At 51.6% G+C, this 64,199-nt stretch overlaps 3 protein-coding genes across 5 annotated transcripts; 1 reads left to right on the top strand and 2 right to left on the bottom strand.

The window, feature by feature from the left end:
• Positions 1-20,221: 20,221 nt before the first annotated feature.
• GLUL (glutamate-ammonia ligase) lies at positions 20,222-36,138 on the bottom strand. Of its 3 annotated transcripts, XM_041420003.1 has the most exons (10): positions 36,004-36,138; positions 33,059-33,185; positions 30,619-30,701; positions 29,725-29,951; positions 24,654-24,844; positions 23,349-23,510; positions 22,942-23,088; positions 22,414-22,541; positions 22,049-22,248; positions 20,222-21,168 (listed from the first exon to the last, which is right to left on the bottom strand). In XM_041420003.1, exons 4-10 carry the CDS (start codon positions 29,856-29,858, stop codon positions 20,850-20,852), a joined length of 1,281 nt encoding a protein of 426 aa, XP_041275937.1. In that variant the 5' UTR covers positions 29,859-29,951; positions 30,619-30,701; positions 33,059-33,185; positions 36,004-36,138; the 3' UTR covers positions 20,222-20,849. The 3 variants fall into 3 exon arrangements, with proteins under 3 accessions (XP_041275937.1, XP_041275938.1, XP_041275939.1); XM_041420004.1 differs by lacking the exon at positions 30,619-30,701; XM_041420005.1 differs by lacking the exons at positions 29,725-29,951; positions 30,619-30,701; positions 33,059-33,185; positions 36,004-36,138 and adding an exon at positions 25,843-25,896.
• RGSL1 (regulator of G protein signaling like 1) lies at positions 34,313-53,917 on the top strand. The gene is made up of 18 exons (XM_041419980.1): positions 34,313-34,325; positions 34,968-35,050; positions 35,309-35,383; positions 36,066-36,195; positions 37,007-37,111; positions 37,341-37,502; positions 37,653-38,602; positions 41,154-41,385; positions 42,070-42,156; positions 42,832-43,010; positions 43,866-44,054; positions 44,397-44,526; positions 45,239-45,428; positions 46,488-46,626; positions 47,186-47,310; positions 47,481-47,926; positions 50,306-50,401; positions 52,351-53,917. The coding sequence occupies exons 1-18, from the start codon at positions 34,313-34,315 to the stop codon at positions 53,013-53,015; spliced, it is 3,996 nt and encodes a 1,331-aa protein (XP_041275914.1). The 3' UTR covers positions 53,016-53,917.
• A 1,196-nt stretch (positions 53,918-55,113) lies between these two features.
• RNASEL (ribonuclease L) lies at positions 55,114-59,161 on the bottom strand. Its single transcript, XM_041420117.1, has 6 exons — positions 57,772-59,161; positions 57,357-57,445; positions 56,273-56,463; positions 56,061-56,169; positions 55,646-55,767; positions 55,114-55,249 (listed from the first exon to the last, which is right to left on the bottom strand). The coding sequence occupies exons 1-6, from the start codon at positions 59,159-59,161 to the stop codon at positions 55,114-55,116; spliced, it is 2,037 nt and encodes a 678-aa protein (XP_041276051.1).
• Between the last annotated feature and the right edge of the window lie 5,038 nt (positions 59,162-64,199).

The following is a 64,199-nucleotide window of genomic DNA, read 5'->3' on the forward strand; positions in this document are numbered from 1 at the left end:
AGCTTTGGACTCACCATGTAGCCAGCTCATCTCTCCACTGAGCAAGCAGGGCAGGACCCCACCCTCCTCCAGTTTGTCCCAGTCTCACCTCAGCATCCCAGTGCCCTCAGCTCCCCTGGCACAAGGGTGCCTGCTGTCCCACCAAACAAATTCCACTCACACCAGGAGCCCCCCTGTGCCCCCAGTGGGGTCTCCAGCTCAGCACCACCAGACCCTCACTGCCCTGGGACTCTCCCTGGAGTGACAACAGCGGGAGGGCTGTCCCCTCTCCCCCATCCTGCTCTTCCCTGTGGGCACTGTGGTGGCTGAGACACTTGAGCCCCAGCTCAGCTGTTGGCTCCAGTCCATCCCCGAGGAGAGGGATGGGGGTGAGGACTTGCTCCGGGCTCCAGGGTGGAATTCCACTCACTGCAGTGACCTAGTGCCTGTGGTGTGCTCTAAAAATACAAATAAAGCAGTGGGCAGCCCAACCCCACCCCGTGTCCCACTGAGGGCTGCTCGGCCAGGCCCTGCCTCCCTGGCTGGGAGAAAATCAGCTGAAGGCTGAAAATTAGGGCAAATTTCAGGAGGTCTTGATGTAGGGTGAGGAGCAGGAAGGTTCTGTGTGCCCCTCACACTCCCTGCTTTGCTGAGCCAGATGAGCCAAGCTTGTCCCATCTCCCCATCCCTCTGACCATCCTGTTGCCCCTCTCATCCATGGGGATCTCATCCATCTCAGCCATGGGGGTCACATCCCACCAAAATCATCCCCCCTCACGGTGTCCTTGTCCTCAGCCACTTCAGACAAGCTCCAGTGTGGCAGCAGGAGCTTTTCTCTCCCATCCTCATCTTCATGCTCCATAGCAACAAACTCCAGCCCCATTCCTTCCTCCCCAGGTCTCCCTCCCTCCTGGGATCATCCATACTCAGACCCCACATGGCTGTCATCATTAACAGAAACAAAAGAAAAATTGGGAGGAAAAAATGAGGAGCAAGAGGTGCTTGAGGGGGAGAAGATGGGGACTGAGGGTTCCTGGAGGATGCAGACACACCTGGGAGGGAGGGCATCCTCCCTGAGCCTGACACTGGATTAATTAATGTGACCCCCTTGCCACCCTGCTCCTGTCACACCTGGGGGCCCTGGGACGCCGAGCTGGGGCAGGGGAGCTGGGGAACAGCTCTGTCCCTTGGCCAGGGAGAGGGTTTGGAGCTGGGCTATATTTATATATAAATATATAATGTATTATTGTATATTATGTATATAATATATTATAAATATAAATACAAATATAAATATAAATATAAATATAAATATAAATATAAATATAAATATAAATATATGTTTGTTTGGTTTTTTGGTTTTTTTTTTGTGCAGAAAACCCTCAGAAGCTTGAAACACCTCTTGTCCCTTGGCCCAGGGGCTGTTCCTGACTTTGGGAGAGGATTTGGAGCTGGGCTGTTTGATTATATAGTACATGTTATATAATATATATTATATAATATATTGTATTATATATGATATAATAGATTATATAATATATACTATATACTATATACTATATACTATATACTATATACTATATACTATATAATATATAATATATAATATATATATAGTAGATAAATTTCTTTGTTTGTTTGTTGGATTTTGTGCAGAAAACTCTCAGGAGCTTGGAGCACCTCTTGTCCCTCGGCCAAGGGGCTGTTCCTGACTTAGGGAGAGGGTTTGGACCCGGGCCATATTTATATATAAATATATAATGTATTATTATATATTATGCATAGCTTTGGGAGAGGGCTTGGAGCCGGGCTGCTCCCGAGGAACAGCCCCTCACCCTGACACGGAGAAGCATCCCCATCCCCAAAGTCTCATCCCAAGCCCCCCCGCCGCTGCCATCGCTGCTGTCCCCTCCCCGGTGCCACCCGTGCCCGGGGACACGCTGTCCGTGCGCTGCCACCCCGGCTGGCTTCCAGGGCACAGGATGTGTCATGTTTACCACGGCCGTGTCCCGTGCCGGAAGGATTCCTGGAAGCAGGAGGGGATTTCACAGCCCTCCCCGTGCCTCAGAACACGCAGGTGGTGCCAAAAGCACAGCTCCTCACCTGGCTGCTGCCGAGACTTCCCCAGCGGCTAGCAGGGAGCAGCCACCCCCTTCCTTGCTCCCCTCCTCCTCCTCCTCGAAATTTCCCCAGCGGCTGGCAGGGAGCAGCCACCCCCTTCCTTGCTCCCCTCCTCCTCCTCCTCCTCCCTTGCTGATCCCGTTTTTAAATTCTCCCTCCCCTCCTCTTGGCTCCCATCTCTCTGTTAGAGGGGATGGGTAAAAGAGGTTTTTCCCCTCTCTCGATTCAAAGGGATGGGGAAATGCTGGGTTTCCTCCAGTCCTATGCTGTGAGGCTGCTCAGATGACACCAGAGCCCCAGGCAGCCACTCCAGGGTGCAAGAAAGGAATAAAGTCCTGCACTCCAGGCTCTCTCAATGGGTTTTGGAACCCTTACCTGTGCAGGGAAGTGGGGTGTGGGTCTGACCATCACTTGCAAAGCCAGGCATTAGGATAACAAGCCCCTTGTTTGCTCACGCTCCTTTTTCCCAAGCCTCTCCAGGCCTCTGATCCCAGCAGGGCAGGTCAGAGGGAAGGGAATCCCTGCAGATGCTGCTCCAAAGCCCTCCTTGATCCATGTGTCTGTTTGCAGATGTTCTGGACTGGGATCCCATAACTGGCCTCGAGCAGTGAACCACTCCACAGCCAGGCCCAGCCCAGGCCTGCCTGTACAGCCTGCTGTAAATCTTTTGTTGTCCCTCTCTTTTGGGAGCAGCATCACCCACAGCTGGGCTTTAGCTGGTGCCCCACCTGAATTCCCCCATGACCTCATGTCCAGCACCTCACCAGGACTCCTGAGCATCTTTCTCTCTGATTCACTTTAAATACATCCCAAGACAGATTGTTTACACCTTTCAGAGGGTCTTGTGTGTCCAAATCTTTCTAGTTTTATTCCAGATTTCTTTTTGAGATTTCTTTCTGGAAGCTATGCTGAGCTGCCACTAGGGCAAAGGTCTCCCTGGGATAATTTTACACATTCAGAAAAAATAAACTGTAAGATCTAATCTTGCAAAAACCCCTGAAGTGTTTTGTTGAGACACCTGCATGATTCCTTCACGGCAAACAAAACAGCTTCAAGCTGCAAGTTCACTCAAACCTCCTGAGCTTTTTTCCTGGTGTGCTTTTTCCCCCTGTAAACAAAGAGCCAAACAAAGCACCTTTGCTACCCAGTGGCAAATTCAATCTGGGCAAAGGAGGAAAAAAAGCTTTTAAAACAAATGGTTGGTTTTGCAAAGGGTCAGGGCAGCATCCACCCCATGGGGTGGGCTCTGGAATGTGCCTCTGGAATATGGGTGGCCAATAGTGCTGCATGAAAATGAGAGGAGAAAGGGAAGAGAAGGATGTGAGAAGGACTGCAGGAGATGCCATGAGCAGCCCCAGATTTCAGGTGACCACTCCCAGTGCTCAGCACTGCTGCCACGTGGGGATGGATCAGCCTTGACAGGGCCTGGATCCCCATCCCACGCAGGGGAAAGCCCTGTCCCAGCCTTCCCAGCACAGGCACAGCTTGGGAGGGCCCCAGGCTGACGTCATGGCTGTGAGCAATCCCAGCCCTGGCTTTGGGATGATCATCCCTCCCTGTGACCTCCTCAGACACCCCCAGCTCCTCCAGGGGCTCTGTCACGTCTGTGTGCTGTCCTCCTCCTCCACCACCTCCCTCCCGCCTTCCTTTCATTGCAAACATCATGGAAGCCCTGGCAGAACCCCGATTAGCAGCCAGGCCCCTGTCAGCACCCGTTATCTGCTGCGTGTCCTCAGGAGCTGCTTCGAAACAAAGGCAGAAGGACGTTGTCCATGGGCAGCAGGAATTTTCCACTGGGTGGGTACAGCCAGCCTGGGTCACAAGATGCAGTGCCCTGGCTTGCATCACCCCCCAGCACCCTGAGAGGCAGCTGTGCCCCCTTCTGTGCTGCCCAAATCCCGGGGGATTGCCCAGAAGAGGCTGAAACTGAACCATTCCCACCTCATTCCGAGGGGGACAGGCTCCAATCTGCACATTCACCCCACAGCAGCTCACCTGAGGCTCACTCAGCATGGCCTTGGCAGGAGGATTCGTGCATGGGGTGGCTCCCTGCTGTCCCTGTGCAGGGGACAGGACTGAGCAGGGGGTGTGACACTGTCCCATCAAGCTGCCTGCAGGGATTTTAACAGTCCAGCCCTGCTGGTGATGCTCAGGAGGAAATGATGAGGAGCAAGAGGTGCTTGAGGGGGAGAAGTTGGGGGGTGAGGGTTCCTTGAGGATGCAGAACCATCTGAGAGGGAGGTCATCCTCACCTTTCCTGCTGGGTCGTTTCCTCCCTGCAGCACACAGCACTCTCAAGGGTCTCCACTGCAAAAATCCACTGTCCACTCCTCTCTCAGCTGGCAACCAGCTGTCTCCAGCTCCCTGCCACTCCACATCTGGAAGGGAAGCACCAGGAAGGGCCACACTGGGCACTTCCCCTCTGCACATCTGGGAATTGACAGCTCTGCTTCATTGTGCTGGGGCAGGGAGGGTTTTGCTGCTGTTATTATTCCAAGCTGGCCCGGAGTCCAAAGGAAACAAAAGCTTCTTCCTTGCCAAAGGGAGCGCTGGCTCAGCCACAGGAGACGAGGGCTGCGCTATTCCCTGGGCTCCTAAACACTGCATTTTGGTGTTTAAATTTAGCCCTAGACTGAAGCTGTGCAGACACAGAGCCCTTCTGGAGAGCCAGCAGCCTGGCCAGCATCAACATCAACTTCGTGTGTGCCCTTCCTCTGCTGAGAGCTCAGCCCCCAAGGCTGCAGCCCCCAGATGTGCTCCACGGGGCAGATTCCTGGCAGAGAAACACCCCGGAGTGCTCTGGAGAGCAGGGCAAGGCAGCCTGGGTGCAACAACAGCTCTTTTGGCCATCCAAACTGCAGCAAGACAAAGGAAGAGGTTGGCAAGTTTTTCTCTCCTCGTTCAGCAGATGATAAAGAGAACTTCCCAGCAGTGAGAGGTCAGATGTTGGGAGCTCTGGCCATGCCCTGTGTCACCTGCCTCTTTCCTGGGGCACAGAAGGTCCCTGTGGCCTCTGGTACTTTGGGATGCCAGTCCTGGCCTGGGAAGGGAGCCAAGCCCTGGCTTCCATTCCATCGGCAGGATCCATCACCCCACCCCAGAGCAGAGCACAGCAAAGAGCCCCAAGGGAAAATGCTGAGCTCACAGCAGCTCCCACTCTACATTTGGACCCCCAGATGGGAGAGGCACTGGGTGTTTACCTCCCAGATCCATAACTGGAAGGGTCCAGATGGAAGTTCCTGCCATGATGCTCCATCACACCACCTGGGAAGCCAGGAATGGTCCAGAGCCTGTCAAAAGCTGTCACCCCCCTGCAGCTGAGCCCTGCCTGAGCTGGCCGCTGGATCAGAATGGGCAAGTGAGGAATCAGGAGGAATGCTGATTGTTTGCTGGAGCTCCGCAAACAATTCATGTGGCCTTGTCCCCCGGATGAACCTGCTTTGATAAGGATCCTATTCATATTCCAGTGATTCCTGGAGAACAGAAAGTTGAGTGCAAGTGAGCCATCCTGCTCTTGTCTGCCAGGGAAATACATCTGCTGGCTCAGAGCCCTGGGAAAAGAGAGGTGCTCCAAGCTCCTGAGGGTGTTCTGCACAAAAAAAACCAAAAAACCCCAAAAAACAAAAACAAAAACAACAAAAAAAACAAACAAACAAACAAATCCCAACAAAAAAAAACCAAAAAAACCCCACAAAACCAACCAAAACCTTATTTATTTATTTATTTGTAATATTTATATATTTTCATTTTTATTTATATTTATTCTATATGTTCTATATAATATATAATATTACATATTATATTATATTTCATATTATATAAATATAATATATTATATATTTTATATAAATATACAATTTACTTTATATATATTGAAATATATATTATATATGTGTGTATATATGTATATACGAATATAGATATGGGTAGAAATATAAATATATAAATATATAAATATATTTTATATATATATATTTCCACCCTGTAAATAAGGTGGAAAGGAGAGGTGTGGTGTGGAATCATTGGCTGAAGAGATGGCCTGGCATTCAAAGGGCACCAAAGGATGGGAATATCACACTGGATCTTTAGGATGAATGGCAAAAAATCGGTGATTTGTTTACACACAGAGTAGCAGAATAATGAAAACAGCTGAACACCCAATTTCATGGCTTGTTAAAATCCTGGGGAAGGTGATGCTCTCTCTGCACACAGCTCCCTGGGGATGAGCCAGTTTCACTGCTCTGGGGAGGGCTCAAATGCCACAGGGATGCACAGAAACCTTTGGGCACAGCAGGAAACACCAAGGTAGCTTTGACTCCGTTATTTCATCCTTCTTTTTTCCTAAATACTAATTCAGATTGGAAGAGAAATACACAGCACTGACAGAAATAAGTGCTCACCTCTCCAGGGAAAAAAACTGCAAGCCCACACAGCCATGCCCAAGCAGAAGAAGAAAGAAGAAATTCTTCCTTCTTCAGAAGGAAGAGCAGAAATCCTGGCTGCTTGGTGCTGGAAAGCTTTTCCCCATGACAAAGACAACCTGTGTGTAAGGAGTGTTAGGAGAATTAAGGGGATTCAGTGAGTGGCTTTTGTGGCTCACTGAGGAAGAGGAGAGGAAGGAAGGCCCTGCCTGCTGCACAAGAGAACCCTGACACACTCACAATCAAGCTTAGCTGCCCTGCTGAAGCTTGGAGTGATCCTTAAGGTCTGGGGAATTCAGACCAGCTCCATTTGCATCAGCTCAGTGGCTCCTACAATCCCCACCTTTTCCTCTGCAAAGGTTTTTCCTTTTAGCCACTTTCATTCCCTCTTCTCCCTGACCACTCAGTGCTGCCAGAAACGTCACACCTGCAGGCTGGGAAGGAATTCTGCTCCAAAAAAGCAGCTCTGGAAGAGCTGTGGGGGTTTGATCTCCATGACCTGCAGAAACTGAGCCCAAGGCTGTGTCAGCTCTGTGGTGCTACTCAGGTCAGCTAACAAAATTCAATAGCAAGTAGACTGCTCTACATTTCCATATGTGTTTTCTATTGCATGTGCAGTTACAGATGCTAAAACCAATTTGATATCAAATCATAGTCCATGCTGGTAGAAAGGCAAAGTCAAAGCTCAGGGTAGAAGAGATGGCAGCATAAACATTAAATTTTTGCTTGTTAATTCTAATGCTTTGAATTCCTAGACTCTAAAAATGAATCAAAACCAAACGAAAAACAAACAAAACCAAAAACCAGAGAATCATGTGGCACGAAACTCTTGTAGCTGATGGCATAAAATTCTTATTCAAAACAAATCCTTTAAGGGGGTTTCCGAGCAAAGGAGTCCTGGTCTTAAATCTATTTAACAGAATATGTATTTTTTTAATTAACAGAAATATGATTAATAGAAATATGTGGGTTTTTTCTTTATACTAAAGGAACACAAGCTCATATTGAGAATAATTGGGAATGCTGCCATCAAAAGTGGATGCTCAGGTGGGAGCCCCATCCAAGTTTCACTGGGATTTTTCCCTGTAGAGGCTGCACCAAGCCTGCCTGAGGTCAAGAAGCACAGGGTGGGGTTTTTGGGCTGTCCTGTGCAGGGACAGGAGCTGGACTCCATAATCCTCCTCAGGATATTGTGTGATTCTGTATTTCCCCAGGATGGGCTGTGCTTGGAGAGGAACTTGGTGGTTGAATGCCTCTGATAAACCCAAAAGGAGAATCAGCAAGCTGTAAGCATAAACAAGAGCAATTTGCAGGTTTTGTTGCCCCAAGTCACATCCTTGCTGTTGTTTTGCAGGAACCCCTGGTATTTTTTGCAAAGGTTTATTTGATAGAAAAAGGAAAGTGTTGCTGGACTCAAACAAAGTGCCAGCCCCTGTCACTTACCTGTGTTTATACAAATGCACACAACACCTCGCTGGGTTTGTACCACCCTGCTGATTTCCAGGCAGCTCTTCATGAGAGCAGCCCTCCTCTGGTTTCATAGGTGCCCAAGAACTTCCTAAACAACTCCCAGAAACCAGGGAAAATGGATCTGAAATGAGCAAAGGCAATCAGCTGGGGGGAGAATAAAATAAAATAAAATCACACTGCACACAGAGCCACATGCCTCGAGCTCTTCCCGTGGGGAAGGGCAGAAAGCCAAGAGTGGCCTCAACACTGCCTGTGTTCCATCAGGGGATGCTGCTTGGGAAGCTGGGAGGGCAGGGCAGCACTGCCTCCAATCACACCGCTGGCAGCCCTCGTTGCTATGGCCCTCAGGTCTGAAACTTTGGAAATTAGGTAAAAGGTCTAAACACAAAACTTTTTTTTTTTTTTTTTTTTTTTTTGCCTCCTCCCCCTCTGCAGTGGTGCCCCTTGCCTAGCACAATCCCTCTTCCTGCTGGGGAAAGCAGCTGGGATGAAGAATTAACTCTCGCAGTCCCAGGGGTTTTCCAATCAGGAGCAGGGATGTGAGGCAGGAACAGTGAACGAGGGTAGGGGGAATGTGCCAGCAGGTCCTGATTCCCACCTGTGGGAACACCAAAGGGATTCATGAAGGGATTCATCCCATTCCTGGAGGGAGCATGATTCCCACCTGTCCTGGGGTGATGGAACACCAAAGGGATTCATGAAGGGATTCATCCCATTCCTGGAGGGATTCATCCTCCCCTCCCCCAGCAAGGGTGTGGATTTAAAGTGGATTTCATACTGGTGCAACAGCAGTGGGAGATCCCAAGGGATGGGATTTTTTCCATTCCCTGGGTGGAATTTGACATTTTTAAGGGTGCTAGACCCAGAGAAATCCATCTCCTCCCATTCCAAAGAATTTTCCCATTCCCTGGGTGGAACTTGACATTTTTAAGGGTGCTAGACCCAGAGAAATCCATCTCCTCCCATTCCAAAAATTTTTTTCCATTCCCTGAGTAGAATTGGACATTTTTAAGGGTTCTAGACCCAGAGAGATCCACCTCCTCCCATTCCAGAGGAGATGTCCTGGCGAGGGGCTGGCTCTGCATGGCACAGCTTGGTTTGGCGCAGAGGGAGGTGATGCTGGCCTGGCACTGTCCCCACCCACAAGGGACCCCCACAGTGCCATTCCCACAGGAATCCTGCCTGTGCCCACTCCCTCTGTGCCACCAAAGCGCTGTGCCAGTTTTGTGTGAGCAAAACTCTTAGCAACATTGATATCTCTGTGAAACCTACAGGACAGGGAAAACTCACTCTTTGTCCCTCATGGTTCCACTAAACCTTGGTTGTGCCACGCATCTCCAGGATTTTCAATCATGAAAGGGGAAAATCCTCCTGATGGGAAGGATTTATCCCACCATACAAGAGACAGAAGGGGCTGAGGGCCTTATTTCAGTGTTTGTGTAAAGCTGCTCTTTTGCTTCCCTACAGCTGCACACAGTTTCATCTGAGCTGTTTTGATGCTTCCATAGTGCTCTATCCTTCCAGCCCTGCTAGGTCCTTGCTTTTGAGTGGCAGCACTCATAAATTCAATTTGGAATTTGCGGCCGTTCCCTCACCCTCCTGCCCACCAGGGCCACCCCAGGCGGTGGAGGTACCTTGGGGGGTACATGAGCACCTCCAGCACACCAGGCTGGGCTGGGAGCACCTTCAGGAGTTACCCCATCCGAGCTCCTTTTCTGCTGCTGCCAGGAGAGAGGTTGCTTTTCCAGGCAACTGCCCCAAATTCCAGCTCCAGGAAGCTCTTGGCTGCTCAGCCAGCCGTCCCCAGGCCCCTGGAGAGAGCCAGGCACCTCACTGGCTTGGGGCCAGCTCTGCAGGGCAGGGGAAGGGCCACAAAGGTGGCTTTGTTCCTCCTGCCTGCCATGACACCTACGAGGTGGAGTCGTCTTTCCACAAAAAAATCTCCAGCAGCGTTTCCCAGGTGCTGCAAACCACAGTGGGATCTGTCTTTCCCCAGGAGAATTCCAGGCCAGGAACAATCCAGGCAGGGTTTGGGCAGTGGGATCGGCCTCGTCCCCCTCCTGCCTTTCCCCAGGAGAATTCCAGGCCAGGAACAATCCAGGCAGGGTTTGGCACGATCTGCTGGACCAGGTATTTGCATTAATCCCTCTCAGAGTCCATCCCCATCTCTGCATGTCTCCCTGGGACTCACTTCCCACCCAAAAGTGAAAAGCTGTGAAAAGCACCTCACACATCTTCTCTTTCAGAATCACAGAACCTTTCAGCCCTGTTTGCCCAAGAAAGTGAAGGTGAAGAAACTACAGGTGTCAAGTCCTTAAATCTGTAGGGAAAGGAATTATTCTCTAGCAGAACAGCTGGGGAAACCCCAAAGAAATGCTGGCCCAAACCCACCTCAGGTTTGAGATGGGGCAAGAAGTCCCCAAACAGGGCCTGGCCAGGAGCAGAGCCAGCTCTCATTGCTGGTTTGGAGCTGGCCACGTCTCTGCTCACACATTTCTTGTTTTCTTTCCCTTGTGCCAGCAGGTGAACTGTTTATTTCCCAGTGATCCCAGTGTCTAACAATGTTTTACCTCTCCTGACAAATGCTGCCTTGCCCATCACCCAAAACCAGCCCAGCAGGCACTGGGCAGCACTGCTACAATCCCTCTTCATGAGCAAATGAATCTCCATTTGGCACAGCAGCTGCATTTAGGGACAGCAAAATGTGACCACTTTTAGAATATAATTCTGTTCTTTGTCCGTGCTCTCAACTCCCTGCTTAGAAAAAACCCACCTGGATAAAAAATTCCCTTGGATATTAAGCACCTGCAGCTCCTATTAAACCCCAGCTGGGACCAGAGAAAAGGAAAGTGGAGCCTTTTTGATGCGGAATTTGCTGCCTGGGTCTCACCTGGCTGCTCCCAGCAGTGTTGGGTGGTTTGGGCACAGCAAGCTGGGCTGGGATGGAAGCTCAAGCCTGTCCCACCAGGATGGGCTCCAGGGCAGCCCAGTCCTGCCCATCCCCATCCCTGCCCCAGGAGAGCAGCAGGAGCCAAGCCAGGACCCACCAGGCTCATCCACTATGTGGCTGTTGGATCCCAGGCTTTGCTGGCACTCTGGGATAGCAATAATTGGATTTTCCCTGCAAACTCTTTTGGATCCTGATGTATTCAGGATGCTGAAAACAGGCATCCTGTGTCTTGCTTCTGCTTCTAAATACAGAGCTGCTGTGCAGCGCAATGTTCTGCCTCACCACCTGCAACACAGCACTAGACCCTTGCTTCTGCTTCTAAATACAGAACATTGCTGTGCAGCGCAATGTTCTGCCTCACCACCTGCAACGGAGCACTAGACTAAACAAAAATGCCAAAAAACAAGCCCCAAAAAAAGGACCTGAGGGGCCCAACCTTGCTGTGGCAACGGTGAGACTGATTTTTGGGATGGCAGCGGGAAGCAGGGGCTGTGCAAAATAATGTTCCTCCCAATCTCTGCCAGGGGAAAAAGTTGGGAAGGATGCAGGGAGGAGTAAAAATTAATGAGGTGTCTTCCCCTCCTCCCATTCTGTCTTGGGTTTAATAGTTGGAAAGGGACCAGCAGATGTCAACTGCTGGAAATGCAGATCCATGCTGGGGAGCCATGAGCCCAGCACACCCAAATGAACCTGGGGATGGGGCAGAAATGTGCAAGACAATAAAACCTGGGTGACAGCAACCAAGTCAGGCAGCAAGAACCAGTCAGGGGTGTCATTTATTCCGTGCTCCCACTGTTTGCTGCTGTGTTGGGGGCACATCCACGTGTCTCTGGAGGAGCCACCTGGATCCCTGCAGGTTTGGCAGGCTGGAAAGAGCCAGCACAGGTACTGGGAACAGCACAGCCAGGGCAGAGGGTTTTGTTTATTCAGTGAAGGCTGGAGGGAGGTGCAACGCAAGGGAAAATCAATGATAGGTAGAGGGAGGAGGGAGCTCTGACAGCAAAGGTCCTCTCGGGACGAGGAACCGGATCTCTGGAGGGGAGAGAAAACAAAACAAAACAAAACAAAACAAAAAAAACCAAAAAACCAACCAAACAAAAAAAAAAAACCCAAAAAAACCAACCAACCAAAACCCAACAAAAACCAAAATAAAAAACCAAAACAAAAAAACCTAACAAACAAACAAACAAATGCAAAAAAAAAAAAAAATCCAAAAAACAACAAAACCCAAAAAACCCCCAAGCAAAACAAAACAAAAAACAAAACCCCCAGGTTTTTCTTACAGAGAGAAGTCACGTTTCCTCATGACTGGAATATAATGAATGGCCCAAAGAAATATTCCAAACAAGCAAACAAAACCCAAACCCTCTCATCTGAGCATATTCCTTGCCTTCCAGCCTTCTCCCGTCCCCAGCATCCTTCTCATCCGTGTCCCACACTGAGCTTCCCATCAGTGGGCAAACAGCAGAGGGACTGGAGGCTTGAGCTGAGGATCCAGAGGAGATGCAACTCTAATTAACACAACTTTTCTTCCCTTCTGTGCAAAGTTCAGGGCTCTGGCAGGGAGGTCCCTCAGCACAGGGACAGAGGAACTAGTCCTGCCCGTGCCAGGGAGATGGGCCAGCAGTGCCCACGGGCACATCTGCTCCTGCTTGCTGTGCTTCCCATGGCACTGACGTTGAAAACAAGCTGTTCCCAAGCCCAGAGGAAGGGCTGGCACTTGCCCAGGGGTACCTGGCAGAGGGAGGCACAGCGTACCCCTCGGGACGGGCGCACGGTGCCGAGGCTTCCCAGAACTGCGGGATGTTTTGGCAGGGCTGCAGCTCTGCTCTTGCAGCATGCTCGGGCAGAGTGCAGAAATACACACACACAGCTCCAGGTGCCTCTGGTTTTTTGGCTTCAGAAGAGGACTGTCCAACAACAAGCGACCCACACAAGTACAATCCCATCCAGCAGCAGCAGAGCTCCTCATCCTGCTGCTCCCACAGACCCCTGAGCACACAGGGCTGTTTCACCTCCCCAAAATCCCCACAAGCCCCGGTCTGGGAGCCCAGTTCAGGATTGCACCACTTTCCCCCAGCCCTAGATCTGGCCCAGCTCTGCTGAGAACACTTGATCTCCTCCCTGAGCGCTGCCAGCTGGGTGAAATACAGCTGCTGCCTCAATAGCGCTGCCGAAAAAAAGCCTGACATTATTCACAACAAAGAGACAAGCATTGCTGCGCTTGCTTTAGATTTCGTGGGAGCAGTTCCCACTGCTCCATGGGCACAGGGAGACGAGCAGGGGGGAGATGAGCAGGGGGAGCTGCTGGATCTCAAAGGGCTCTTTGGGCAAAGCTGCTGCAAGCTCCCACCCAAAACATCCCGTTCTCCTGTAGAACCCATGGGGTACCACTGCCATCCCCCTACCCCGACCTTTGCGTAGAGATTCTTGGTTTGCCAAGAGCATCTCTTCCAGCACAAGCTCCCATCTTACAAGTTCCATGGCTTTCTCCAGCCCAAGGTCACCAGGAAGCTGAGGGAGAACTGGCCAGGAGAGCCAGCCACAAGGAGAGGTGGAAAGGAGGGAGCCAGTTAATCACCCAGCCTGTGTTACCTGTCTGGGTGGAAAATGGTCTCAAAATACCCTGTATTTCAGAGCAACTGCATGGTGATTCAGCCACCTGAAGCCTTGGCCTCCAGCTTTCAGATGAAGCCCATCTCTAAGCCCAACTGTTCCCAGGCAGCTTCCTAAATGGAAATGGAAATGGCATCTGGACAACACAGCCCTGGGCACAGCTATTCCCACCTCAAACCTGGGGGCTTGCTCAGAATCCCCTAAAAACCAAACCACCTGAAGCTTATTGTTTCACTTTTAAGCTTCTTACTCTGGAGCTCATCGGAAAATTACAATTTAGCATTTAAATCAGCCAGTATGTAGTGACTTTAGAACAACACCAAAGGATCATTTGAGGGCTGCAGTGGTGCCTTAACTGAAATTATATTCTCCTGTTTGCATCAGCTCCAGAGTCCAGACACTCTGACAGTACCTTTTTACACATTAAGCAAGTTTTCGCACCACTTTCAATATAATTGTACTTACAAACCAAGCACAGATTAGTGTACAATGTTACAAACAGTATTTAAGCAGAGCAGAAAAGGCATCTGTAAATAAACAAGATATTTACAGTTGACAAAAGATTAGCGTGAAAAGGAAAGAAGCCATCCTGGACAGTGCAATGAATGACATGGAGAGGCATTGGGCAGATTGTGGTTTGTGGCTGGAAGAAATGGTCCCAGAATTTTTCCAAATACCTGCTGGCCACCACGCTTGACAAAATCCAGCCCAGGACAGCAGGAGGCTGCTATTCCCTCCTTTCCCAGTGTTTTAGGCATTTTGGCCAGGCTGTGGCTCAGCACAGAGGCAGCTGGGCAATTCAGCAGCTGCTCAGCATCTCCAAGAGCCATGGATGGGTTGGAGCCACACAGCTCTGTGATGAGAAATAACAGCCTAACCCTGGGTCTGATTAATATTTCTCATTTTAACAACACGTTTGCCACTGGGGGAAGCTGCCAGCAAAAACTGTGGAGTCTGGTGCCTCACCCACCCACAGAACATGAAAACAAGACTGCTGTCAGCTTCAAACCTGCCTGGAGGGTGGGGACCTTTCCTTCTGAACCCTCATGCCCAGCCAAATGGGGTCCTGAAGATCACCAGAGCAGCTGCAGGGGTTAGGGCAGCGGGCTGAGGCTGCTGGGGAGCCCCCAAGCACCTGCCCTGCACCCCACCAGGATGGTGCCAACAGCACCCCTGGGTGCAGCACCTCCAGAGTTATCATGCTGCACTGCAGGGCTTATATCTGTGAATATGGAGAATGGATTACTTAGAATATTAACTATTGCTTGCCAAGAAGGAGGTAGACTTCCTGCTTTGCTGTTTCTCTCACAGCATCACTCAAAAGATCCTTGGTGGGACAGGAATCAAGTCCTACAGACGGGACGCTGGGAGGACAGCCAGTGCTGGGAAGGTGAGAAGTTTCTTGCCACCGATGTGGTCTCCCCTAGGCTGTGTTTTCCATGCCAGTTTCCTGGTGCTGGGATTGTGGGAGCTTCCATTTCCATTTTGCTGCCTCACCAGCAGTTTTGAAGCCAAGGAGAGCAGAGAGTTCAGCAAGGAAGGGCAAGGAGAGGAGGGTCCCCAGGTGAGCTATGCACGCCCGGGCCAACCCTCCTGCCAAGGGCTTGCTGGGCACAGCCTGTTGACAACGGAGCTCCCCAACAAAACAAGCTGGCTCCACCTGGGGCAAGGGATTAGAAACCTCGGCACAGCCCTCGGATTCCTCCCAGCAAACCGACTGTGGCTGGAGGCAGGGATTAAACCCCGTGCTGAGGAATGTGGCTCCTTCCCGCTGCGGAGTCCAAGTTGGCACCGCATCCCCACTCAAGACTCGGCTTACATAATGCAGCTTATGAAAGCAAAATAGCACGGCCATGCCAGCCTGTGGGCAGGCCAGGATGGGAGGAAAGAAAGGGAAAGAAAGGCATTTTTTGGCTGAGGTGAAGCCTGGCTGCCCCCCCTGCAGTGCAGTGTCACTGGGGAAGGAGAGGAAGGGAGCAGTGAGGGAGAAGGGCCCGGTTCTCCTGCAAGGCTGTGAAGAGCTGCACTCCTGGTGTTCAGTCTGGAGGCACAGAATGTGGATTTTCCTCCCAGCTTGCCTCTCTGACCCTGGGTTTCTCCTCTGTCAGGCAAGTTCACGTTGAGGTCCACCACTGCAGGTTTTGGGGGGCTAACATGCAAGAAGCACACAGCACCTCCAGAGGCAGCTCAGAGATGCTCTGACCCACATCATCTCCCACTGGCCAGCCCCAAATTCCATTCCTTCTGAACACAGACACCTCCAGAGGCAGCTCAGAGATGCTCTGACCCACATCATCTCCCAATGGGAATGGAGCCCCTGGAGATGATGCTTCAGTGTGGAGAGCAGTAGGATTGTGTCTGCCCAGAACCCTTCTCCACACGTTCCCACCAGAGATCAGTGCACAAAAACGAGAAACAGTCCCCAGACACCCAGCTCAGGGTGGAGTCACGAGGCTCAGACTGAGATCACCACTCGTGAAGCAGGCAATTCACAAGTGACATCTTTAGTCATCCCGCAGTGACTGATATCCCCCACAACCTGCATGGCCTTGGGAAAAGCTGTTCCTTACTAATGGCCTGGCCCCTTCGTCAGCAAGCAGAGAGTCAGGGTTCAATTTACATCCACACAGGACGTGTTGAAACTGCAAATAGGTCATCAGTCCCAGCTGGAGAGCCTGGAGAGACACTCGTGGGTGGAGGGCCCACCCAGGAACCAGCCCAGGTCTGAGTCTGCCTCCAGCTGGCTGGGGAAGCCAGGCAGGCCTAAGGAGATCTCCCCTTTCAAGAGCTGCCACTTGTTCCCGAAGCAGCTGTCCTCAGTTTAATCAGTAACTGAACGAGTGGGATGAGATGCTGGCTCAGCTGGAGCTGGGTTATGGATGTGTGTGATGGCAGGAGTCCCCTCCCAGCTCTGCCAGCTTCCTCAAAGGGCTCCCAGGAGATATTATCACACCTGACCTTTCTCCAGCACCCTTTGAGGGCACAGAGAACTTCCAGCCACTTGTCCTAAGGTGGAAACCTCATCACTTTTATCAGCTGATGAACTGCAAGTGTAGATCTCAGCCGGGCCCCACACCAGAGGAGCTGCTGGAGCTCCAAAAGGCATTCCAAGAGTACAAAGCTGCTCTGATAACAGCAGCTTCAAGCCCAAACAGAGGCTCTTGCAGAGCAAATCACCCCCTGAGCAGTGTGTGCCTGGGGCCATTCCTTCCCATCCTCTGTGGGCAGAAGGAGATGCAGGACAGTCCCAGCACCAGCTCTCCAGGAAGATGGGGAAACACAGGTTGGAGAAATAAAAACACTTTCACCCAGCAACTTCTCCCTTCCTGCCTCTCTTCTCCCCCAGGTGAGGGCATCCAAAAGTCAGCTCAGCAATGCTGGCCCAGCTAAGGCTGGCTGATTCCTCCTCCTCCTCCTCCAGATGTGTTCAGCCAGAGGCTGTGCCAGCCTGTGAAGGCTGACCTACCAACCAAAGGTCATCAAGGAAGATCAAACAGCGCTGAAAAACTCCCACAAAATGGTAAGGGAAGAGGGATGGGGATACTGGAGCAGCATCAGTGGGAGTGGGAAAGGGCAGGAGAAATCCAAGCAGCCACACCTGATGCACCAGGCTCTGCAGAAAGGGAAAATCCCTTGTGTCCAGGCAATAACTGGGCTGGCACAGCCTGGCACAAAAAGATGCTTCAAGTGTGATCTTGATTAGCTCATGTGCTCCAGGCTGTGTTTGAAGGGAGCTGTGGCTAATCTTCTTTTCATTGCCTTAAAATCCAGCTGTGGGGAGAAGCCTGGCATGTGAGCAGATATATTAATGGGTTAGGGGCAGCCTTGTCTCCTAAGCTGGTGTTTGATTAAAACGGAGCACAACCAACCAACAGGCACTTCAAAAAGCTGCTGCTATTTTTGGCTGCTTCATTTGGAGCAGTTCCTGATGCTTGGATGTGCCCAGCAAACCCTTTGGGACTGATCCTTGCTATATCATTATTCACATTTTAAGGATGTGTGAGTACAGGGAAAAGAGATTCACTTCCTCCTGAGAGGCTCAGATCAAAAGTCAAAATGTTTTCTATGAATGCATAACACGTAAATTCAGCTTCTGAGGGTTTCAGTCTCAATTTGTAAGAGCCCCTTGGCCTTAAGAGAAGGCCTCCCTACCCTACAGAGCTGGGAAATGGTGTTTAGGTAACTACAAAGCAGATTCAGCAAGCAGGCTTTAGGCAAAAAGTCAGAAAACAATGTCTAGGGGGAATAAATTATTTTCTTCCCCCCTTCTAATTCATTATAATATTTTCCCCCCCTATACTTTTAATAATGATCTGAAAAGCCATTTCCCAGCACAATGTTGTTCTGACCTTGTTTTCAGCCGGGTAATTGTGCAGTGAGTGGATAAATGCTTTCTCAGCTGAGAACAAGAGGAACCATTAAGCATCAAGCTCCTGACCTAAATTTACATTCAGGGCAGCTGGAGGAGCAAAGGATTGATGCCTGCTCCCCTTATCAGCCTGAGGGATACCCTGGAGATGGCATCTTCCTCAGGGACACCCCAATGGCACAGGGAGATGCTGTTTGTCCCAAAGCAACCCAAGGAAGTTGTCCCTGTCGATGGCAGGGGGTTGGAATGAGATGATATTCAAGGTCCCTTCCAAACCAAACCAATTCCATAGCAAAACACAAAACCTGCAACCCATCAGCTCCTCCTGCCTTGGTGATGCTCAGTGGCCAAAACTGAGCCATGTACCCTTTTCCCAATTTTTTTTATTCCCCAGGAGGAAAGAGTGTCTGGAGGGAGATTCAGCTTCAATGATTCTCAGTGTTTGAAAGACCAGGATCTTTAAGAAAAACAAACAGAAAACCAAACTGTGTCTTTTCCTTCCCTCTGTGCCAACGCCTTTAGAAAAGTTCTCTTACTTCAGGTGAAATCCAATTCTTTCCTCTGTAACGTTTTCTTGGAATGCATAAGGAAGAGCAGCTGCCTTGCCCCTGAGCCCAAATCAGAACAAAACGTGAAGATTTCCAGGCTCCTGAGTTAGCCCTGGGTTTGTTTTGGCTGCAGCACCCCAGCTCCCAAGTTCTTGTGGCCGTGTCAGGATGGGAGGAAAGGAAAGGTGTTCACTTCGCCTCTGTTCCAATCACACCAAGCACAGGGACAGGGTAATTTTGGGACTGTGCTGAGGAAGGTGCTGCCTCCAATGTTCCCCAGGAGGGAGATGCAGGAAAACAGCTGGTCCACGAAAAACGTGATGGCAGGAATGGCCCCATCAGCCCAGCAGGAGGCTCAGGTGCAGTTAATCCAGATTTAAAGGTGGGAATGGTTAAAGCATCCTCTCCTGGATGAAGCACCTCCTGGGGAGCTGGGGAATGGCACCACGGGCTAAATAAAGGACCACGGGAGCAAAGTGCCACATTTCTACTGCCTGGGTTATTTTCCCGAATGACTGGGTTTATGCCAAAGGAGGACGAGCGGCATTTTCTAATTTCTCTCTCATTTTCTTCCTTAGGGAGAATGGGAAAGGTTCTTCTTCCACAAAGCTGCCTTTTAAATTAAGTTTGCTGGGGTTTTGTTTTCTGTAGGATTTCTACATCATGTAGAACTTGTGAGGAGGCTGGGAAATGCACAAACACCTGTAGCAATCCCATAACCCTCCCTATGGACACTCACAAGCCCAGGCCCTTTCCCATCCCAAAAGGATCCCATTCAAGCCAGAGCTGGACCATCCCTCACCACAGAACCAACCACTGCTGACAAATTCCCATTTTCTGGAGAGCACACACGGATTGAAAGACCCCTGACCACTCCTCCCCCCCCCGCAAAAAAAAAAACCAACCCACAAATGAAAAGCCACATCTACCCACTATCAGAGTCAAAATTCTTTCAAATGGTGAAGGCAACACACGTACAAAAAGAGACTGCAGAGGTCAGATTGAAGGTTTTGTTCTTTTTTTCCTTTTTTATTACAAAAAAAAAAAAAAAAAAACAACCAAACTATTTGGAAGAAGTGTAAATGCAACGGAATATAACTGGCACCATCTAAGATACCCAAGTGTAAAATCCCAGAATGTCTGAACCCCCCAGCAGCAGCTGGGAGGCACAGGGCTGGCTGGGAGGGACAGGTGGCCTCTCCCTTCCCTTCTCCTAGCCCCCATCATCCTGGCTGTGTGGCAGGCAGCCCGAGAGAGCCAGGACACAACAGTGGCATCAACGGTCTCTGTAAAACCATTCAGTTGGAGAAACTAAGAACATTATGAAAAAAAATCTAAAACTTCTCTTCTTTTTTTTTTTTTTTTTCTTTTGTGTTTAACCTTTATCCAAAGCCCTGCTTTAGTGACGTGCTAGCCCTGCTGGACAGGTGACACAGGCACAGCTCTGTCCAGAACGCTGTTGACCAGTCAACACTTGGTTCAGGACACCTTCCTCCCACTCCGAGCATGTCACGGCCACCTGAATTACAGTAACAAATGCTTCTGCAGGCTTCCTGCTCTGGGAACCCCCTCCTGCAAGCTCCACTCCACGATGGAACAAATCTCATCCCAAGTCTCCCTCCGAGCTCACCCTCAGTCCCACCTGCATCTGACTGCATCCGCAAGAGCTCTGCCTGCTCCGGCTGGATGAGGCATTGGAACGTCATCTCTTCAAGAAAAAAACACTTTCATATATAATTTTTTTTCCGTTTTTATATTTAAATAGAAAAATACTACTTCACTCTGTGTTATGAGCCAGAGATGGGTTGACTTCCAGTGACAGAACCAGGAGTTCTCCTCAATGCCAGAAGATTCCCAGAAACCTCAGAGTGGCCGGAGGATGACGATGTCCCCATCATGTCCCCATCCAGGCAGGAGCACACGCACAGCTCCCGTCACCACAGCTCCCATCTTCCCTTCTCCACAGAGAGGCACCAACCTCAGCCAGCCATCAGTCTGCAGAGAGCCACCAGCAGGGCTGGCCCCCCAAATCTGGCTCTGTTTTAAGCTTTCTCCTCTCCTACGGGTTTTCTGCGTGTGCAGTCTGTTCCTGGAAGCCACTGGATCCCATCGGATGTACACATGAATTAGACAAAAAAAATAAACAGTGGTTAAAAGTTCTCTAACACCCCGTCCTCCTCTCGTCTTCCGAAGAGTCAACGACAAACAGACACGGATAAAACTAAACCTGCCCTCCTCCCCACCTCAAGACAACAAGAGTTACTGAGACACGAAACATGTTATCTTGTACCCTCGGGATTACAGCTAGAAGGGAACTTTAGGGGCGCGGGGAGCGCGGGGGGAGGCGGCGGCGGCGGCCGCGGGGCGCAGTCTGCTTAGTTCTTGTACTCAAAAGGCTCGTCCCCGGTTTCGTTGAGGAGACACGTGCGGACCAGCGCCTCCGTCACGGCGTAGGGGTCGCAGTTGGCCGAGGGCCGGCGGTCCTCGAAGTAGCCCTTCTTCTCGTGGCCCACGTTGCGCGGGATGCGGATGCTGGCGCCGCGGTTGGCCACGCCGGCCGAGAACTCGTTGATGTTGGACGTCTCGTGGAAGCCCGTCAGGCGCCTGGCATTGTCCAGCCCCCCCTTGGGGTCGTAGGCACGGATGTGGTACTGGTGGCGCTTGCTCAGCTTCTCGATGGCCTCCTCGATGTGCCTGCGGAGGGAGGGAGGGATAGGGGTGGCACGGTGAGGGATGGGACGAGCTGGATGCCTCTGGCTGTCGTGTCAAAGTGACAACGAGATTAATGGCTGTTCCCAAGGCACTTTGTGATGATGCCTTGTGCCCCACAACCCGCTCAGCTGTTCATCCCCACACAGGGTTTCTCTCCGCTCCTCCTGCTGACCCAGAAAAAGTGTCTTGTGGTCAAATCCCACAGGCTCCCCAGGGAGTGCCATCTGTGAGACATCACCAGTTAAACTTCCCACTTCCACCTGCTCTCGGACAGGAGAGCTCTCAACACTGGGGTTTCCATTTGTGAAGCTCACAGAGTCATGGGCTGTCCCATTATCTCAGGGCAGCATTAAGATTAAGGCAAGAAACCAGAGCCGCCAGGATGGATCCTTCCACACAGCTCCAGTGACACAAGGTCCCTGACTGCACAACAGTCATGTGCAGGAACTCACAGTTTGCATTTTTAGGATGTTCATCTTTTAAGAAAACATGGCAGCCTTGCCCGGAGGAAGCAAATGGTCTTTCTCTTTCATCATGGCTATAAAAATACAATTTAAAAAGTCCTGTGCTGGGTTGGTTTGTTTGTTTGTTCCCAGCACTGGAAGGTCAGGAGCTGGACAGGCTGCTAGAGATAGCTGCATCCTGTACTGGTGGAGCTGTACTGCTGGCTGAATTGCCCACCAAGCATCAAGAAGAGAATGTGTCATTATAAAAAAAAAAAAAAAAAAAACTAAGAAAAAAAGAAACCACAAAAACAAAACGACCAAAAAAACCCTATCCAGAAGACTCAGATGCCATGCCAAGCACCAAACTCCCATGTCATCCAAAATCCTGCTGCCCACTAAACAACCCGAACACTTACTTGAGACCTCCTTCTTCCCTCATGCTCTTGGTGCTGAAGTTGGTGTGGCAGCCAGCACCGTTCCAGTTCCCAGGGATGGGTTTGGGATCGAAGGACACCACGACCCCGAAGTCCTCGCACACCCGGTGCAGGATGAAGCGCGCGATCCAGAGGTGATCCCCCATCTCAATCCCCTCGCATGGTCCCACCTGGAACTCCCACTGCAAGGAGGAGGCGTCAGGGGCTCAGTGGGGTGGAGACAGGCACGTCCCACCCCCTGATGCTGGGCACAGCCACACAGCTCAGAGCAGGCAGACACAGCTCCCGCTGCTTGGGGTTTTTCCATGCTACCCTCTCACTCCATGAGGCGTCTTAGCATGATTTACCTGGGCTGGCATCACTTCTGCGTTGGTTCCTCCGATTTTCACGCCGGCATAAAGGCATGCCCGGTAGTGGGCCTCCACAATGTCCCTGCCATAGGCTTTGTCTGCCCCTACGCCGCAGTAATACGGACCTGCAACGGCACAGGGGAATGTCAGCTCCACAGGGAAAATTGCTGACATCCAGTGAAGACCCAGCACGTACAGAGAATGCTTCAAAAGCCCCAAGGTGTGTTTTTCATGGAAGAACTAGCAGGGTAGAACACTGACAGAGAGCAAGTTCTCCCCTGAGTTTAAGTCCCCTGCAGACCAACAAATTTGTTGTCCCCAGCAGCAAATTTGGACATGGCCTATCCCCACGTCAGTCTTTCTGTGACAGATTTAATCTCATGGTTGGCTTTTGCCAATATTCTGCTTTCTACTGTCCACCTTCAGTTCAAGGAACACCTTGGAGCCCTTCAGCTTGCCTGAAGCTGTGCCACACAGATTTCAGTTCAAACACTCCTGACACGCTCCAGGCTCCCAGAAGATTACCTTGGGGTCCAGGGAAGCCATTGGAAGGCCAGCCAAATGGATGTCCGTCTGTCCCCAGGAGAGTGTACTCCTGCTCCATCCCAAACCAGGGGTGCTGGTTTGACACCATGTCCATAATCCTCCTGCAGGTGTGCCGGAGATTTGACTCTGGAACGGAAAAGCGACACGAGGCTCATGAGCGGTGCCACCTCCACTCCCCATTTCCACCTATTTTACACTTTGAGTCCCAGCAGCATTGAAGAATCCCAAGCCCAGCCTTTTATCCATCACCAGCACTTTGTTTGCCCTCTACTTTCAAGTTATTCCTGTGTCATGCTAAGGGCACAGACAGCACTGGGCAGGTCTCCCATTCCCCTTCCCGGGAACACCACCTCCACCAGGAGAAGGGAGAAGGTCCGTTCATTCACCTGCAGACTGGCGGTTGTATTTGAAGACCTCACAGAGAACGAGTTTGTTGGGATCCTTGCGGAAAGGGTCCCGAAACATGGCAGCAGGTCGCAGGTACATGTCACTGTTGGAGCCTTCGGACTGGTAGGTGCTGGAGCCATCGAAATTCCACTCAGGGAGATCTGGAGCAAAGAGAGGAACCAGCCACAGTGACCCATGGGCCTCCAGTAAGACACAGGTGAAGATGCTCATAGAGAAGAGGTTTAGTCCCAGCTCAGCTGATTTTGTTCCAAGTGGGGGAAGCAAAAAAAACCAACAAAACAAAACCCAAAACAAGCAAAAAAAAATCACAGGAGTGCAAGTCCCCGGCCACCCTGGAAAATAACAAGTTGCTGGGCTGCTGGCCAACCCGAGTGAACAGAGTAGCACTGAGGACATTTCCCATGTCACAACAACCACAGGGATGAGAAAGCACCCAGTCCCCTCAGCTGGGAGAGGGCAGACCATGAGCCATCTTCCGAGGGGAGCCATACCCTCAATCACACTACAAGGCCTTAAGAAGGTGGGAAGGTAAATCAGAGAGGTGGAATCTCCTATGGAAGGGGAGTGTGGCCCCTTGCCCACCCTTCCATCCTGAGCACTGCCCTCCAGGTCAAAGCCCAGAACTCCACCCGGGCAATGTTATCTCCTCCATATCCCAGGGGGAAAGAGGGAGGATGGGAAGCACAAAGATTTCCAAGGAGCTGTGTCAACCACTCCCTCAGAGGGAAAAGGGGAAAGTAGAGAGGGGAAAAGAAAAAAAAAAAAAAAAAAAAAAGGAAAGAAAAAAGATAATTCTGCTCAGTCACACACAGTATTTTCATTTCATAACTGTCTCCAGCCAGCTCCATGGCAACCTGGGGAAAATCCTAATGCTATTATTGTGTAAGCTGGGACTGTTTGTTCTGAGGGACACAAGCTCTTAATTACACCGGATAGCTCCATTCTTTCCCCTGCACTTTCTTCTGCCAAACTACTTCCGGCCAAAACGAGTACTCAAGAGTCAATGGGCAGCCCAGCCCCTGCCAACAGCCCCCAGCCCCTGCCAGCAGCCCCTCCACGGCGAGGACAGCACCAAGGACGGGCTCCCAGCCCCAGGCATCTCCCTGAAACTCCACATCTGGAGAGCTGGGAACGTTCCCCTATGGTACATGGGGAGAGAGGTAACTGGAAGGGCTGAGGAGGAAACGTCTTCCCTAAAAACCATCCTTCTGCCACAAGAAGAGAGAAATGGCATCCTTCCTCCACCCAGTGAGGGGCTACGAGTGCTGCACCTGCCCTCTCACCTTCCAGGCTCTTGGGCTCGTGGTCCAGCGTGCGGGTTTTGCAGCGGAGGTGCTCCCCCGTGCCGTCGATCCAGATGTACATGGCCTGCACCTTCTCCCCCTGCGGCAGCTTCATGTACATGTGCTTGATGGCTTTGCTCAGGTGGGAGCTCGCTGAGGTGGCCATGGCTGCAGTCCTGACGAGAGGGTTCCTGCGGGGGGGAATCACAAACAGCCCCAGCTGTGAGCCCTTTCCTGCGTGCCCACATTTTTCAGCAGCCCCCCTTCCCCACCCAAGGCCAGGGAGGAGCACGAGACAGCTCGGCCGCAGGGCTGGCTGCCATCTCCAGCGGTTCCCTGTCATTCCTCAGGGAGAACACACAGCAGTTCAGGCTAGCCCTGCTCCAGAAACCCTTCAAAACACCAAACTCCTGCTAATAAACCAGAGCAACAGACTTCCAAAGGGCTCCTTAGCCCCACGTGAACTTTTCACCTCCACACTCCGCTCAAGAGCAAGGCTAATGCAAGGAAAGCTTAGCTGGGGCTTTCTTAATAAATCTGCATCATCGAGGAGGGCTTTTCTGCCCCAGCTGCCTTCTCAGCCCGGCTGAGGTTATCCAAGCCCGGTCCCAGGGCAGCAGGAAAAGCAACAGGCAGCACACACGAGCCCTGAGCACGCCAGGCAGCAGAGGGGAGGCGGGATGGGCCGGGGTCGCTCTAGGACCAGTGTTTGGGAGCTTGCAGCATCCCCAGAGCCCTGCGGGCCGGGCTCCTATGGCCAGCCAGCCCACTGGCGTCCGACCCACAGCACCGGCTGTTTTCCAGGGAGCTCGGAAATGTTTGGAAATGCGGACTGACTGGGGAAGTCGCTCCGACATCCCGCTGTCCCGCGGGTTGAGCCGTCCCCAGCCCACCCCGCCGCGGCTCCCAGCGCGCCCGCTGCCCTGCCAGAAGCATCTCCCACGCGTGCATCTCCAGGGAGCAGCTGAGGAGCCTCGTGGGGGTAAAAACAACACCCACAACAACTGCAAAGGGAATGTTTCCAACAGAAAACTCAAGCCGCCACTTCCTCCCCTTCCCCGCCCCATCCTCCCCTTCCCCCAAAGGAGGAATTTTCCCGTGGAAGACCTCCCCGGGGCTGCCTCCCGAGCCCGGGGGGCTGCGGCGGGTGGCGGCACGGCCGTGTCCCCGTGTCCCCCCGGGCCGGTACCTGCGCTCGGCGGCGGCTGCGGCGGGCGCGGGGCTCCCACGCTCGGCTCCCGGGGCCGCGCCCGCCGCCCCTTTATGGCGGAGCAGCGCCGGCCCCGCCGCACGGATTGGGCAGCGGGCGGGACGGGAGGGACACGGGAGGGGGGACAGGGCCACCACCCCGCCTGCCGCCTCCTCCTCCTCTTCCTCCTCCCGCTCCGGCCCCGGCAAAGGGGCGCAAGGGTGGAAAGGGTGGGTGGGTGAGGAGAACTGAGGGAAGACGGCAGAAAGCGGAGAGGTTGTGTGGGTTTGGGGTCTTTTTAACAACGCTCCCCACCGGAAAAACAACCCCTGGGCAGGCGGGAGCGGATCCAGGGCTTTCGGCAGCGTTTACATTAGCGGCTGCCTTGGCAGAGCTCGCAGGGATGGAAAACGGCCACTCCGGGAAAAGGGGGAAGAGAGGGAGGCACCGGAGCTCCACCGAGACCAGGGCACAGGCTTTGGCTTGGTGCCCGCTCTTGGGAGGGGGACAAAAGCCTCGGTGTCCCCCTTCTCCTCCCTGGAGCAGGTCACAGCCTCCAGCACCTGGATTTGCAGAGCCTCGCTGCAAGGATCGCTCACTGTCACTCGAGGGGGGAGAAATCCCCCAGCCCCACCATGGGAGCACCCAGCAAACCGCAGGCAGTGCCCAGTATTTTTCCACAATGTCCGGGTCTCCACCCCACAGGGTCGCTTGTCCCGTCTCCTGCAGCTCCGTGCAAGTCCCAGCCCGGATCCAAGGGGCAGGAGAGCCACGCCAGCAGGAGCAGACGGAGCTGCCACCCGTGTGTGCGCACGCCGAGGGCACACGCAGGTCCCAGGGCGAGCACACGCCACCCACACGCCTGCCACGGAGCCACAGGATCCTGCTGTGCCCCGTGCCAGCCTCGGGGAGATGGCACCAAAACTGCCATTCCTCGAGAAGCTGGAGCCTCCCGGCCATCACAGCCACCCTGCCCCGGACACGGCCACTGGACAGCCAGAATCCAGAGGGAAAGTGGCCAGGGGGAGCCGGATCCTCAGGAGGGAGGAGGTGGAAGTGCTAGCCAAAACCAGGCTTTTGATTTATCGCCCATCTCAAGAGCCACATCCCCACCCTCCCTGCGGGGACAGCTTGGCTCAATCCTCACGCCACCTCGGAGCAGCCATGGGTGTGTGGCAACCCCCCGAGGCTGTCCAGAACAAGGTGAAAATCGGGTGCATTTCTCCTCCTGGAATTGCTTGGGCAAGGCAGAGCCACGGAGCATTGCAACAGCCTGCCCTCAGCACCCCAGAAAGTGCCTCCTGCCAGCACCCCCGCTCCTGCACCCTGTGCCCAGAGAAATGGCTCCAACACCAGCAAACGTGGTGTTTTACCCACGGAAATGAGCTCAGGAACTCACGTTCAGCCCAAGTTCAGCTGTGGTCACCCAAATCTAACAGCTCAGCTGAGTTAAAGGAAGCAGAGCGGGAGCTGGTGCCCAAAATAGCTCCCATAAAGGGGAGCTGTCAAGCCACAGGCAACGTAAAGCAGTGTCCAGCCTTCTTCCCTGGGTTTGTTGAGGGTTTCTTTAATCTGAGAGCTCTGATAGCTCCAAATTCTTGGAATTACAGTTCTACCTGCTAATTTCCCAGTAACTTTGTCCACCTTTGGCTTCGCACACACCCAGATGTTTACAAGAGGAGGCCCCCGAGCTGTGGGTGACCCCCGTGCCCTGCAAGCCCCGGGGCTGGGCAGCTCCGACCAACCCTGAAGGCAGGCGGGGAGCAAAGGCAGCTTGACAGTGTAAACATCATCTCTCCATCCCAAAAATCCACACGCCAGCCCGGCAGAGCCCCCCGGGGTGGGCAGGGCAGTGGTGGCAGGATGGAGCTGCCAGCCCCGGCAGGGTTTGCTGGCTGGCTCATGCCCCAGCCCCGGCGGACAAGCGGCAGCCGCGGACCCAGCGCCCTCTCCCGGGAAGCGTCCTCCACCCAGCTTGTTTACTGCCTGCCTTCCTTCCCCTCCTCCCCTTCCAGCCTGGCCTTTTTTTCTCTTTTTCCTTTTTACATTTGGGAGAGCCTGCTCGGGCCGTGCTTTGGCCCAGCTGCGTGCTGCAGTGACCCCCGGTGTCGCTGAAAAAACCCTCCTGGGGGGCAGCTGGGGAGGGCTCGGTGCCAATAGGTGACACCATCCAGGGGTGGATTGAAATCCACCTTCAAAGGGCCACATGCACAGCCAGACGATGTCCCCTTCCAGGGGCGAGTCCCAACTGGCACAGGTTTTTCCTTCTTCCTCCTGTTAATTCGTGGGAACACCTTTATTGGCCTTTATTGGCCTGGCCCGGCGCTTCCCGCCGGCACAGTTTGATATCCTGAGAGAAGTGCCAAGGTTGGGAAGTGGCTGCTGAGTTATGAGGGTTGGGCAGGCTGGACTTTGCAGCCTCCTGCCTCCAAGGCAGCTGGGCAAACCCTCAGGGACAGGGCACAGCCGTGTCCCTGCGCTCTCCAGGGAAGGCATAGGGAGCAGCATGAGTTTCTCTCAGCTAGCATGAGGCATGCCTCCCCTTTTCCAGCTCCAGCCAGCAGCCAGGCAGTAAAGGATTAAGGCTTCCCTCTGCACTGTGCCTTGCTGGGGCTGCTGTGATCCTTTCCTTGTTCATGTGTTCCCTTCCATCCCTGTCTTCCATTTAGGAATGCCTTCAAATGCAGAAATGTCACACCATTGGGGGGGTAGGGGGGTGGATGGGAAGAGGAGGGTGGCAACTTGAGGGTTAAATAGATAGGATATGAAATTTCCCTGTGGCTCAGGCCCTGGGGCAGTGGCTGATGGCTTTTGGGGACTTTCCCAGCACTGTGATCCTCACCACAGATCCTGGGATCTCAAGCCAAACAGATTGCAGACCTGGACTGCTAAGCACAGCTACCCATTGGTTTTTCACCAGCACTAAAGAAAAATTCTGAAGTAGAAAGGGATGTTGTTATTTTGGGTTTTGTTTTTTTTTTTTCCAACAGAGATGTCACACAGGGAGTAGGAATTGCCCATTTTATTGTGATCCCAGGTCCCAGGAGGAGGCTGGACACATGCAAAATGGCCCAGCCTCCAGCAGTGGCACAGCTGGGACAGAGGAGGGATGGGCACAGCATCATGGAATCACAGAATGGTTTGGGTTGGTTTGGAAGGGACCTTAAGGTCATCAAGTCCAACCCGCTGCAATGAGCAGGAACATCTTCAGCATCTCTCCTATCAACAGTCAAGACACTCCTAAACTGAGCTAAATAAGGTGGCTGTGCTCAGCTGGGGCTGGGCTCTTGCTCCAGGCAGCACTGACACAACCAGAGCACACAGCCTGAAGCTGCACCAAAGAAATACAGATTGGATATCAGGAAAAAGTTGTTCACAAGAAGAGTGATAAAGCTCTGGAATGGCTGCCCAGGGAGGTGGTGCAGTCACCATCCCTGGGTGTGTTTAACAAAGCCTGGATGTGGCACTGGGGCTGGGTTGGACTCGATGATCTTGGAGGTCTCTTCCAACCCAGTCATTCTGTGACTCTGTGAATTTTGTGAGCTATACCACTTTCAGATGCATCCAGGGAAGTGCTTTGTGCTGGGAGGCCTTGCATGAGGAACTGAACTGCACCCAAGTGACCTCAGCCATGGGCTGCCTGTCCTGATGTTGCATCACCTCCATCCCTGCCCACCCCTGGGCACAGCCACCTCTGCCTGGACCCACGACAGCAGCTGCTGGTGGCCTCCCGAGGTGCTCCCAGGCTGGCACACCTGGCGGTGCAGCACGTTTCACCCAGGGCTGGAAAAACCATCCTAACACCTGAGCTTAGCTCAGACGTGACCGAGCCCGGGGAGCTCACCGTGGGGTGTGGGGGATGAGGGCCCTGGGGGGACTGACCTTGTGCAAGCAGCAGTGGCCGAGCGGTGTCCCCCGGAGCGCTGCAGGAGGCTGACGAAACCCCCCAAGGCAGGCAGGCAGCAGCTGCTGGCCCTGGCTGTGAGCAAACATTGCACGCTCCGCAGCAGCCCCATGCTCCCTTTGAAGATGCTGCCAGGGTCAAGGGTGGCCGTGGGCTGGTGGCCAGAGGGCTTTCAGCCTTTCCAGAGCAGATCACCTGGGCTGCGCTAAAGGGCAGTTTAGGAAAGCAAATTAATCAGTGCAAACTTGCAGAGGCACACGCAGAATGATAAAAAAAAAAAAAAAACCTCCCTCCCCATTCAGCTCCCTGGACCACGCACAGAGGGAAGAGGGACCTTGGGGCACGGCCCCCAGGACAGCCCAGGTGCTGCCAGCAGGTTCTTTCTTCAATTAGGTAAAAAGACACCTCATAGGACTTTGGGGACTTCACTTCAAACTTAAGGATAGCCAACTGGACAGGAGCCAAAAAAGTCTTGCCTAAGCAATTCACTAGAAAAAGAAGAGAGCAAAGGAACTAATTGCTTTTGTGGGGTGTTTTATCAGGAGCAAGAACCTCTTGCACCTGGCTCGGGTTTTCTCTGTAAAGAGCTTTGTTATTTTGCCTTTTATTAAAACTTTTTTCTTTCCAACCCTTAAAAAAAAAAAAAACCAAACTTCTAAGCTTTTTTTCCTTAAGAAAAAGACAAAAAATAGTTTTGTCACTCCGTCAACAAGAAGCACATTCCTACAGCCACCTCCCTCCCCACCCCTTTCTGAGCCACCTGTCCCCGTGCCCAGGGCTGGCTTGGCACCTTCCCAGGAGCCATGGCACTGCCCCATGCCCCAGCAGCCCCCTGCCCGGATCCAGGGGCATTCCCGGCAGGCAGCCCCTACCTGCTGTGCTCCGCAGAGCTCGCCCGGGGGCCGAGCACCTTCCCCGAGCACTTCCCCTTTCCTTCAGCAGGGCTGGGGGGAAGCTGGAAGATGAGAACGTCAGGGGCAGGCGGGATTTGAGACCCAGAAATTGCTTGGCTCAGTTCGTTCTGTACAAGGGTGGAGAATATCCCAGGGAGCGCTCGGCACATGCCTTTCCCCACCGTTGGAAATCGGTTACGCTGTGCAGGGTTGTTTTTGTTGGGGTTTTTTCCCCCCCTCATTTTCAGTTCACACCGTTTAAAAGCGCTCCCAGCCAGGTTGGGGCTGCGTTAGCTGTGGCTGGCACCTTAATTTCAGCCTAACACACTTCACATCTCCGTGAGTGAGAGGGCAGAAATCCTCAAACTGCTGCCTGAGAGGATGAAGTGGTGAATCTGGGCCTGACATTGCAAATTATAAAATAAAATAAAAAATTTAAAAATTAATATTAATTATAAAAATTAAAAATTATTAATTATAACAGCAAAGTGCCGCTGCCCATGTCCCTCCCTCGTGGCTGAATTAGGTCCCTGTCCTGCCACAACACATACTTAGCCCAGGCTGCTGAAGTCAACAGCCCCAGAGGCTGGGGTAAGGTTACACCAGTGGTTCTGCTTCAGCTGGAGGGGAGACAAGTGAAGGCAGAGCCTGCCACAGGGGCTGTCAGCTGTAAGGGACAGTCCCAAGCAAGGAAACCACAGACAGATGACAACAGGCTCAAAAATACTCCCCAAGGAAACACCAGTGGTGTGCTTGCTGAGCAAACAGATCTTACACGCTCAGGGGACTGAGCATGGAAGTCACATGAGCATGAAAAATCACTGTAGTGTGTTCAAGAAAGAAATTAATATTTAAGGCTGAGCTGGAATTCCTCAGCCTTGGGCAACTCGACTTTTTAAGGTGCTGTGGGCCTAATGTCCTATAAATTATTTATATGAAAAGAGCATGAGGCTGTATGGGGTGAGAAAAAATCCAAATCTTCCCCCAAAAGCTCATGGTGGGGATATACTTATATACTATTTACATGAAAAGAGGGATGAAAATTTGGGATTTTTTCACCCCCAAATCTTCCCCCAAAAGCTCATGGTGGGGATATACTTATATACTTATGCAAGAGGGGAGAGCAGGTTTGTGCACTCAGGCTGGAGTTCCCCAGATTTCTGCCTCTCCAGACCATCACCCCGAGCCAGCAGCAATGCTGAGATGTTCGGGGTGTGTGGGAAACACCCCCCACCCTCCTGATGGCACCAAACGGGCCAGGCTGGGCTGCTGGGGGGGCTGTGAGTGGCCAGTGACCCCAGGCAGCGAGGCTGACACTGTGTTTGGGCAGCCTTGGACTTTGCCACGCTGGGGAGCAGTGCCAGCTGATGTTGGGCAAGGAGAAAAACCCCAGCCCATCCCCTCTGGGAACATGAGGCTCTGCCCCTCATCACCTCAGGGCTGCTCCCCACGTCAGGGTGGGTGATTTGGGCTGGGGCAGAGAAGCCCTCCTGACGTGTTTGATGTTGCAACCCTGAACCTTATCTTTTTATGGAGTCCAGCCACTCCGAGCTTCCTTCTAAATCTGGGCTCTGCTCCTGTGTCCGCTTATTTTTTTCAAATTTTTTTGGTTTTTTGCCTAAATAGCCACCGAGCTCACGTGAGCTCCTCTTGTGAGGAGACCATGTGCCCTGGGAAAACCTGGGAAGCTGCAGCCAGGGGAGGAGAGCTCCATCCTGCCAGACCTCTTGGAGTCCCTTCTTGGGGAAAAACTCCATGGAAATGGCCAAATGGCCCTGTGCTCTCCACAGTGACCATGTTGGCCAATTCCTGCTCACAACCTTGTTTTTTTTTTCCTGGCAGAAGCCATCACAGTCCCACTGAGGCCAGTCCAGAGCTGGATGAGCACCCAAGGAGCCACCCCAGCCCCTGAGGATCCTACTGGGCATCTGCTCAGTTGCCAACTGGAAAATGTGTTATTTTTTTTTAAGTTTTGACCTTTCTCTGAGGATTTCAGGTGTGAGACAGCCACCACTCCAGTTCATTCCTTTCCCCTCCCTCTCATCTCTTGAGCTCAGCCACAGAAATCTTTATGGATCCATGATGGGAGCTGCTCCTCCCCGGGGTGCTCCATAACTCCTTCCCACAGCTCTGCCTGCCACCGCTGGGACGAGCAGGCGTTTTGTGGCTCACAGCTGCCCCTTCCCCACATCAGTGTGGGTTTTGGCACAGTGACCAGCCCCGCAGTCAGCTCGGAGCTGTCCCGTACTCCCTGGCGCTGTCTGAGATGCAGAGCCCTGCTGCTGCTGCTGCTGGGAACAGCTTCGCATTCCTGGTTTGACAGCGCCACCTCGTGAGGTGGCCCCGCTGCTGGGACACGCTGGGACACTGTCCTGCCCCCAGGTCTGGCACAAAGACCAGAGCAGGATCAAACACCCACCTGGGGAGCAGATTCCTCCTCCTGCCAAGGGAACAGGTCACTCCTGCTGCAGGACGGGTTCCTTCTTTTCCACCTCCTTCTCCTCTTCCAGCTGGAAGGTCTCCAAGCTTGGGTCTCAGCCCCAGATCTGGTGAAGAAAGACAGCAGATAAGAAATGTGGGTTTGGTCTGTTTGGGGCAGACACAGTGGGGTCTCCTGTGAAATTCCCATCCCGAGCTGAGCAGATGGACTGACAGCGACCACACCCAGCGCTGAGGTGCCACCAGGAACCTGAAGGCAAGAAGTTTCCCCAGCAGGGAGAGGGGAAGGGTTTTGTGGCATTTATAGTCTCTAAAAAACTTCTTTTGTTTAGGATTTTTCTCTTGAGAAGCTAGGAAGCTTCAAAAAAAAAAAAAAAACCACCAATTTTTATTTTATTTGTTTCTCCTGTGTTGTGCTCATGTGTAGAATCTGTTTGCAAATTGTTTTCCCACAGGTGATTATTTCATTAGTCTCCAGTATAAGTTGTTTTAACTCATTAGCCAATCAGGGCCAAGCTGTGTCGAGACTCTAAAAAGAGACACGAGTTTTCATTGTTATCTTTTTGGCATTCAGTAAGGATCTTTTTCTATATCCTTTAGTTTAGTACAGTATTCTTTAATATAATATAGTATCACAAAGTAATAAATTAACCTTCTAAAAACATAGAATCAAATGCATCCTTCCTGCCTTCGTCGGAGCAGTTTCCCAACAAATACAATAGAGTTTAATTTCAGGACTGGCCAAGTGTGTCTGCAGGGCTGGCAATTTAAAAAGTGACATTTCACAGCATCACAGGATGGGTAAGGTCAGAAGGGACCACCTGGACCAACACCTCAGCTCAAGCAGGGTCCCCTGAGCTCAGTACTGAGGATTGTGCCCAGATGGTTCTTGAATATCTCCACTAAGGGGGAACCCACAAGCTCTCAGGGCAGAGAGGTTCCAGTGCTCAGTTACCATCACAGTGAAAAAGTTTTTCCTCATGTTCAGGTGGGAATTCCTCTGTTCCAATTTCTGCTCATCCCATTGCTCGGCACCACTGAGAACAGCCTGGCTTCCACCTTCTGGACATCCCCTCTTTCAGATCCTCTCTCAGTACTCTCCTCTGCAGGCTAAGCAGGCCTGGAGGGAGCTGCTGAGAGCCCTGTGGTCCCCAAGACCCCCAGGAGTCACCCAAACAAGCGTGTCACAATCAGGGTGGCACTTCGGAACCCAGCACCGGAACACTGCACCACCATGATGACTGCTGGTGAGTTCCCCTTTGCTGGGGGCTTCAGCCCCTCTAAGCACACCCCAAAAGGTGGGAAAATGGGGGGAAAAGCAGTGTTAAGCTTTGAAATATAGGTCCTCCCTGTAACACAACTGTGCCTTGATGGAAGAGGGCATTTCCAGGGGCACCCCCCACCAGGGGGCTGATGCCAGCCCACCTTCTTGCTTCCAGATTCTTCCAGACATGAATAAAACTTTGCAGGGTGGTGGGAGGTGTTGGCCACTGACACTTGCACTGAGTCCTGGGTGGGTAAGCTGTGTTATGCCCAGTGTCTGGGTAAGGCAGAGGAGCACAGCTTGTGCCCTACAGCCACCTCCCTTCTCCTGCCCTATGGATGCCACCGCATTTGTGCCCAGCCTCTGTGAACCTTTGCTGTTTGGGAGGCTGCCATTCAAACTCCCCAGCTCCTGCACGCTCCTGAACCTGGTGCTTTCCAAACAGCCTGTGCCACCCATTCCCAAACACATTTCACACACTGTCCCAGCTCCAAATCCTCCCCCTGCATGAGCACAGGACAAGCTTTTACCACACATCCCCTAAAGCTGATTCCCCCCAAAACTCCTCCTCTTGCTCACAGCTGGCAACAAAAAGCCCAGGTAACTTTCTCTTCTCCCCCTGTAGCATCCATAGCCTCCACGGACATAGGGCTGCTGCTGCAAGATGATGTTTTTGTTGACTTTTTCAACATCTTTCTGAACCTTCCTGTAAGTGCACTCTGCACCATAAAACCTGAAGCCTTTCAGAGCTCTCCTCAGGTGAACTTTGTGTGGCATTAGAAGCCACAGGAAGACTGGGAGTTCACCACATTCAGGCTGGAAAATGAGGGAAACCTGAGGATCTCACCTTGGAGATAAAGGGTCTAAAAGGGAATTTTATGCCCTTCTGTGTAGTGGGAACTAACTAGAGCATCGGGCTCCGGGCTCTTCTGCCTCTTTCAGCTGTCCCTTTCCGTTTTGATCCAGGTTTTTGGGCAGACACCCCTTTACATCAGCGGCACGGGCCGGTGGTGCCTGTGGCCAGAGCTGCCGAGCCACCTGGTGAGAGCATGCCCCTTGGTAGAAAGGAGGAGTGGGAGGAAGAGGGAGGAAGGGCGCAGGGCAGGAGCCGGGTTGTCACTGCCAGGGCCCCTCTCTGGCTCTCCTGCCCGTGCAGCTGGGCCATCCTTTCAACCCCGGCCGTCGTTTCGCTTTTAAGCCCTGGGCGGAGCACGATCCATTTAAAGTCCTGCTGCAGTTTATGGGGTCTATCTATAAACACCGAGAGCTGGAGCGAAGGAGAGCATGTGTGGCGGCACAGAAGGACACAAACATCAGCCCCTTGTCCTGGATCCCTCCTGAATTCAACAGGAGCCAAGCCCTGTTGGTCACCGGGCTGGCTCAGCCCTCCCTCCCCACCCGTCCCCGTTCCCCACAGCCGCTTGCAGCGCTCAGATCCCAAAGCAAAGAGGAACCCCCCCGCTCCTCCGGGGAGCTGGGAAGGCTCTGGGAAGGCGGGCGAGGAAGGGGAAGGCAGCCCCGCAGGCAGCCGTGCGGCTGCCACGCTCGTTTTGGGGACAGGCAGCGGCTGTAACTTGAGAATCCTCCTTGTGCCACCATCGCCATAAAGCAACAGGGCGCCTTCCCCACCTCCTGCCCTGGAGCAGGGAGCTGTTACTCACCCTAAAGGCCAGGCAGGAGCCGGCTCCTTGCTCGCAGCTAATCCTCCCCTTGGGCAACGCAGGATGCCAGCCCCGCGGCTTTACTGGCTTGGTTGGAAAAGCAGCGGCTGCCTCACTTCTGCAAATCCAGCCTGTGCCTGCACCTGGTGCTCTGCCAGAAGCTGCTGGGTTTCATTCGCTCGGGGGAAGCAGGTGAGTCATCGCGGCACGGAGGAAATCGGATCGGCTTCTCCTCCTCTGCGGGGCTGGCACTGCCGGCTGCCTGCCCACTGGGTCGTGCCTCTGCTCCGGGCTAACGAGGCGTTGCACATCCCATTTTTAGGGGTGCAGAAGGTTCTGGCGGGATGTGCAGGGATTTACCCCACCACGCTGTTAATGCAGGCTGGCTAAGTACCTGCCTAGCAGGGTTTACCGAGGGTTGGAGCGGGGCTGGAGAGCATCGAGGGGCACGGGGAGCCGAGGTGCCGATGTTTTGGGTTTGCCGCTGGGCAGGGATGCCCTGGGAAAACAGGCTGTGGTCTCTCTTACTGGCAACAACTCGTGGTTTTGCTCACTTTGCCCCTAAAATGAGCCTTCTCAGTCCAGCCAGGTTCTTCCTCAGCCTGTGTGTCAACTGCCACTGGAAAGAAAGCTCTGGCAGCAGGAATACAGATTCTCACTTCAGGAAAAAAACAATTCACCAAGGCTTTTCCTGAGTATATTGCTGCTGCTTCTCCAGTCGGGTTGAAACTCAAAGCTGGAGGAAGCTGAGGGTGAGCCCCAAACTCAGGACAGCAAAGGTGGGCATTTGCAAGGAAGAGAGGCACAAGAGCAGGACAAGCTGTCCCTGACAGGAGCGAGTTATCCTTGCAAACACCCCGTGTGCATCCCACAGCCTGTCCAAAACTCCCAGTTCAGGGTGATTTGCTGGTCTCCTCCCCACCTCTTTCAGGGTGGGAGCTGGAGAGTTGCCTTGGGCTCTGGCCGGCAACCCCTGATGCCATCTGTGCTCTGCGTCCCACAGCAGAGCTCCTGAACTGGCAGAGTGCTGACCAGTGGCTGCTGGAGAGATGCATCGGCGGGACACAGGGCATGCGGCACTTCTGCGCCTTCCTCCGAGGGACAGCAGGTGGGCACAGGATGCTCCAGAGCCCTCTCCCTGCCAGCCACGGGCCACCTGCCTGGCAGGAGGCTGACACAGAGCTGGGGGCATGGGTAAGATGCCAGAGAAAGCAGGTGAGCTGGGAGGGAGATGCACAGCCGTGGCTTTTCTCTGCTCTGTTCCCTCGGTTCTGCTTCATCCACCCTCGGAGCTTTCAGGGGCTCCTCCCAGCTCCCATCCCCTGTCTGATCTGTAGGGGAAGAACTGATCGACTTCTGGCTCATCACTGAAAGGCTCCTGGATCTGGACGAGTCAGATGGGAGTCAGAGGGAGCTGTTCTTGTCCCTGGTGCACAGGCTGAGAGCCACTCACCTGCGTGAGGGCTCCAGTGTCATCACCTTCTGCACCACCATCGTGGGTAAGAGACACTGGAGCTGGGGATGGGCACTGCCCTTCCAGAGAGGGGATCTTTCCTGGCTGCTCCCAGGGGGATGGGATGCCATCCCCTGTCTGGGGAACAGCCTGCACGGAGCCATCTCCCTGTCGTAACTCCCTGCATCCATCTCAGGATCTCTTCCGAAAGCCAGGCACATCCAGTCCATCAGCACCAGGAGGGAGATCCTCAGCAAGATGCAGGAACAGGTCCTTTTTATGATTCAGAGTTACTGGCTCCCTAAATTCTTCGTGCACTGCAAGATGGGAATGGAGGAAGAGGAATCGTGCTGGCCTTTGCTCCAGGAATATCAGGAACGTTTATCACAGGCTGGCTGGCAGCAGCCCCCAGGCCCTTCAGAGCCCCTCCCCACGATGCACGTCAAAAGGAGCCAGGGTGTGCCAGGGCCCTACTGCAGCCAGAAGGCCAAAGCAGAGGTCTGGGCTCTGGTCAAGGAGGGCAGAGACATCCAAGAATTGAAAATGGCCACTTTTCGGGTGAAAGCAGAGAAGCAGCCAGAGGCAGCTGGGAGCAGGGAGGAATTGTGTCTGGATAAGGATGCGCTGGGATCGATTCCCCAGCAGTCACAGCATCCTGCCTTTGGAGGCAGAGGAGGAGCAACATTTCCTAGCAGACCTCAGTCCAGTGCAGAGCAGGATCTAGAAAACGTCTGTAAGGAGAAAATCCTCTCTGACCTGCTTCCCTCTGCATCCCTTGCCCGGCTACCATCCCTGAAAAAGCCAGTCAAGACCTTGGATTTCCTTCCCTGGGCTCTGAGTGCCGAGGCCTGTGCAGGAAGACCCTTCAGAGATTTCCTGCAGCAGCAGAACCGGCCCATGGAGACTCATCTCCTGGATCTGTGGCAAGACCTGGAGGAGTTTCTGCCCGTGGTGCTGGACTCCAACAGAGAAAACAGCTTCTTCCTGCGCCATTTGATTGGGGAAAAGATCTGCAAGACCTACCTGGAGGACAGCAGCATTGAGAAGCTCCCCTTGGAGACCAGGACTCTCGTCAGTTTGTGGAACCATCTGATATGTGGAGAATTCTCCCCCTGGATATTCAGAGCCCAGAAAGAGATTTGTAAGGTACACAGGGGTGCTGGCAGCAGTCAGGCTGGGAGGTACAGCTGCCATTGGCACCCCTGTGGTGGTGTGAGGGCTGTGGGGATGTTTAGGAAGTGAATCATTTGGATAAAGAAGAGGAAAAGGGATTAGGAAGGGAATAACTTGCAGTCACCTTGCAGTGGGCCAGGCCAGTGGAGAGGAGCATCCTCACTGGTTTGCTGGGCAGCAGAGCAGGGCTGGGCAGCCGCTGAACATCTCTGGTGACCCTGGCTGGGTGCACATTGCAGGGGCTGGGGATGACAGGGCAGTGGCCATGCTTTTGCACCCATCACTGCTTCCAGCACATTTAGAACCCCATTTAGAACGCCAGCCCTTCTGGGCAGCCCCATGGACCAAGCTGGATGTGCAGGCATGTCCTGGGCATGTCAGCAAGTTGTGAGCCACACGTGGCACCAGCACTGTGACCCTGCCTGAGGACAATCCCCCTTTGCTCCTCCTCAGGTGCTCTGTGGCCTCTATGAGGAATTTCTGGCCGCTGATGACAGGACATTCCTCCAGTTTATGGTAAGGGGGATGCACAGGGGCATCCCCTGGGGGGTGTGCAGGCTCCAGTGGGGATGTGAAAAGTTGGAGAGAAAGAGAGGGAGGGAGGAGAAGCCCAGCATTAGCTGCAGTGGTCTGGCATCCCACGATATCCCCAGCCAGTGCTGCCACAGGGTGACACAGCAGATCCTGTCCTGCTCCAGCTGCCTGGAGCAATGATCCTCAGCTCTTCCAGCACAGCATCCCATTCAGCTGGCAGCACTGCAGGCACAACCTGTGAGAGCTCCCCTGAGACAAGCTGTGACCCTGCCTAAAAGCCGGGAGAAATGTAATTGCAGGCTTTTAGGGTAGGCACGGGTGAGCCCAGCACTTCTGGGAATTTATCTGCCCTTTTTTTCCTTGCCCACGCTATTAATGTGTAATTATTACTGCTATTAATGTGACTCGTGTGCATGACACACATGGGATGACCCTGCCCCAGCACCAGTGCCTGGCCAGCACAGGGGGAAGAGGCCATGCAGCCTTTTAGCCTATGATTCAACCACCCTCAAGTTTTCCACTTTTTTTTTTTTCCCACCAAAAAGAATTATATACGAAATCAGAGTCACACAAGCCCTCTTCCCAGACTATTATTCCTCTTGGCATCAGAAATCCCATAAAAACTCCCCAAATGCCATCATTACACCCAGAAACCTCCTTGCAGGCAGAACCCCCTGAGCATCCCACCTGCACAACCTGTGCAGGCAATTCTTCTCACTGCAGATGGCGTTCTTCAAACCAACTGTTTTCCCAAAAAGAAATGTAAAATCAGCAGCTGATCCTGGGAATGTTAAGGAGAGGCTGTCAGGGCTTGGTGTCCTCAAAGACCTGGCTCCCAGAGCCTCAGCCAGGGAGAGCCGAGCATTTTGGAAAAGTCAGCTGGCAGCTCCCAACTGCTCTTAGTGGGAAGTTAATTAGCTGCCCAGGTTTTTAAGCACCTCTTGTCGAGGAAATCTCCCCTCCGAGGCCAGAGCTGGTCTGGGAGTGCAATTAGCACTTCAGCAGGGTCGGGCCCTGCTCTCTGTGGGCACCATCCCCTGAGCCAAACTCCTCCCGGCGCTCCCGCTCCGGTGTCAGGGAGCTGCTGGCAGCTTAGCAGGGTTATTTTTGGTGCCTGCTCTCAGCTCCCAGCCAGAAACCAGCCACTCTACCCCTGCTGCTTGGAGAGCTGTGCAAACTGTTTGTCTTTGGGGAGAGGCAAAACCTGCAGGAAGGTTTGGGGGAATGAGGGAGGCACTCCCAGGGCACCAGCTGGAGCCGGCCCCGGTGACAACAGCCAACAAAAACAGCACACGAGGCTGCCAGGCTGCTGGGGACACCTTCAGGGTTGTTTCCAGCCCTCCTGGGGGGGTGTTGAGCCCTTCAGGAAAGCTGAAAGGCCGTGTCTGGCCTGCCTCTGGCTGCCTGTACATCCCAGGCAGCTGGAGCTGGGCTTTGTGCTCTCACAGATTCCTTCCAGACCGCTTAAAGCTCAGGCAGAGGTCTAAACCGGGCAGGTTTGTGGTCTGAGGTGCAGTAAAACACGTGGGTGATGCAGGCTGACCTAGAAGAGAGACTAGACAGAGCTAAAGAATAAAGTAGGGATTTATTAAGAGGCCTCAGTGGATCCACCTTGGGCAGCACAACCCAAAATGGTCACAAAATGGACAACTGGTCATGGGGTCCCTTACTTTTATAAGTTCTGCTCCATTTGCATATTGGAGTTAATTGTCCAATTCCAGCTTCAGCCTATCAAGTCCCATCCTTCTTGTTTTTCTCTCTTCAGCCCACGCTGTTTGTGCTCTTGGGCTGAGATTTGGATCATTTGTCCTTGGTGTCCAGCTAGAGAAGGAATTGTTTTGTCTCCCTGCTCTGTGCAGAGAGCTCACCATCCCCTAATACGAAGCCCAGACCCACACACTAAAGCAGAATAGAATCTGAACAATAAAAAGCTAAAACCTGAGGCGAGGAAGGTGCTCTGTGCCATCACCCTGCCCTGTTCTCCCCGCAGGCTCCAGGCATGGATGTCCCCATGGCTGAAGTGCCAGGCCATGCTGCTGCCAGATGGGGACATTTCCACTTGTCCCAGAGGATGAACCAGTCCCTGCAGCTGAGCCAGGCCTTGCATGGCACAAGGAGCTTGGAGGGGGTCTCCTCCAAGCACTGGCAATTGCTTGCTGCTCAGGACCTGCAGAAAGGGGGTTCCATCCAGGCAGAGATGGAGCTGCTCCTGGGCAGCGCTGGTAAGAGGGGGCTCTCCATTCCTGGTGGGGCTCACATTGGCTGAAGCCAGTAAAACATGTTTTGTGCTCTGGTGGTAGCCCTGAACAGGTGATGGACATCACGGGGTGGGTTGGTGCAGTGGGTCTGGGAGCTTTCATTTGTAATTAGAGCTTTGGCAGCCTTTTTTTTGTCTGTCAAAATCAGTCAAAACTGTCCACTGGGATTTTAGACAAGGGCCAGATTCCCTCCTGCCAGTACCAGGGGCACCAAATGCCACATCCCTGCACTGGCCTGGCTCACCAGATCAAATGAAAGCTGCAGCAAAGTGACTGAAGCCCAAAGCCAGCAGTGGCTCCTGCCACCCCAGTTCCACATTTTGGCCTTCTGAGGATTCTGGGACTGGCCATGCTGGTGCTACTGGTGTAACCCCTCAGCTTTGTTCTGTGGTGCAATCTTTTGGGAATGACACCCATTTTCTAGGCACCTGTGCTGCTCTGAGGGTGACAGCAGTCACCTGTAGCACCCCTGTAGCTTGTGGGCCCTCAGTTTTACCCAAGAAATGCAGTGTCACGGTAGATCATGGAGCAGGACACACAAGGGGACAGGGAAGGTGACAAAACCCAGCCCGCAGAGCCAGTGCTGAAGGGCTGTTGTAACCAGAGGTAATGGACATGGGCTCTGTCCCTCTCCTCTCTCTGATGCAGAATTCCAGAGGATGATAGGAGATGAGCTGGCTGTGGGCAGCCCAAGCAAGGAAGAGGAGCTTCTGCAGCTCATGAGCGCAGCACTCGGTGAGTCCAGCCAAGAGACCAGGTGGGCTCCCAGACATCCATCACCCTTGGGGAGCTTCTCCAGAAGGAAAGGCCTATCCACCCACCACAGGCTGTGCTCTGGGGCATTAACCCAGCCAGGGAGGGTGGCAGTGGGGGATTTCTCTGAAGCAGATGATGAGGAGGTCAAACCATGAGAGGTGAACCATCGGCGATGATGAGAGAGATGAGGAGAGTGTGAGGTGGTCAAAGAATCCAGTTTTATTGTGGAGTACAAATGCTTATAGACTGTTTCAGGAAGGCTAGTAATGTTTTAGGACAATGATTGGGTTAAAAATCAAAGTCTGTATAAACAAACTTACACATTTTAAACATCTCTTGCTTGCAGAAGTCTGATGTCATTTTCTTTTTCCACTAAACCTGTCTGATTGAATCTTCTTGCAATCTTGATTTAATCCTCTAAGTTCTGTTTGCTCTTGCCAAGGCATCCTGTTACCAAATCTCTTAAGCTAACCAGGTCCAAAGTCCATCGTGTGTCTTTTGTGTCCCAGTATCCCTGTAGTAAAGAGCTCCCACAGCATCTCCTGGGCCAGAGTCACCACAGAGACACCACGTGGAGGCTCCAGGGTGCAGCTGGCTGCTGTCATCTCTGGCTGTCACCTGAGGAAGAGGCCAGCCCTGTTTCTGTCCCCACAGCTGTTGCATCGGAGAGGATTGCTCGAGAGAATGCTGCTGCTGCTGCAAGGAAGAGGGCAGCTAGAAAACGCAGGTCTGGCACCTTGCAGCACACAGCTTTGCTCCTTCCAGAGCAAAGACCTTTCAGGTTCTTCCTAGTGCTCCCCTGTAGTGCCACTGCTCATTTGGCCCTCTCAGATGTAGGGTGGCCTGTGGGTCTAAACTGCAGAATTACCAGGGAGAGGAGAAAAATTAACACTCCCCACCCCCAGTTCAGATTTACTCTTAACACCTTGTACAAATCTCGTGCACTTCATCCTCAGTCAACCCCCAGAATGCCACCTGAGCAGTGCTTAGATTCCCAGAAGGATCACTTAAAATCACACTGTAGCCATACTTAAATCTCTGGACTCACATCTCACCTCCTGGGAATACTCCAGCCATGAGTCCTTGCATGGGGATATAAAGCAAATGGAAAAATGATGCTGAGCACCTGGGCTGAGCTGATCTCTTCAGCCGGTCATGCAAATGCACCCTGCCCAACATCCATCCCACCCCAAGGGGCCAGACAGCAACTGCTATAAATGCATTTTTCTATGGCCCATCAGCAGTGGTATTCCATCCAGAGCCTCACCCCAAACCTACCAAATGGCTTCTGGGTCTGCAGGCTGCTGGTCTGGAGGAGGAAACACTGCAGATAAGCAGGACAGACACTCCCAAGGCTACCACATGCAAGAAGAGAGTCCAGGGGAGGGTATCTAGTGTTCTCTGCCATTGTCCAACCTCCTCCAGGACCAGAAATCCAGTGGGACCCCAACCCTGGGGCTATCCCCTATCAGCTGCTCCCCACCTGAGCCCCCCTTCCATCAAACCAGTGCCCTCCTCATGCCTCTGATGCTCTCTCTGTTCTCCCATCTGGCAGCTTTGAGGACGAGGATGACGAGGATGATGAGGATGACGAGGATGAGGAAGAGGAGGAAGGACCCTACTATCAGAAGAAGAAGGAGAAAAAGACAGAGAAGGAGAAAAAGACAGAGAAGCAGAAAAAGACAGAGAAGAAGAAAAAGACAGAGAAGCAGAAAAATACAGAGAAGGAGAAAAAGAAAGAGAAGCAGAAAAAACAGAAGCAGAAGAGGAAGGAACAGCAGCAGGAGGAGGATTTGTTTCCCTGGAGCAAAAAGCCCAGGTCTAGGCGTCCTCGGCTTGTGAAGGAAGGGCCAGAGGACCTCAAGACACCAAGGATGGTAAGGAAGGACCCTGTGTGCTCCCAGGCTGAGGGTGTTCACCAGGCAAGGAAGAGAGGAGGTGCTGTGAGACAAAGATGCCACATAAATGGGGTGAGGGGGAGAGCTACAGAGAGGCAGCAGGGAAAGGCTCCCTCCTGCAGGCTCAGGACTGGCTGAGCAATTCACACCATCCCCTGTGGCCACCAGGGAACCTGAGAAATGCTGGAAAGCAGAGATGATGGCTGGCTCACAAATCCCACTGCCACGGCTGCTCCAGCTCGCAGTGGTGGGTGCAAAGAGGAGGGCTCAGCCCCAGTGCTGCAGTCCCTGGCTGATGCCACCTGTGCTGTGTCCCTGCAGGGATGGGCCTGGGATGCCATCCGGGAGCTTGTCAGGAGCTTCTGCAAGTTCCAGAGGGACATGAAGAATCACGCACGGCGTGCAGAATTTGAGGAGTTTCTCCGTCAGGAGCGAAGAAACAAGAGGGAAAGTATGTCCAGTGTCCTGCCACCCCTGCTCCTCCCTCCCCAGGACACCCCTGGGTTTAGATAGAGAAGAAAATGGAGAAAACCTGTTCTTTACCTCCCACCACCATGACCAGTGCCCTGTTATGCTGTTGCATTTCTCTCAAGCAATGTTGTATATGCAAGTTTGCATCCCTGCCTCAAAAAAAAACCAAACCAAAACAAAAAAAACAACGACCCAAAACAGGAAACACTAAATGGAGCTAAGGTGAGACAGGCCAGGAAAATAAACAAAAGGAAATTGTTTTCTGGGCAATAGGGAGCTGACCTGAACAGAAAGTTTATACGCAGGTTTGAGAGGAGGCAGGAAAAGCAGTTAGAAAAGTAATCTACTAAACACACAGAAACCCTATTTAGATTAAGAAAATTTTGTATATGGGGGAAACAGATTTTTTTCCCTTTCATTCTCACTGATTATCTGCTTGTGTCAGAGCCAGGGCCAACAGCTAGATAGACCAGCAGGCTTTAGCAACAGGCCATTCCCTATGGAAACAGTGGACATAAACACTCTGTGGGTACAAAGAGGAGGGAAGGAGATCACTCAGCTGGAGGGAAGGTGTAGCTCACAGAGATAGAAAGGCCCCAGCAAATTGCATGCAGCTAAGGGAAGCCCAGGTGAGGTGAAGGAACAAAGCCAGTGCTGGACAGCAGCACGCAGAACCTCTTCCCCTGCCTCAGATTTGCCTGTCAAGGAGAAGAAGAGCAAAAGTCCTGCCAAGAGCTCCCACAAGGACAAGGGCAAGGGCAAGGGCAAGGGCAAAGGGCAGGTGAAGAAGGTGACGCTGGTCAAACGCCGCATTTTGGACAAACAGCTCATCGTCGTCAGCTTCCTCGTTGACGACCTCCGCTTTTACCTGGAGATAGACAAGTAAGTTCTGCTTCCAACAGGTGCTCAGGTACCTCGTGGTACACAATCCCAGAATGGTTTGGGTTGGAAGGGACCTTAAAGGTCATCTCATTCCAGCTCCCTGCCTTGGGCAGGGATGTGTCCCTCTGGACAAGGTTGCTCAGAGCTCTCTCCAACTTGGCCTTGGCACCAGCCTGCCTTGGCTCTGGCCCAAACTCGTCTGTGATGGGGGGCTCCAAAGCTCCCATTTCAGCCTGCAGTCACGCCCTGGATCAGGGTTCCTGTTTGAAATCCTTTTGGTCCATCTGGTAGTCCCAAGCGATTCAGCATTTGGCTACACCGTTCTGGATGTCCCAGTTGTGGTGGCATTTCTCCCTTGACTCTGTCCATGTACCCAACAAACCTCTAAGACCAATCCATGGCCAGTGGGCACCAGCCCTGCAGCCAGCACCCCCACAGCAGGAAAATCCCCATCTTTCAGTTTCCCAAAAAAGGGAACATCACCTGCCCAGGGGAATTCTGTGACCACGAGGGTGGCAGAAGAGGGAGGTGGCTTTTCATACCTCTTGTGTCACTGGTCCAAGGGATTGCTTTGAGAATTGACGATTGAGGGTTGAGGATTGCTTTTCCTGGCCAAGCAAATACCAAATTGTCAGATTGAGCCCTTTTCTGACCCAGAGATGGGGCAACTGAGAGGTGTTTTAAAAACTTTTATTCCTTTTTCAGTCTCATGAGAAGGATGAGACAATACAGATGTTATAATTCGCTCCACCATAATCAGAAGCCAATTATTTCCTAATTACAATACATTATAAGTGTTTTTTGGCCTATCAGCTTTAGCCACACCATGCTGTAAATGCCTTAAAGCCAATCATCTAAAATAACTCCTTGTGGGTCCCACTACAATGCATCTTTCACAGTTCTATTTCTCCAAAGTACTTGGTCTTTCTTGCAAGGCCAAAGGAATTTAAGAATTTTCTACAAATCCATTTCCCACACCAAATTAAGCAAGAACAGGACTGTCTAGCCTAGCAGTTAAGGAGCACTTGTCTCAGAGCAAGACCCCACATGCCTTTGCAGGTTTTCCAGGCTGGCTGACTGCATGGAAGCTGCAACACCCTGCAATATGCAGTCAGAAAAGCATAGTTCCTTTCTCAAAAAGAAACTTGAGGTCATCAGCCAAGTTTTCCTGAACTCTGACGTCCCCCCCAAGCTGCGGGTGAGACCCCAGGACCTGCCCAGGAAGGGTGGAGCTGCTCATTGCTCGAGGCCATGGCGGCACAGCTGGGAACAGTGGTGGGGAAAGGGAACAGGCAGGGGTCTGGATCTACTGGGGGGGCTTTTGGGCTTCCATATGGGCTGGGAGGGGTGGGAAGCAAATCCCCCAGCAGGCCCTGATAAATTGAGAATAAGCATGTGGATAAGGATGGGAGAGATGGGGATGATTCTCCAACATTACCTGGTGGGGCAATGCCAGGCCTGGAGTGCCAGGATGGTGCTGCACACCACCAATCCAGTCCTTTCACTCCTCAGAGGCCGTGTCACCATCATCCCCTTCCACTGCACCCACCCATCTCCTCCCAGTAGCTCTGCCATTTCCCCTTTGGAGGGCACAATGCTTTCCCCAGAAATCCAGGTGGGATCCTGCCCTTGTGGCTGGGGCAAGCAGCCAGGATGAAATTTGGGTCTTTGCTTAGAGACTGCTGAGTTGGGGTCAGGGAGAGAAACCTGGCCCCATCAGGAGTGCTGCAAAGTGCTTTGGTCTCCTCTGTGCCCAGGTCAACATCTCTGAGAAAGAGAGGGATTTAATCTGGCGTTCATCTGCCAAGGGGCCGCTGACCCGGGCCATCTACCACAACGCCAAGGTCGCTCTCTTCCCCATCCTGATGTACTTCTGGAGAAGGTAGCCATCCATCCCCTCCCTGCCAAGGTGGAGGAGGCCCTGGGGATGCCACCCTTTATCTCCAGCCACTTGTTCCTCTGCCATGCTGAAAATGCAGACGAGACGTTCCCCAGGAGCTCAGCTGGAATTGTCTCCTTAGAGCTCCACTGTCCCCGGTGTTTCTCATGCAGGTTCTGCACCTGGAAGGTGATGAGGAGCTTTCGGGCCTACCAGGAGGTCATGAGCTCTAGCACCCATCAGGAGGAGGAGAGCTTTCAGCTCACCAAGGAGGACGGGAGCTCCCAGGTCCAGCAGGAGAGGAGCTCTCAGGAGCCCAAGGGAGGCAGGAGATCCCAGTTCAAACAGCAGGAGAGGAGTTCTCAGGAGCCCAAGGGGAGCAGGAGATCCCAGGTCCAACAGGAGAGGAGCTCTCAGGAGCCCAAGGGAGGCAGGAGATCCCAGTTCAAACAGCAGGAGAGGAGTTCTCAGGAGCCCAAGGGGAGCAGGAGCTCCCGGGGCCGCAAGGAGGGCAGGGTTCCGGCCTCTTCACCTCCTGGAAAAAGCTCCTCCAAAGCACCCAAGACACCCGGGCCCACGAAGATGGTGGCCATTCCCTCTACTACACATTATAGTCCAGGTTTGTTCTTCCAGTGCAGGAACACCCAGACCTGACATCTTTTAGATTGCCCTGGAAAGACCCCCTCCTTCACACAGCCTTGAGGGTGCATGTGGTGCAGGCCTGCTGGGAAAACGGAATGGAATTTTTTTTTTCTGTCAAAATCAGTCAAAACTGTCCAGCAGGATTCTAGAAATTTTCTTTGGTGAATAGGGAAGTGAGCACAGAGACCTCCCATGCAAAGAGCTGTTGCATAATTCCTATTTATTTCAATAGCCAAGTTAAAAATAGTCAGGCACACCCCCTGAAACAGAAATAAAAACCCATAATCTTTTGGGCTGCAAGTCAAATGGGAGCAGGAAAAGGAGAACAACTGTGCAGCCAAACACCAGGCATTCCATGGAGGGTGCTTTGAATATCTGGAATGGAGAATAAGCTCCATCAGGGTTTGAGGTGACATCTCCAGGGAAAGAGATGTTTTTTCTTCCTCGTCCCCTTGTTTAGTTTTGATACACTGAATGACTCTAAACTGGAAAACACAAAGTGATGCTGAGCGCTGTCAGTCTGCCTGACAGCCCGCTCCTTGGCTTGAATATTCATTTGGAAATTGTCTAATTGATTTTTGATTAAAGGGGAAACCAAAATAGGCACATACTAATCTTGCTTTGACGGATGAGTGGGTGTCAGCAAGCTGCTGTTCTGCTCCCTGTCATTTATCACTGTCAAGCTCTGGCTAAAAAGCAGCAGAGTTCGAGGATTTGGATGCCTCCAGGCAGGTGCTTGAGCTCCTGCTGCACAGCAGGGCTGAGGAGACAGAGCCCTGTGCCCCAGGAATGCCAAGCCATGTCCTTAGCTCCAACCACCTCACCCCTTGGCTATTCCCATGGACAACATCCAGTCTCCAGCTTGGGTCTCTCCCTTGTTACAGAGGTCTTCCAGGACCTTCTCAAACGTAGTCGTTTTAATGCAAAAGTCACCAAAAAACCCCCAGAAAAACCTCATCTATCACACATGTGTTCCAAGCTGGTGATAAGCCAGAAACCTTGTGTTACAGTGCCTGGACAAGGACAGTGTTTGCCAGGGTCTTCAGGGAGCAGAGAGAGTGACATTCAAACCGATTCAGATCAGAGATAGGAAGTCGTGTTTTACACTAGAGGGTGATAAAACACCAGTATAGGTTGTCCAGAGAAGCTGTGGCAGCCCCATCCCTGGGAATATTCAGGATCAGGTTGGATGGGGCTCTGAACAACCTGGTCTAGTGGAAGGTGTTGGGGCTGCACTAGGTGGCCCTGAAAGGTCCCTTCCAACACAAATTATTCTGTGTTTAAATCAGTGCAAACTCTGCAAGGCTTGGGGCAGTCCCAAGCAGCACAGCCCGTGTTTAACTGCAGCCACAGAGAGTTACTGCGCTGGGAGCTGCTCTGGACACCTGGAAAAGACTCTGATCTCTCCAGAAGGGACATTTTTCCCACAGGGACTGTCCCTGGGACAACACTCCCGAAGCCACCTCTCCTTGCTGCATCTCACAGGGAAGAGTGAGACATGGGGTCAGAAAAAACAGGAACATTTTAAACAGGAGCCAGGCAGGAAAAAATCCCTCAGCTTGCCTGGCATGTGGGGGACAAGATGTGTGACCCAAAATAGCTGCTGTTCCTGACTGTGCTGATGTCCATTCCAGCTCCCAAGACACTTTTCTGCACTTTATGCTTCCACCAATGACCTTTCCCTAAGGGTCTTGCTTTTCTAACCTTTAAGGTAAAAACTTGCTTTTGAGCTGTCAGAAAAAAAAAAAAAAGTTTTGTTGCCTTTTAAAAAGCCCCAAAATTGCTGAGGAAAATGCCTGTAAATGCAGAAAAAAAACTCATCTCCTTCTCTTTTATTGTGAGGGATGTGCAGACGTGGTTTGAGCAGGGCTGGGTGGTGGCAGGCAGGGACCCATCTGCCATCACCAGGCATCACTGTGGCACTGTCCACAGGGCACAAGCTGCCCAGGCAGGCACAAAGCCTGGCACACCTTTCTTTTTCTAGAAAAAAAAAAAATCCAGTTTATTTTCTCAATCATCCATTAATGTGGTTCAGAATGCTTCAGCTTGGCAGGTGAGAAAAGCATAAGCTGAATTAGTAAAGAGTATCCAAAGAAATTTGAGGACAAAGCTCCTAATGAGCCTGTATTTAAAAATAAATAAATAAATAAATAAAATCTCCCATTTCTGCCACCCAGCCTTGCCACAGAGCCAGGGTGGGACATGTCACCCCCAAACTGTTTTGCCATCAAGATCTCAAGTCCTTGCTCAGCCACCCTTCCTTATGCTCTGGGTGACCTCAAATGATTGGAGGGGGACACCAGTGCTGTCCCCCCTGTTTTGCCATCAGAGCACTCCATGTCTCTTCCCTCACCAGGTAAAAAGGCTGTCCTCACCTACACAATGTCAGAAGGCCTCGAGTTCCTGCTGCCACGGCCCCCAAAGAAAACGGAGCCTCCAGAGGAGAAAAAAGGTGAGGAAGCACTGCATGGAGCACTGCATGGAGCCCTCCTGCTCCTGAGGGATGTGGGCACGGGAGCTGGGCTGGAGGGCTCCCTGCAGCAGCCCTGGTGAGAACTTTGTGCTGTTGTTCCCCTCAGCTGCAGATCCCGGTGGGGAGAAGAGGCCCTCGCTCAGGGAGCCCGCCCCACAGGCTGGGTAGGTGGTCCCAGGGGTGCTCGCCTCCTCCAGACCCCACCAGCACAGCCTGTGGCTCCCCTACATCACAGGGGTGGGTGCAGGATGCTGGGCAGCCCCAATCTCCAGTGACAGTCACAGAAACTCCCAGCTGCTGCACGTCTCCGTGCCCAGAACTCCTCCCTGGGAGCATCCCTGATCCCTCTCCATACCCAAAACTCCTCCCTGGGAGCATCCCTGATCCATCTCCTTGCCCAGAACTCCTTCCTGGGAACACCCCTGATCCCTCTCCATGCCCAAAACTCCTCCCTGAGAGCATCCCTGATCCCTCTCTATGCCCAGAACTCCTCCCTGGGAACATCCCTGATCCCTCTCCATGGCCAAATTCCTCCCTGGGAGCATCCCTGCTCCTTCCCCATGCCCAGAACTCCTCCTTGGGAGCATCCCTAATTCCTTTCCATGTCCAAAACTCCTCCTTAGGAGCACACAGCCATGTGCTCACCCCTGCTCACCCTTTCCATGCCTAGAATTCATCCCTGGGAGCCTCCCTGATCCCTCTCCATGCCCAAAACTCCTCCTTGTGAGCACCCCTGATCCTTCCTCATGCCCAGAACTCCTCCCTGGGCACACACAGCCCTGTGCTGGTCCCTGATCACCCTCACCTGCCTCTAGCCACTGATGCAGCACCTCTCCCTTCCCTGCAGGACCTAAGGGAATCTCAGCCCTCCCAAAACAACACCCACACAGGTGTGATCCAAGGAAGCTGAGCAGCCTGGACACAGGGAATTGTGTGCACTCAGCAATAAGAAACTAAAAATAAAGCAACTCACAGCATTCTCCAGCTTACCTGGAGCAGCACAGCAGCTCACAGCTCACAGCCATGGCAGGGACGTGCTGTGACATGTTTCCAGCTGAAACACCACACAAATCTCCTTCCTCACGTGCATCTGTAAGATGCAGCTCCTCACCTTCCCACACAAATGAAATACTTCCTGTGAGAGCCCATTTGGTTCACTTACTCAGCTGGCTGCTGAGATGGGGCCTTTTTTTGCCAAAGCCTTTCTGATCTTCCAGCAAAAATCTGCTCATGCCTGACTGGGGCTTCAGCATGCTTTTTTGGTGAGGTTTTGGTTTTTTGTTGGTTGTTTTTAAGCCAGTGTGTGTTTACAAAGCACTAACCAAATCATAGCAAGACCCTTCATTTTCCCCAGGTGAAACTGAGTCAAAGTGACTTTGCCAAGTCACCAGGAAGCTGCAGAAACCACAAATATTCTTTGGACCTTGTGAAGAAAAGACCTTTATCAGTTTGTCAGAGGCAAGCTCTCAGCTTTGTCATTTTGAGCTATTTTTATCCACTTTTTAATCCCAGATCCTAGAAGAATGCATCCTGGGAATAACACCAGGTACATTTTAAGGCAGAGGACAACATGTTTCATATTTATCAGTTCTGATTATCAACACTTTGCCTCTGGAGGATGAAAAATACCCAAACCCAAGAACATTTATTGAACTGAAGGGCCTGGGAAGCCGATACCATTCCTACAACACAAAATGTGACCAACTCTCAGAACTGCTGTTCTGGAAGTTGATTTTGCCCCGAAAGCTTTCAGGCTCAAAACGTTGCTGTGTTTTTGTGTGCTTTTCACCAACACTCCCGAGCCCAGCTGAGCCCAGGCTCTCTAAAGCCTCACAGATGTGCCTGAAGCTCAGCACAGCAAAACCAAAGCCTCAGAACAGCCTTCACTCCACTGCTTCTGTGGGTTGCTTTGTGGGTTTGTTTTTCAGAGCAGCAGATGAGCCACGGGGAGCTGGGAGCATCCCTGTGCACACAAGCATGTACACCCTCAGCATGCAGGAGCCAGGACAGGGAGCACCTGATCCCATCACTGGGCTCAGCCAGCTGTCCTGGGGAGCCCCAGCAGAGGAAAAAGGCAGAGACACAGCAAATGCAGGCAGGACAGCATTTGACAATGAAGCATTTGGCAATGAAGCGTGTGGGGTCAAATCACACTCCTGGGCACCCTTCGTGGGCTGCAAACCTGCCTGAGGAAAAGGCAGCACCTCCCAGGTGGGCACTGCTGCTGGGACATGCCACAGCACTAATTTTGGCAGCCGGTTCTGCCCCCAGCTCCCCAGGACAGCTCCATCTTCGGGCTGTGCCCCAGACACTGCCACACCACCAGCTGCAGCGCTGCCCGGCAGTTTTCCGTCCTGCCTGGTGTCTCACTGGCCCGTCCTCCTGGGAGAGGCAGCCTGGTGTTTTTCACAGAATTCACAGAATGAGCAGCTTGGAAGAGACCTGCAAGATCATCGAGACCAACCCAGCCCCAGCACCTCAACTGAATCTTGGCACCCAGTGCCACATCCAGGCTTTGTTAAACACACCCAGGGATGGTGACTGCACCACCTCCCCGGGCAGCCATTCCAGAGCTTTATCACTCTTTATGTGAAAAACTTTTTCCTGATATCCAACCTGTATTTCCTTGGTGCAGCTTGAGGCTGTGTGCTCTGGTTGTGTCAGTGCTGCCTGGAACAAGAGACCAACAGCCTGCTCCCAGTCCTGCATTCCTTCCTCCCATGGGCCGTGTGTGAAGAAAATCCATAACCCTGCCCTGGAGAGAAAAACCCCTCAAGCCATAACCACCTTGTTAGGGTGAGGAAAAATACTTCTCCCAGCATGTCTTGCTGTGACATGCAGATTAAGTGTATCCCATTGGCCCTTCCATCCCTATGCCCTCATCCCATTGGCCCTGCTGTTCTGCCCCGCCCCTCAAAATCCATATATAAACCTCTGCTTTTCCTCTTGGAGTGGCTCTTCAGTCCTGGACACTTTTGATGAAGAAGCTTAGTAAAGCTCTCATTGGAGCCCCACACAAAGAGCTGAAGTGACCCAGCGTGAGCACAGATGTGTCTGTGCCCCCGAGGTGTATTTTTCAAGATGCTTTTTTGGGGAAGGCCGTGGCACCGATGCTCCAGGAGCAGCCTGCTGTGCTGATGCTGTGCATGGATCAGGTTTCTTCTCTGACACCAGGACAGAGCACAGGAGCCAGCCAGAGAGATAAGTCACAGCCTGGCTGGGTTTAATCACTGCTCTGTTTTGAGGCTGCCTGTTGTGGAACAGCAGGAACAGCAAAAACTTGTGCCAACTCTTAGTGCCTCCCCAGCCAGGGTGCCCTTTTGCTGCCACAGCAGGATTCTCCCCACAATGACATGGGGACAGGAACGGAATCACCAAATCCCTTTAAAGATAGCTCAGGTGCTGTTCTTGAAGGGTTTTAGTTGGGGATGGATTCTACGTCGGACCAAAATAAAGATGTCCCACAAGGGAAAATTCTGATTAAAAAAAAATAAAATTCTGAGAGCCCTGACATTATTTCTTCATACTGGGACAATATGCAGTGATGTTTAAAGCATGTTAATGAAATATTTGCATGGATCTCTTTTAAACACAGCGTATTTTGTAGATGACAGTGACAAAAAGAAATAATAAAAAATAATAGAAAACTCACTCATTTCTCACCATTAAGGAAAGTGCCTCAGCCACAGTGCAGGCTCATATGCCTATCCTGACCCAGCCCTTCAGTGGATTAGCACACTGATGGAAGAAGTTGCAAAGGTCACAGAAAGCAGGAAATGTGGCATTTCACAGGAGGCTGGAGGAGCCCAGCCCGTGGCCTCACTTCTCTTCATGCAAGAGCAGAAATGTTGCCATGGCACGGGGCACCCCATAGCCCCCTGCTTCCCCCCACTGCTGAGACTCAGCATCTCTGGGTGTCCTCCTGCCTTCTGGGCATGAGAAAGGCACAGTGAGCAAGAAAGAAAAACAAAAAAACAGGGAGGAAAGGTAAAAACCCCAAAAATATTGGTGCAAGAGGAGTCAGCATTCTCCAGGTTGCATTTTCCCATCATCAGTTGTGTAGTCACACTTCCATAATGTATTTTAAAGGTTCCCAGGACCCTCAGGAGGACCTTTGCTCCAAGGCAGGAGCACTGATGCAGCTGGTGCTTTGACAGTGCTGCAGAACTTCCCTTCATGTGCAGAGGGGATGGGGGAACCTCGTTCCTAAAGGAGCATAGAGTCAGTTTTCTATTCAAGTTTATTTCAAGTTTGTTTCTCCATGGGGTCATTGAAAGAATAACAGTTTGGGTGGGAACAAACAACAAAAAAACCAAAAAACAAACAAACAAAAAACAAACAAACAAACAAAACAAAAACCAACAAACTACAAAAAAAAAAAAACCCCACAAACACAAAAACCCCAGAAAACCACCAAAAAATACAAAAACCCCACAAAAAACAACCTTTTCAACACCTGAAAACTATTTCCATAATCAACATATAATCACAGTGCAAATCAGAACATCCAAAGCTCGTGGCTGTTGCACCAAACTCTTTGGAATCTTTCCTAATTTAAGTCCTCCGTACTCTGTCCCTGGGTGTGCTTTATCCCAACTCCTTACCCACCTCTTCAGCTCTTCTGCAGGTGAATAAATAAGAAATAAAAGAGTGATGGTGGGATCAGACATGGCACGGGAGGCAGTGACATCCTACAGAGAAGGGTCCTGGAAGTCTGCGAGATGGCTGCAGGTGGGGTTCTGCCGTAAACTGTTGTACACGTAGGTGGTAAGTTCTGGGAAAACCTCCAGGAAATACTCAGCATAGTCTCCTATTTTGTTGGTGATCCTGAAAGAGAACAAAAGCAAACAGGATTTTTAAAGCTTGTCCAAGGGGTCAATATTCGAGGATGCCCTTGCAGAGAAAAAGCCATTCCAGGGAGGCTTTCTGATAACTTGGAGATATTTCCTAGAAACACCAGAGCTGCAATTTTTCTACTCCTCAATATTTTTTTTTTCCCCTTTTTTTTTTTTTTTTTTTTTTTTTTTTTTTTTTTTTTTTTTTTTGGCTATTCCTCCAGCACCTCCGTGTGCCTTTCACTTTCATCTTGGGCAGATCTCTCAGGCACGTGGTAGGGATTCTTGGGCTTGTCCTGGGCAAAGACAGCACTTGGTGATCCTTGTGGGTCCTCTCCAGCTCAGGATACTCTCTGACCATGGCAGGGGCAAGGGTGAGAACACTTACCCTTCATCTTTGTGTTCATCCATGTTTCTCATGAGCCTCAGGAGTTGGGTGACATCATTTCCGTATTTGGTAGGTTTTGCATTCCTGGGGTGTTCCATGACATATAAAACATCCTTGTCAATCTGAAAGAAATCACACAGATTATTCCCTGCCTTTCACACCCCCCAAAAACCAATAGAATTTGAAGGTTTGCCAGCCAATTCAATAATGAACAACTCCTTTTACCACCCCAGTTAGCAGAGCTCCCTTTAGCATCAGCATCTTCTGACTATGTGCCTTCAACTGAATTGTTTTTTCCAGTTGTGTGTATTTTGTGTGGGGCTACTTTTTCCAGTTCCATTTTTAAACACTCAGAAAATCTTCTGCCTGAATGTCTAGCTCAAACCTGAAACCAATTCAAACTGAAGAGGATTACCATTTTGGTCCACTGTGGATAAGGAAAAGCCTTAGGATCTCGAAAAATACTTTTTCTTTTTCGGTCATCTTTGATTTTATTCCATATACTCTTCAGGAAGTTGAACCTGCTGTGGGATGAGAAGCTTCATTAGCTGCAGTGGTACCTAACTGTTCCCAGCACTACAGGCAATTCCACCAGAATTCCACCTCCTTTGTACTCCCAGGCCTTACCTCTGATTGCTCCAGAAATAGGGATGTTTGCTCAACCCTTCCAAGCCTCGTTCATCAGGAGAGAACAGGCTTTGTACAAGGTCCCGAGCCTCTGTGTAATCTGGGGAATTGCGAGGCAAATCCTCAATTCCAACTTGCTGGAGGGGTTTCCTACCCCCTGTTAAAACGTAGAGCACGAGCCTGCCCAGGGCCTGCAAAGAGACATCACTGCTCCCATGCCACAGGCACCCAGCCTGCAGCCCAATGGAAGAGGACTAGTATCCCCAAATCCTGCAGGGGCCCAGAAGTGTAAAATACACACCTGTTGGAACCCTGGTTACTGAGAATTTTAGACTTTCTGCGTTGACAGGCACTGACCCCCAAGAGAACTCTGCATTGACCTGAGGCCGTGGAGAAGGCTTCCAAAATGGAATGATAGAACTGGGATTGTGGGTGTGGAGTTTGATTAAAAGTGTACAATATCACATGGTGGAAAACTTAGAGTTTAAGGTTCTAGAATATAGTAATATCTATAAAGCAAGATGGAGGTTTTAGGGCAGTGACTGGTCCTTCTTCACCTTCCTCTCCATGGGTCTGGGTGGTTTTGTGTAATTGGATAAAAAAGTCCACATTGCAGGCATGGGTGGTTGGCTATTGGGTTAAAAGTGAAAATAATTCAGGTGTCACTTCTTAATTGGACAGTTTATCCTTAAAAGGCCTTGTAGAGAGAGAGACATGGCTCCATTTTTAGTTTGTTAGAGTGAAGTGCTGTAGAACTCAGGGTTTGTGAGACTGTGACATGGATAAGAACTAATAAACATCTGAGTCCCAACAAGAAATACCATCTTACACATTTCATCCCAACCCTGGCAAAAAGAAGTTAAGACTTGACACACACCCAGTACAAACCTCGAAGCTGTGTGCACAAGGACAGAGGAGATGGGCATCCAAATCAACATCCCTCTTATGCAACATCTGTCCCTACGCTGATTTCCCCACAAATGAAAGCATTTTCTAGTTGGGAATGCAAAAAGCCTTTCCCTAGGACCCACAGCTACAGAGCACCCAACATTTTAAACCACAGGCTGGTTCACGGAGAGCTTACCTGTAAATCTGACTTTACAAATTCTTCTTGGCCTTCAATCGACCTTCTTTCACTACCAAAGTCCGCCAAATAAATTTTACCACCTAAATCTGGGGAAATAAGAGAAATTGTTAGCAAATAAAGGTGGCAAACCTTCATACGGTCCATTGCTGACTTCTGGATGCCCCCTTCTTTAAAAAACAGTTCTCTGGAAGCACCTGTGATGGGTTGGTCTGCCTGCAGAGCTAAAGGGATGTGTAAGCTTGTTCTCTCTGTGGGCCTATTTGTACTTATTTAAAGAGGAGATCTAAACCACCCCATTCAGCACAAAGCCATCTCTACTTTTACAGACAGCTGTGAAGCACCTTCTCTAAATTTCAGGGAGAGAAAAACACAAAGAAAGCAAAACAAAAACATAAGGAAAGCAAAGCATAACCTATTACGAAGTTCCCGGGCTGTAGATCCTGGTGAGCAAATCCGAGGGAGTGCAGCTCTCTCAGTGCTTGGAAGATGATCTTCAGAGCAGCTTTGTAATCCTTCTGGCCTTCAGGGTCCTGCAGGTGCTCCTGGAGGTTTTTCTCCCAGAGTGGGAAGCACAAGTACATGCAGCCTTTTTCCTTCTCGGACTGGAAGAGCTTCAGTAGATGTTCGCTGTGAGAACATTTTTCAAGGAACTCTTTCTCTTTGTCACCCTCTGTGCTGCAGGTTATTTGCACTGCCACCTCTGTCCCTCCGTGGAGCCCAAGGTAGATGCCATCCTGAATTTTCTGCTGGAAGTATGGAAATGTCTTCAGTTTGCCAATCATGGGGCGATACATTTGATCAAGTTTTTTCAGCTGGGCCCTCCAGCGTTTGCTGTTTGGCTCCCACGCTCTGGGGGTCTCTGGGGCGAGCCTGACCTTGTGCTCACGAAGAAGGTTTTCCATGCTGGAAGAGCGATTGTTCCTTGCAACCCTCATCAGGTTCCCACGGTCAGTCCTCGCTCCCTTTTCACACAACAGCTTTGCTATTCTGCAATTATCTTTGTTCACAGCCACCATCAGGGCTGTGTTGCCTTCCTCATCTGCATCATCAATGTCTATCTCATCCTTCTCCAACAAAGCTGTCACCAGCTCCGGGCTCTCCATTTCAACAGCCAGGATGAGGGCAGTTTTCCCACATTCATCTTTGCTCTTCACATCCACACCGTGCTCCAGCAGGAAACTAACTATGGGCACAGGTGACTCATGCCTTCTTTTATCTGAGTCCTTCTTTAGGGCGTGGATCAGGGCGTTCCTGTCTCTGTTGTCACGGATGTTCACATCAGCCCCCATCTCCTGGACCAGGATTTTCACAGCTGAGAAGTGGCACTCCCTGCAAGCGTCCATCAGTGCTGTGGCACCTCCTTTGTGCAGCTTGGCTCTCTCCTCACTGGCCTCCCTCCTCAAGTTCACCTTTGCCCCTCTGCTGTAGAGGAATCTCAAGGCTTCCTCCTTCCCGTACCACGCAGCCTCCATGAAGGCTGTGAAGCCGTTGTTGTCCTGCTCGTTGATGTCTGAGCCACGCTCCAGGAGGAGCTTCAGGATCTCCACGTTCCCTGCGATCCCTGCCTCGGTAAAGGCAGTGCCACCATTGTCCTTCCTGGCGTGCACGGAAGCTCCCCTGGCCAGCAGAAGCCGGACCAGCTCCTCATCACCCTTTCTCACTGCGGTCTGTAGGGGTGTCCAGCCATGGTCCACCTTGGAATTCACATCTGCCCCTTGCTCCAGCAGCTCCAGCACAGCTTCTTTGTCCTGGTCGTACACAGCGTCATTTAACTGTGAGTTAAGGACTTCTGCTTCATTCATTCTGGGAGGGGAGGAGGCCTTCTTCTGTTGTGAGCTGGGAGCTCCAAGGTGGTCAGAGGGAGTTCACCACCAGAACCCGGGGCTCCACAGAAGGATGGGAGATCTGCAGTGCTCAGTGCCTTTGGAGCGGAGGGATGATGCCCACGAAACACATTAGGGGCATTTTGAGGGCTCTGTGGTCTTCACCTGATTAACGAACAGAAAATACTGTTTCATTAGCCTGTGAAACCTCACCATTTACACTCCATGTGTCCTGTGTGAGGGGCAGCTGAGGACAGCAGTGCCAGTGCCAGCTGGGAGAGCCAAGGCCTGGGGAGAAGCACAGCTCTGGCACTCATGGATCCTTGTTCCCTTGCCTGGCCCCAGCCCCTCTCACGGCCCAGGGAGGTGTCCCTGCTGCTTTTGCTGTGAGTGTCATCTCAGACTCGTCCCAGCTTACCTGATAAGCCATCAGTGTCAGGTGGAGATGGGCATTCCCCTTCAGTTTTGGATGGCAGCCACACACAGTCCTGACTGCCTCTGATCCAACACCTGGAGTGAGACAGAAATCCTTAATCCCTCCTGCTTCTACAGGCCATGAGGAGACCCTGCCTGACAGGAAGCCTCTCCTAAGCTTTTCACCACGTTAGGAAATTGATCAGGTAGGACTTAATTTGCCTTTATCTAGCTGGTATCTAGAAAAAGTGGGGCTCCAATACCCATTTTCTGTTCAGCACTTTGAGGAGTTACTGCCTGACAAGCTGAACTGGAAATAAATTACCTAAGTAAATCAGGAAAGTGATAGAGAAGTCTTAAGGTGTAAAATAAAAGTATAAATTTACATTAATTTACCCTCAGGAAAGCCAAAGATTGTTTTATTTCCCCCCCATCCTCACCCCCGCCTCCAGCAGGAAATAACACAGAATTTCAAGGATTTCAACAAATAAATACAGTATTTCATTTATTCCAATGCATTTAATTTCCTTGTATTAATTTCTATACATTTTGCCATACAGGGAAAAAATCCACGTTACTTTCCTGGCCAGAAAAGCAGCACAGCATCCTCTGGGCACGGTGGGGCTCAAGTTCCTCACCCCTGTCACGACAGCAGAACCCTGGAGAGGAGGAAGAGAGGGGCTGAGCACCTTCCTCTTCCTCCAAGCAGCAGAGTCACAAGATCTGCACTCCAGGAAATGTTTATATATTTCTATCCCCGCCCCACTGACTTTTGACCATGCCTGCATGTCCCTGTGTGTCACCCAGCCCTGCCTGCTGCCACCACAACGACACAGCCACCAAGGTGTCCCCAAATATCTGCTGGCTCCTGCCAGGAGGGAAGGTTTTATCCACCTGCAGGAGGATGCTGGGGTTCTGGGGGAGGTGTTTGGTTCCTTTTTTTCAGCATGCAGCAGAGAAGTCATGAGCAAAGTGTTCTCCCCCTGCACCCAGGCCCTGCTCAGAAACATCTGCCCAGCAGTGCTTCAGGAGCTGAAGGTCTGGAGACATCAGGGCTGTGCACTGGGGGACATCTGGGGTTTCATTTTAAGCTTTTCCTCACCTTTTTGGTAAATCCATCCACGTGAGGGGACTAAATGCTGCTGAATTACACCCAGGGAATCGCTGAGCTGCAGATGTGTGGGCTCCTCCCTGGCACCACCCTGGCACCCTGCCCCTTGTAGGCAGCTCTGTGTAAACACCAGCCTGCTCCTCCAGACCCTCCCTATCAGCCTGGAAAGCCTGTGCAGGAAACACACAGGAGGAGCCCAGGCTGTGATGGCACACCCAGTCTCCTTCACTGCCCTGTGAGGTGAGATGAGCTCAGCAGAGCCTGTGCAGCTCCCCACCCACTGCACTGCGCTCTGCCAGCAGCAGGATGCAGCTCACATCTGAAACGGGGCTGGAATTGCATCCATCAAATCATTCCTGGCTTTCCCTGCTGCCTGGGCACACGCACAAGCTGGGAATCTGCACTTGGACACGGCGACATTGTGAAAAATGTGTATTTTATGATTGGCTTTTGGCAAATATTAAAATGAATATTGTACGTGTTATGTTAGGAAGTTGTCCTGTATTCATTTTCTTAAATATAGTTTTAGGTTATAATGTTTAAATAGAAACTATGCTATGTAAGATACTTTTTTAAATGAGAGGACTTGCACCAGATAGCAGCCACAGGACACCTAAATCTTTCAGAGAAAGAGAATTTATTGCTCCATTATCAGAAGAAACAAACTTCTTCCCACCTCGCTCAGCCCTGAAGGATTCAGAGGAAGAAGTTGACACTGACCAGCCAGAAACCTTTGTTTGAATGGATTTATGCATCATGTATGAGCTGTATGAATATGCAACAGGCTTTTAAGGGTTAATCCTCTGTTGATGTGGGTCCTTTTTCCGGCTTATTTTGCCCAGAAAGAGGTACCCGGACTGTCTGTAACTCTTTTTTACTGTCTTATATTGTCCTAATTTCAATTGTTCAAATTTTTATTACTCTAATTATATTACTATTTTTTTATGATTAAACTTTTAAAATTTTAAAAACAAGCGATTGGCGTTTTTCACACATGGCCTGATACAGGCACGAGGGCAGGGAAAGGCCCTTAAAGAGCAGGGTGGATGCAGGGTGGACTTTGTCTGGCTGGGGAAGAGCTTTTAAGGTAGACAACTACTTTTGGATTAAAATTTGGCCCTTTGCCATTTGAATTTTGCAAAGCTCAATCAAGATAATATTTTTTTAAAGGTAAATAGATAATTACAAGGTCTTGGCTTCTTATAGTCAGCAATCTCGTTTTGGCTCTCGTTATAATTTGAGTTATCATCTCTATAATTGTCAAAACTGTTTTTGGAGGCTGCCATTGTGCAGAGCCCAGCGTAAGGAGGGGATGATATGTGGGACTAAAAAAGAGGTCCCATCTCTGGGTGCAGCCCTGTGTGTGTTTTCCATGGATATCCCAATCCTTTGGCACATCTCCATGCCAGCTCTCACTAAACTCTGCCTCTGCAGGAGACACATCCCTGTACCTCATTGGGCATCCTGCTTCCCACAGCATCCACAGGCTCTGGGAACATCTCACGCTCTCTGCATGGAATTCTGCAGGGTTTGTGCTGCCACAGGAGACCTTGACACAGCCCCAAAGGGACAGAGACTGCGAAAACTCAGGGGCAATCTCCAATCTGTCCCACGACTGTCTGGATCTCATTTTAATTCACAGGAAGAATCTCTCCCAGTTTGACCAGGGCTGTGGCTGCAGCTGCTGGTGCTCAAGTACCCATTTGCAGGCTGCAGAACAAACAAACTACCAGAGCAAGGGCACGTCTCGGCTTCAAAGCCAGTAAAGACGTCAAAAAAAAAGCCAAAAGACATTAAAAAAACCCCCCAATATAACAACATCACATCACCCACACAAGTACAAGAGCCTTCTTCAGGTTGCTGGTTTAATTAAAGTCATTTATTGTCTTGTGGAGGTAGGAGAATGAAAATCCCTAGGATGGTAGGAACCCAAACCTGGTGCTGGGAACGAGGTGTTTGCAGCCAGCAGGGCTGTGGCAGGAGTGTGCCTGCACCCCAGTGAAGAAGGGTTTGCTGCTAGTGCTTTCCTGATCCAGATTGTTTTTCCCAGAGCCATAAGTCTGAACTCTGAATCCCTGCAACAGCCAGTTTCCAGGGAATGAAAGGGTCTCCAAGGTTTTCCAAAGTGTGGGAGTAACAGAGCTCCTCTCCACCACCATTCCGTAGTCTCTGGGTTATGGAGTTCCTGCTGTATTTGTGCATCTGCAGAGTCATTATTTGCCCCCACGCACTCAGGGACTCAGGAGATGAGCTGCTGAGACACAGGCAGCAGGGAAATCAAGGGCACAGCTAAGCAAATCTCCCTTTTCCTCCATTCTGATGGGCTTACACCCATTTCTGCATCCCTTCCCCTGGGATGACATCTCCCGAGAATCCTTGTCCTCCCAGCAACCACAAATAAACATGGAGCAAAATGTGGCAACAAAAACTGCCTGCCAAGGGCAAAATTATTTTTTAAAGGAGCTATGAATAGTAGGATGAGTTTTTTTTTTCTTCATGTTCCCTTCATGTGCTTTCTTATTATATTTCCAAGTGGGAATATCCCAGGGTTTATGTGCTTGGCCATGCTGATATGATCCCAGTGCTGGAACACAACCCTGGAAAATAGTCCACAGAAGGATGGCAGGTGATGCCACCCATGGAGGAGCATCCTCCACTTCTCACAGAACCATTTAGGTTTGGAAAGACCTCCAAGGTCATTGAGTCCAACCTCCAAGGTCATTGAGTCCAACCATCATCCCAAGTCCAGCACTGAACCACATCCCTCATATCTATGCCTTTTCTGGAGTATTTTCACCGTTTTTAAACTTCATTTTTTTCGTTTTTTGGACTGCTGCTCAGTCCTCATCACCACCAAAAAAGAAATTTTTTCCAGCAGGGAAGGAGAGGTGAGGGCAACAACGAGGCAGGCAGGGACCTCACCAAGCAGGGCAACACATCCCAGTCCCTGGACAAAGAGGGCGGGGCAGATCTATTTAAAATAGCCCAGAGCAGCCAGAACAGGTCGGAAAAGGAGTCAGGCTGAGCACCTGAGCTCAGATGCCTTTCCCAAGGAGAGCAGGTGGATGTCCAGCAGGATTTCTCTCAGCTGTTTCTCATCCCATCCTTCCCCGTGTTCCAGCTCCCCTCCAGCACAGGCAGCCCAGCCCTGGGCAGGCAGGAGGGCTGTTGGATTGAGCCCTTTTCTGACCCAGAGATGGGCAACTGAGAGGCATTTTAAAAACTTCTTCTTAAAAACTATTCTATTTTCAGTCTCATGTGAAGGGTGAGACAATCCAGATGTTATAATTCATGCCATCACAATCAGAAGCCAATTATTTCTTAATTACAATTCATTATAAGTGTTTTTTGGCCTATCAGCTTTAGCCACACCATGCTGTAAATGCCTTAAAGCAAATAATCTAAAATTACCCCTCATGGGTCCTACTGCAGTGCATCTTTCATAGTTCTATTTCTCCAAAGTGTCTAGTCTTATTTAAACAAAACCATCCT

The sequence above is a fragment of the Onychostruthus taczanowskii genome, unplaced genomic scaffold (assembly GCF_017590055.1).
Source record: "Onychostruthus taczanowskii isolate IOZ18803 unplaced genomic scaffold, ASM1759005v1 scaffold63, whole genome shotgun sequence".
Lineage (NCBI taxonomy): Eukaryota > Metazoa > Chordata > Aves > Passeriformes > Passeridae > Onychostruthus > Onychostruthus taczanowskii.

Coding starts and splice junctions, on each gene's coding strand:
- GLUL (XM_041420004.1), bottom strand. CDS start 29,858: ATGGGGCTGCTGCGGAGCGTGCAATGTTTGCTCACAGCCAGGGCCAGC. Junction 22,249..22,413: donor CAGAAGTGATGCCAGCCCAG/GTAAATCATGCT, acceptor TCCTCCTTGCAG/TGGGAGTTCCAGGTGGGACC. Junction 21,169..22,048: donor AGGGAAGAAGGAGGTCTCAA/GTAAGTGTTCGG, acceptor CTCCCTCCGCAG/GCACATCGAGGAGGCCATCG.
- RGSL1 (XM_041419980.1), top strand. Junction 37,503..37,652: donor CTTCTGCACCACCATCGTGG/GTAAGAGACACT, acceptor CATCCATCTCAG/GATCTCTTCCGAAAGCCAGG. Junction 50,402..52,350: donor GCCTCCAGAGGAGAAAAAAG/GTGAGGAAGCAC, acceptor TTTGTTTTTCAG/AGCAGCAGATGAGCCACGGG.
- RNASEL (XM_041420117.1), bottom strand. CDS start 59,161: ATGAATGAAGCAGAAGTCCTTAACTCACAGTTAAATGACGCTGTGTAC. Junction 55,768..56,060: donor ATCCACAGTGGACCAAAATG/GTAATCCTCTTC, acceptor GATTTCTTTCAG/ATTGACAAGGATGTTTTATA. Junction 55,250..55,645: donor GATGAACACAAAGATGAAGG/GTAAGTGTTCTC, acceptor GTTCTCTTTCAG/GATCACCAACAAAATAGGAG.